General features: G+C 32.9%; 6 protein-coding genes across 6 annotated transcripts; 4 read left to right on the forward strand and 2 right to left on the reverse strand.

Annotated features, from left to right (window-relative positions):
- Nucleotides 1–12,794: 12,794 nt before the first annotated feature.
- On the forward strand, nucleotides 12,795–17,640 carry LOTGIDRAFT_109067 (hypothetical protein; the record flags this gene model as incomplete). The annotated part of the gene is made up of 7 exons (XM_009068239.1): nucleotides 12,795–12,924; nucleotides 13,299–13,409; nucleotides 14,794–15,089; nucleotides 16,145–16,267; nucleotides 16,375–16,486; nucleotides 17,066–17,162; nucleotides 17,463–17,640. Coding segments are annotated over 7 exons (1,047 nt in total), but the record flags the coding sequence as incomplete, so codon positions are not given.
- A 1,896-nt stretch (nucleotides 17,641–19,536) lies between these two features.
- Nucleotides 19,537–20,346, reverse strand: LOTGIDRAFT_108735 (hypothetical protein; the record flags this gene model as incomplete). The annotated part of the gene is made up of 1 exon (XM_009068240.1): nucleotides 19,537–20,346. A coding segment is annotated over one exon (810 nt), but the record flags the coding sequence as incomplete, so codon positions are not given.
- Nucleotides 20,347–21,212: 866 nt separating this feature from the next.
- Nucleotides 21,213–22,096, forward strand: LOTGIDRAFT_184457 (hypothetical protein; the record flags this gene model as incomplete). Its single annotated transcript, XM_009068241.1, has 1 exon — nucleotides 21,213–22,096. A coding segment is annotated over exon 1 (852 nt), but the record flags the coding sequence as incomplete, so codon positions are not given.
- Nucleotides 22,097–26,662: 4,566 nt separating this feature from the next.
- LOTGIDRAFT_108943 (hypothetical protein) lies at nucleotides 26,663–30,873 on the forward strand (the record flags this gene model as incomplete). The annotated part of the gene is made up of 4 exons (XM_009068242.1): nucleotides 26,663–26,749; nucleotides 29,751–29,795; nucleotides 30,035–30,144; nucleotides 30,315–30,873. Coding segments are annotated over 4 exons (801 nt in total), but the record flags the coding sequence as incomplete, so codon positions are not given.
- A 1,991-nt stretch (nucleotides 30,874–32,864) lies between these two features.
- On the forward strand, nucleotides 32,865–33,356 carry LOTGIDRAFT_77112 (hypothetical protein; the record flags this gene model as incomplete). Its single annotated transcript, XM_009068154.1, has 1 exon — nucleotides 32,865–33,356. A coding segment is annotated over one exon (492 nt), but the record flags the coding sequence as incomplete, so codon positions are not given.
- Nucleotides 33,357–38,902: 5,546 nt separating this feature from the next.
- On the reverse strand, nucleotides 38,903–41,422 carry LOTGIDRAFT_108894 (hypothetical protein; the record flags this gene model as incomplete). The annotated part of the gene is made up of 2 exons (XM_009068243.1): nucleotides 38,903–39,473; nucleotides 41,310–41,422. Coding segments are annotated over 2 exons (684 nt in total), but the record flags the coding sequence as incomplete, so codon positions are not given.
- Between the last annotated feature and the right edge of the window lie 30,667 nt (nucleotides 41,423–72,089).

Genomic DNA, 72,089 nt, shown 5'->3' on the forward strand with positions numbered 1-72,089 from the left:
AAAATGATATATTTTTCTAGTTCGAGGCAAAGTTCCCAAATTTAAATCAGACCAAACTTTGGTTACGTTTTTTTACGCTTTTATTTATTGAAATAGCCACTTCAGTTAGGGTCTAACGACAGCCATATTTAACGTTCGTGAAATTAACGTTCTGACCGTACTTGATAACCTAACCTGTTAGTGCTGGAGATGATAGACATTTGATTGGTCAAAGCAGACGTCATCGAGTTAAAAAGTTAATTTGATGAATGTTCAAGAGGACTGTCATTCGATCCTAGCTGAAGTGGCTATATATTAAAAATATGGTCATACAGTCAATTTATGAACATAGAGGTGTGTGGCCCAAAGTCTCAGTTACCTAAAAGCGATCGAGTATTTTTGTCAAGAGAAGAATAACATTCCAAGGTTCATACAGGTGCATTTGAGGTGAAATGATAATGTTCATATAATATTTCTTTATACATTAGTCTGTTATATACAGATAATGCCAAATCGATATTGATGAGAAGTTTTATATCATGCCAATCCATATTCTATATAACAACCTTTCTTAAAATCATAATAAAATACAGTTTGTAAATATCAACACTTCGTTACGTGATATTAAATAAGATTTTATTAAAGTTCATAATATTCTTTAGATTGTGATTGGTGGTGTTTGCCGGAAACAAAATTGATAAAGAAAATAGTTAAGCGGATAGTTTTCGAAAAACGGTTCGAGTGATTTCGTGACCATCACTAATATCATTTAAACTACATGATAGATATTAAAGTCATCATCTGAACAAATTTTTCTGAAATAAAGGAACCACTGTCTTGCATGTAAATCTGTACAGTGTGAATGCAAACCACAACTGTCTTTCATATCATGGAGCCCATTTTGATCCATTCAAAGGGATTTGGGATATTGTTTTTCCCCCTTTTCTAATGGTTTGCTTTTTGCACTGGTTTGATGGTGTGGAACACTTCTTCTCTCGGCAGTGTGTTTACGTTCTCACTGTCACGATATCCTATTGAAAAAAGGTTTCAATTGCCTCAATAGTCACTTCTTTTAATTAAAGGAGAAGTAAATAGTATTTCCACATTAATCGATGGAATCAGGCGAAATTTCGTCTCTATTGTCTAGGTAATAGATTCTGAAACCATGGCATTCGATTTCGATCCCAGGAATGTGATACTGATTTTGCGGTTTTTGACCTTTACAATGAGTAAATTGTGTATGTATTCTATATTTGTTACAATGTTTTCACAAGACTGAAAGAAGTCTATCTAGATCGAAATTCGTTTCTAAAACTTGATTTAATAAAAAAAAAAACAATCTCAACTATGCTGATTATGGTCATACCCATTGAATTCAAATTTGCATGAACTGAAATCTGTAGCTTTCTCACAATTAACAAATTTAAATGTCGGGAATATCTTGAATACTTTTACTTAATATTGCGTTTTGAAATTTTTTTTCAAAGAATTGTGCCTGGGATAAAGGCAGTATAAGCATTATATTCCCAGTGCAGAAGTGAAATCAGCCATGTGGCAATACAAATGCAATACATAGAGCCCCGCACCTTGAAACTGAAGTTACAAGACTGACGATTTCTTGTTTCTATTTATAATACTTGAATGTAAATTCCATTGAATAATGTGTGTGGAAAAGTGTTTGTAAGCAGAAATTCACCAATGTATAGCTATAACGGAGCTTCAAATTAACGTTATCTCACTGATAAGTTATTCTAAAAGATATAACCCAAAGAAATTTTAGATATCAATTAACATTAATACTATCTTGATCCAATAAAGACACATTGAGTGGCATTAACTTTCCCTTCACGTTGTCGATTTTGACAATTTATTATGAAGTTATTTTTTGCAGAAATATGTGTATGTTTATCAAGTGGCAGTACATTTGGAATACCTCAAGTCGATGTAAGTTTGCCTACAGGCGTTACAACACTCAGTGAAGGATCAGATATTAAAGTTATTTGTAGAGGGCGGAATTACCCTGATCATAATTCGGCAGAGGTTAGTACCAACGTAAAGATAATTATACAACATCTATTCACGAATTAATTTTGACGTAATTTTAGATTGAAGGCCATAACTAAAAAATCGTTCATTGAAAAACTGTGAGAATCAAATTCATTCGAGATCTCAACAGTGTACACATGCCTGATATAGTACAATTCCAATTAAAATCGTCGTTTCTATAAAACCAATATTGATATGTTATTTGCTAAATCATGACCATTACCCCAAATTCTCGTTCTCGTCCCATCAAAATTCATTTAAAAAAGATTTGCTCAAAATTTCGCATTCACAAGTAGTTGAACGGACAGTGGTGACAAAGTATACAAACAAAGCTTGTCTAAATAAAATAAATAAACAGTTCGACAAGTCTGCCCCGGTAGAATTTAATTCGATAGTAGATCACTGGCTTGTAGACATTGGGCATTTGACTAGTAAAATACTCAAGTTACCTTTACCGACAGAAAACTCAAATGATGCGTTGTTTTAAACCTATGATCTGATATTATTTGATTCTAAATTGGGAACCGATTTTAAAGACCAGTCTTGAAATTGTCTATGAAAATTATATTGGTGTATTGTCTGATTCATAATAATAGACATGTGGTCTTTAAGGTTCAAAAATTATTTGCATTTAGTAAAGAACGGTCAAACCTTTTGTAAGGACAACTGATTGTTCCATATTTTCTTATGTTTTAATGAAGACATATCAAGAGAGTAATGCAATTTCAATCATAGTCAAAAGTAATGATTTCATACGCTTCTGCATCATACAAAATCTAACAATTGAAGTGAAAACTCCGATCGAACTTGACAAAAGAGTTTCCGACCTACATGTTTTAGATAGTAGGTCGAGATTCGGACTTCTCAGACCAAATTGTTCATACTTTGACTTTAGAGGTCGAAAATACAAGTTTTTCGTTCCAAATACGATTGGAAAATTGCTCTTGGACACTTTGCCATCATTTGCAGAGCCTGCAGACAGATTCTGAGTTTCTTTGACCTCAATGATCAGTTAATGACATTATACTAGATCTTAGAAATAACAGGCTATTCATCACATTGAAGTTTGAGTTTTATAATTTGTGCATATACTATCTCTAGGAGGGGTTCGATTTTTCGCGGTTCTTAAAGGAGTTTTAATATTTAATAACACACGAAGTTTTTGAAGGTGAGGAATTATTACATTTCACATTAGTTTTCTAGTGAATAGAATCCATTACGCTCAAAAGAAAAAATTCATACTTACCACAGAAATAAAGAGTCATTTTATCCATAATTGTTGAAAATTGTTTTTCATTAATTAATCTTTGGCGTATTTGTGTTTATTTGTTTGATATTATGACAAGTTTATTTTAAGGTCAATAGTCTTAATATAAAGAGTATTTTTTTTCTGAAACTGGCCTTAAACTGAATTGTTTTATATCAAGATTTAATGTAATTTGCCAACGAGACATTATCGACTATTAATTGTTATGCTTGGACAGGTCGTAAAAGATTGGTTTACGTTAAGCACCAAAAAAGCTAACCCCATTAGATATTTTGTTTAAAAGAAAGCACTACAATCGTCTTTAAATCGAACATGACAATTTATTTGCTTTATCTGCTATGGCAAGTGTCAAGATTTGAAAGAAGTTGTTGTTAATAGTAGAGACACATCTTTAAAACTGCCTCAATCTTGATATTCATTGATTTATCCAGTAGATTCATTTCCTTGTGAATATCGTACTACGCCGTGCTTTTTACTTTAAATCAGCCAAATCTTCATAATTGCACATACACATATTATTTTATCAAAACAATGTTACATGATTTCTTTATTTTACAATATCTTTATCTTTATGATACAATATTTACATAAAATGTTACATTCATATTCAAATGTAGAACATAATGATTTTCACTTCTGAATATCATACACCCCTATAGCTTACAATTAGATAAAGAAGTGTGGAAGTAAAGTTATCATAGCTAATACTTAAAAAACAAGGCGGTAGATAACTATGGAAGCCAGTAGCAGCCCACGAGAAAGCGAGGAAAAGGCGAGAAAAAGGCGTGAAAAGGAGGAAAAAGGCGAGAAAGCAAGGAACATTTTCCTCGTTTTACGCCTTTTTCCTCGCTTTCTCGCCTTTTTCATCGCTTTCTCGCCATTTTCCTCGCCTTTTTTTACCCTCGCTTTTTCGTGTTTTTTTCTCGCCTTGTCGTCTCTCGACTTCTCGTGGGCGGGAAGTCAATGGTAATGTGACCACAGCCGGCTTCCATAGATAACTGATATTTGGTTGAATCAGTAGTAAGAGCCAATATGTAGAATGTTGTAATGACAAATCTTGTAAGCGTATAATTATCCGATTGTTTCATTTAATTCATTATCTGTATCCTTAGTTATTGACACTAGGCAAATGAATCTATCATTTTCATCCTTTCAGATATGAATTTATAACTGTTGAATATTTATTTTGAAATTGTCATGCAAATGATTAATTTATTATATTGTTTACCTCTTTTACAGACCGGAGTACAGTAATTTGAAAACAAACATCAAAGCGTGTTACAATGCTTGAATTTTTATATGTACATGTATTTTGTTTCTCCAGGTAACATTTAATAGGGTTGATAAAAACATAATTGCTTCTGGTGGCAAATATAATATAGTTCGATTACCACAGAAATCAACTGGTGGTCGACGTATTTTGATAGTTGAGTTGACTATAAAGGATGTTGAATATGAAGATGACGGTACATATCAATGCATCATAGCAGATGGAGACAATGTAGCAAGTGATACAATTACCCTACTTATAGAAGGTATATAATTTAGTAATGCGATTACTACTCTTATTCAAATTATATAACTCCCACTTTCCGGGAGTGATGCGTTATAATATGGAACTGTTCTTGAATTTTTGTTTATGGTTGCCTCCATTCAAGTTGATAAAAAATTTATCAAAGTATAAATTTATGTCATAATATTACTTCTCTGAACTGCTTTGCCTAAAAAATGAACTCCTTTGTCACGTTCTTTGTGTATTTGAACTTTCATGTAGAACGACTAGAATTCAGTTCTCCAAGTATTTGAATTGTTCTTGTCTCTTAAGTCGAAAGGGAGCCGCGGTGTTTAAACGCTTGCTCGATAACCTGAAGGTCCAGGGTTCAATTTCGGCATAGGTCGAGATAATACCTTCGGATTTTTCAACCCTGTTTCCCCCGGTCAGTGATGCAGGTAAGAGGGGCTGACATGGAAAAAGCGTCTAGTCGTTCGGATGGGACAATAAACCGAGTCCCCGTATGCTACAGGCTGTGCGCGTTAAAGATCCGTGGACAGTTGGAAATCGAAAGAGAGCAGACTAATGCCGCTGTGATGGCAAAATTTCCCTCGTTGCACCCTGCATGACGTTGCCCGTCTTCAGTAGTCCACAGGGTGCAGAAAAGTAGGACGTTAAACTCCTTTCACTTCATTTCTGAAATCAAAGTTACTGTGTACTGGACAGAAAGTGTATAATCTTTCCAAGGTCACAATAGTACGAGTAAATATTTTTGTTGAAGCTATATTTATTTGATAAACGATTTGTGCAACGATTACTTTTTTAAAAGGACAGTATGCAAAATTGTCGTAAATTTTACTTATACTAAAAAATGATATGTACAGCCACATTTTACTTAAATAAGCACAGTAGTTTTCTAACCTAAAAGTATAGCGAATTTAAAAGTTTACGTAGACCCAAGAACTCAGATCCATTGGTAAAGTTGGAGTGGACCAGCTGTTTAGAGAAGTAGTCCCTTTTCCCGTTTTAATCCAAGTAGCAATAACCGTCCGCTCTCGAGCGTCTAAAAACGCCCCAATGTAGGGTTTAAGCACCTTTCCAGAAAATTGTGGAAATTGGATCGCCGGAAACGCAATTTACGATGAATTATATATCACCATACATTTTGATAGTGATATAACTTATAAACCACAAAAAGTGGCGGGAGACCAACCATATCGTGTTCCTACCACTGAAAAAAGAAACCTGTCCCTGTGTTCTCATCGAGATCTTTTTTTAAACTAAAACAATTCGATAAGTTTTCGACCTACGAAAAAATCTTAGGCCCCTTTAATAATAAATAAATAAATAAATGTATTTTTGTTATAAGAAGTTATATTTAATCAACTACCATACATTTTAGAAGTTATAACTAAAGATACAATTACTGTTCATTCATTTGGTTAGGGATAATTATTCTTATAGATGGTATATTTATTTGATAAGTAATGCGATTACATTTAATATAAAGGTATATTTATTTTATGATACCTATCTTTTTTAATATATGGTAATGTTGTGAAAACATACAGCCCTTCATGGTATTCTAACCTTAAAATACATACAATAATATTATACTTGTGACTCATAATATAAATATTTACTTTAAATATATATTTCTTCATGCGATAATCGGTCAAAAAATCAACAATGTATACACTATACAACAAGTTATATTTTTTGACTAATTTATTTAGCCAATTATAGTCATACGACTTATTTACTTCTAACAATCAGATTGCGATGTGCTATATATTTTCCTTGTCTATCATATTAATTATTTTCTACAAAGAAGAATCTTTGACTGAAAAAAAATTAACCGATTCAAATTGTCAGAAAGAGAAATTTTATCTATATAATTGACGAACTTGACGATTGATTTTCATTTTCATGTTCTATCAGTCGACTGTTATCTGCTCACAGCTAGATCCATAACGTTTATCTGTGTAAAAATAAGTGCAATGGTAACTACTTTCCAGTTGTATGGTTGATTAATAGCTTCTGAATTGGAATGTGACTAACAAAGAAAACTCTTTTTTACTAAGATTCAGTGAAGTAAAAAGAAATATTTCTATCAGATGTTTTTGATATATATTTTCTGTTTCGAACGTCAATAGGCAGTAACTGTTTGGCTTTGTAAGGCTCGGGTTCAACTTTTTTTCACCTTTTCTTGCAGGCCGACCTGTAATTGAGAAATATGAAGATCCACCGAACAGTATTTTAACGTACTCAATTCATCTGACTTGTAATGTACGGTGTTATCCAGTACCTGATCTTATGAAATGGGAGGATCCTTATGGTTCCTCTATTCAGAATTCATTAAAGTAGGTGTATTTAAATTACCACATAGAACACCATAGGTTACAATGACATCTGTAAAAACCTTCGATATGTATTTACTTTCGATATTTATTTATTTGTATCTAGCCTATAATCTGCTTACTAGTGATAATATGCTACTTAAGCTTCATGCATGAAAAGTTCAGATAAATAGTCTGATACGACAACAAGTGTTCCATAAGGATAAGCCTGACTTGCTTACGCGATGTTACGATGTTAAGATATTGTGACCTTGAAGAAAGTTAAACCAATTATTCGCATCTTTCAAACGAAATTTCACACGTGATTAGGGGAGCTATAAGTCAGTTAATGACTGGTGTTCATGAAGCTTTAATCACTTTAACATAATATAATCAAACAAACAATTCTTCGATATTTACCACGAAGCCTTTTTGGGAGATTCAGGATGTTTCCTTTATTTCAGCTTCTTCATACAACACACCATTCCACTCTTTTCTAATAATATTGAAATGACTTTAACGATAAATAGTTTAACGAAGGACCAACTTGGCCAATATACTTGTATTGTCGGTAATGAATATGGAACAGCAAATGTGACGTATAACGTAACAGGTATGAGTTTTAAATTTAAAAGGCTGCAATCCTTCAATAAATTTCCTTTACAGCTGAACCAACGATCTGTGTTTACTACCCATAGTGCTTATAATATTAAAGTAAGATTTGGTTTCTGTACAGGTAGACCTACATGTATATCAATTACGCTAACTACTGTAATTCCGTACACAATGAACAAAAATTGTCATCGAGGATCCCTGGATTTGTAATATTGATTGCCGTTTTTATTTTCATACGTCCATATTTTTATGGCTAGTAAGATTTACTTTGGGAAGATAAGAAGAAATTTTCCATGATTCTAACATGCTGGCAATTGCGGTGATGACAGCAGTTAATAGTCAGGTGTTGATGTTTTAATTTTTTTTCACTTCGACCTTTTGGCGTCTGTTCATACCAATGAAAAAATAAACAACACTTACATTTCATTAACAATAATTTGTTTTTTGTGGTGTCTTGTTTTATTACAGCCCACCCATCTGTAGAAATTATCGAGCCAAACAAAACAGACTACAAGATAGGTGAACCTATTACGTTTAAATGTAAAGTGACTAACATTCCAAATCCTACAGAAGAAGTGAGTTTAAAACACAGTAATTTTAAGGTTGTAAATGCCAAATAATTGCTTAAAGATAGGTTATGAGGTATAAAAAAACGATCTGTTTCATCATTCAATCGCAGTCGTAAAAATAGCCACCTTTCTTGTATCACAGAATGCAGCGATTTGATTCTATTGTAGTCCAGCGAATCATAGCCATTAAAGGAAATACTGTAAACACTGAGCACTGATTGACTGTTTTCGCCAGCGTGATACAAGAATAGTGAATATTGGAAGTAGTGCGTAATAGCGTGACATTGTGAAGATGCCCTACTTAAGTACCACATACTATTAATTTCCATATATTTCATCAGTCTTCTCTGTAATGCGTAATGATCACGTAGTTCGCAACTGAATGGATAACATGGGAACACCGTGTCAGGTCCTTTCGCTTGAAATACTTTAGTGCCTGTAGTATTCCAGAAGATTGGTGTTCATAAATCAACTTATATCCTGTTTGAACAACCTCGGGCCAAATATCATTATAATGATGACCAATTTATCTATTGAATTTTTAAAGGTCATAATTGATTTAAATAAAAACACTGTGGATAAATGGTACACAAAAATAATACACCCAAATTGTCTAAATTTTCTATTTTCATCTCTTTAAGATGTCGACCGTTTTTGCTGATTCACCATTTTTTCACGCAGTAAGTTATTCTACTACTAGGCCATTCTTCATAATATACAATGATTAATCGTACAAAATCTATTCTGTCTTTATCCTTTTTGTACCCTAAGATCCTGGAGGCTTGCGCTGCAACTTACCTTTGTCAAATCTTTTTAACCTCCCAAAAAAATACGCTAGGATATAAATAGAATATATTTATTTGTATCTAGTTTATTTGGCGGTTTACACAGACACCGGAAATAAAACCATCAACTTTAAATATTAGTCCTGAAAAAGGTCAATTGTTTGATATACACTTTGAGGTGGAATCGGAAATGGTACGCTACTCAATATTAAATATCTGGAAAGCTGAGTTTGAATATCAAGGAATATATATCTGTGCCCATCACCTGCGTTCGGGAAAACCAGAAATTAGAATAGGCAAGCCAATTACTGTAACAGGTAAGATAATTTGAATGTTATTATTATCTTAAATAAAAGTGTTTGTAATCATATGAACCAATATATTTTTCTTTAGTTTCTCGATGAAACCTTTACCAATGGTTCAAAGCTAACCTAGAACAAGTTTTTGAAACCAAAATGTAATGTCAGTTGCAGTTGTTCATCAGCAATATTCACAAGCGCATTTAACCAATCTAGAATTTTATCAAAATTAAAAACTGTGTGAAACATGACCTTAAGTTTATTAAGGGGTGGTTCTTTAACTCATGCCAAAATTGGGCTTTTGATAGTATTTCTCTAATGGAATGGAATGAGCTAAAAATATTTAAATTTCAGATGTAGTAAACATCAGGTAAAAATAATTTAATTTCAGATTCTCCAATAGTTACTACACCGTCAAACAGTGTTTCTGCTCTGCCTGGTAGTAATGTTGAAATAATATGTAATGTTACAGCAAGACCAAAAGCTACAATTGTCTGGTTTAAAAATGCAAGACAGATAGATTTGAACAGGTAAAATTTAATCAGTTTACCCATATTAATCTTAACAAGAAACATTTTATTGCCGTTTGTAAGATTGACGGCAAAATTTCCCTTGATGTTTTCGTTACTTGATATTGTTATTTTGATGGGAGGGGCTTCAGTGTGCTATAACTAGGCATTAATATAACTTACTCTAATTCAATCACTGAATTGAATCACTTTTAATTAATCTAACAGTGTGAATATATTTACCCGCCACCATCTTTATTTGTGGACACATTTTGTTGTTATAGTTAAATAAATTATACCATGGTATTAATTTGTTAATAGAATTAAAAATATAAATATCACTGTTCTTGTTCCTAAATTCTCAAAACAGTAGTAATTGAAAATATCATACGAAAATATTTGCTTTGTCTCTTTTAATAAAAGATTTTGTTGCCATATATTTTTCTAGTGTTTCGTGTAACTATTTCAACCGAATAAGATGTATCTGTAAAATGGTTTACAAATTGAAATTTCATGACCGTTGTGCAGCCTGTGTCTTTAATGAAGTTAGACAAGTAGAACTTATTCTCATGTCTACACTTCGAGAAGAGTTTGTTCAAAAAAGTGTGCTTAGGGGCATTAATGATGGAAAGCTTTTCAGTTAAACACAGGTTACATCGTTTGTTTTTTTGTGTAGGCTTTAGCTCTGCTATCAATGAACCAGGAAATTTTGTAATTGTTATTTGTCAGTTTAGGTTGTCAAATGTGCTTTGAGAGTTCGGTGCATTTTTCATATTTGGATGTTTAAACGACTGCAAATGGTTGTAATATCTTTGTTTAAAAGTGTTTCCACTCTGATATGTTTTACATTCATTTGTGTCAGTGTTTGTGACTTTTGCCTTGTATATTATACTATTAGTTTGACATTCACCATTTAGTGGACATAACTTTCTTGTTATATTTTCAGTGATAAATACCAGGTAGACAATATTTCCGACGGTATCTACATAACATCTATTTTACAAATCAACAATATCTCAATAGAAGATTATAATGTCAACTTTATTTGCGAAGCTAGTAATGATATCAGTAAAAAGAGAGTTCCCATAACGCTACAAGGTATATATTGAAATGCTGATTGAAATCCCGCCTCAGCATAATGGGCAAAGTATTTTTTTACAGGTCCTTTTCATTTTCGGCACTCGGATTTGTACCAAAGCCAGTATGGTGCCATTTTGTGCCAATTTTACAGGCTACAGTTCTTGTCATAATGTTCAATCGAAGTACGATGGGCCTTATCAATTTTGTTAAATTAAACCATTTCACTTGCAAGACATCCTTCCAAAACAAAGTAAAAGTTGAATACTATCCTGTGCTAACTAACATACTTGTATTTTGAGTTAGCTGTTATTTGGATGTACTCCAAGCTTTACGTCGCTATTGTTACAGAAGTTTTGGAATCGTCATAGGTCTAAGATATTACACATAACAGTATTTAAAACTATAAATAAAGGTATCTTTTGGATTGAAATTGATTTTGACCGAGAGACCATTCGCAGCCTGGACTCAATTTCCAAAAATAACACTCTTATTATAGACTTTCTATAATCATCTGCAGGTCTACATTAAATTCAGGTTTAATACAATGATACACATTTTTTATTAAATTTTACAGATGAAAACGAATGTGAGAATAATTCAACCTGTAATGAAGAAGGTTCACTGTGTATAGATGATTTGGGATCTTATCATTGTGAATGTTCACCGGGTTTCTTTATGATGAATGAGCACTGTGTTGGTATGTTATGAACCTATCAGATATAGCAAAGTTTTCCACTTGACGACTCCATCTGAGAGTGAATTACAAGTACATTACTTACTTGGTAATATATTGCCTTTTTAAAGTTATTTGAACTATAGTGCTAATCGAAGGTTATTGATACTAAACTATTTATAATTGTGTTAATGTGTCCTTTTATATTTTTTAGCCAAGCACTTGAAGAGTAAACGTGATCAGATAGATTATACACACGTTGGAATTGGAGTAGGAACAGCTCTTGTATTTGCTACAATTATTGTTGGAGCGGCAATACTTATCCTCCGAAAGGTTATTGAAATTTCTGTTTATAAAACACCCCTTGATTGTTAATTGATTAAAACATCCATGGAACATAAAATTAATACTGCATGGAGCATCAGTTGATCATGCTGAATAAAAAACACCCTTGATCACATACTGTCACTGAAAAAAAAGACTTCATTGCTCATATTTTGAATAATATAACACCGAATTGAGGTGTGGCATATACCATATCTTGATTAAAACAAGCTTTTGGTCATAAACTGAATAAAATGCAACATACTGGGCGTTATTCTTAATGAACAATGCTGATTCGTTTGCCTGTTTCAGAGACGGGATTCGTTTGTAAAAAAGATGACACCAAGTTTTGCAGCAAGATACAATATTAGTCGACGAAATTCTAATGTAAGTGAGGTAAGTAAAGAAGAATTAAGATACAACTTCTACTCCACGTTATTATCTCCGAACTCAAAACTCATCGCAAACTTAACATTGTGCTTCAGTGAGTGTCGATTTACAGTCTTAATTTGGGTTTCTACGTTTAACAAACCTCAAAAGGACATAAGGAAGATGTCACCAACCCATAAATAATGCTCCCTCTACTTCTGGTTAAGCCAATTTTGACGTTGTTGATAACGACCCCTGGGATGTGGGCGTCGACAATTGTTTCTGAAAATATGGGTCTAGGATGATAAAATAACAGTATTATATTGAAACCCAGTTTTATTTTTATCATATTCAAACATATGAACGAATCAAATTATACATTGATACATATTGTTAAATTATTTCAAAGGGTTATGAGAATGTTGGGTTGGAAGTGGATCGCGATGCATTTCCGAGAAACAGATTAAAGTTTGTTGATCATTTGGGAGAAGGAAAGTTTGGTAGAGTTTACAAGGCTGAGGCATTAAGTATCTGTAAAAGTGGTAAATGGGAAACAGTTGCTGTAAAAATGTGGAAAGGTAGCTATATTAAATTTTCCATCTACAATGCTTTTAAATCGCACGACGATTAAAAAGTAATCAAAACAATCTATTTATTTACAAGTTATTTACAAGGGAACGAATCATCCAGATAGGGAAAAGGCAATAGAATAGCACTAAAAATGGCTTGTTGAATAAATAATTAAATGTTCATGTCGGGATTCTAATATGCCAATTGTCCATGGATGGTCGAAAGGTTTGTGTTTAAATGTGAACGTAACGTGTTGAGATTACAGATGGGGTTTTAGACTTTTCACGCACATTTGTATTTAATCTGTATCGTAATCGTTGCGTTGAAAACGTGCAAATATTGGCCGGTGTAACACTGTTTTGTAATATTTTTTTCAATTAAGATACTGCAACTGATGGGGAAAAGGAAGATTTTTACCACGAGTTAATGATCGTCAAGAAAATAACCCATCATCCAAATGTTGTTTCATTCTTGGGAACCTCAAAAGCTCAAGGTAAATGCTTCTCTTCTATAATAGCCCAGTCACACCAGAATGCGTTCTTACTACGCTGCTACTACGATGGAAAATTAGCTCATATCGTGTTAAGGTCGCCATTAGCGTATATATACAATTTTTGACGATCGACCTCAAAAAGAATCTTTTATGCACTGTTTGGAATGTTTTTCATGCTTTGTTTATTATCATTCCTATACAAAAACTTTTGACTAATGCTGGAAATGAATCAAGAATTGCAATCAATATAATTGGTTTAAATTAATCATTTAAGATTTTTTTTAAATGAATGCTATTTGTTCTAACTGCTCTAATCTGATTAAAATACAAATCTAGATGTTTCCTGTTTTTTTTCTATTAGTCATTGCATTTACCGGACCAGATTCTTTTGAATTTGGACTCCATGAAATCTTAAGATTTCATAATATATACTTACCAATCAAACGATAGCTTACCAAGCAAGGTAACATACGCCCAGTGGCAGCTGTCGGAAATGATAATAGCGTCTTTAGTGACCAGAGTACAAATTTTCTCATTTTAAAGATCTTCATTTTGCATTTGTAGTTTGAATTGATTGTTACTTATGCTGAGTTTTAAATCAATAGCAATAACCCACATATTATCACACTGCTTAATATTTTGAACATATTTTAAAATACAATAACCTCAAACCGGTAATCTAGATATCGTAAAAATTTCAACTTGACCAATATAAATGATAAAATCAAATTTCATTAAAATCAGATGAAAAGTGTAGACTTTATTGTGCTCATGAACAAATGTTGATGTGTTTTCCTAAGTCGAGGGCCATAACTGAAAAAAAGTGCATCGAAAAAGGGTAAAATTCAAACATAACCAAGATATTATCAATAACTCAAATTACAATATACGCCCATCTTACGTGTGGGCGTATAAAAAAGTTCATCGAAGACTCATCAAATTCGAACTTGACCAAGACATCATCAATATAAATGATCACACCAGATAAAAATTAGTCTCTATTGCGTTCCCAGTCATATTTGGATGCGTTTTTCTTAAGTCAAAGGCAATAACTAAAAAACCGTTCATCAACAAATCGTCAAATTTAAACTTAACCAAGAACTCATCCATATAAATAATCACACCAAATTTAAAGTCAGCTAAAAACTGTAGTGTCTATTGCGTTCACAAGAAATGTACCAAGGGGGATTGCAGTATACGCCCCATTTCCGTATGTGTGCGTATAGAAATGACAATAAAAATTAATTACACAGATCATGAGATGCATGATAGAAATTTCTAGCGAATGGCAGAAAACACACAGAAAGAAACATTCATATTTGCAATTGAGTTAAATATAATTGTTCAGTATTTTATGCTCTAATAAAACCTATGTTTATTAAAGGTTCTGATTCGGTGTTGATGATTATGGAGTATGTACCAGCAGGTGATTTGTTAAAATTCTTAAGAAATAAAAGAACATATTATAATCAAATAGAACTAGTCAATAAAACAAGTGATGAACGTGTGGAACCAGCGCAGTCGAACGGAAGCATAAATGGAGGCTTAAGTGGCGAGAACAGCTTCACAACTTCTCGACAAACCGAATTTTCAACTTTTCAGCCCGATTTAACACCAAAAGATTTACTTTGTTTTAGTCATCAGATTGCAAAAGGTCTTAATCATATTGCATCGTTAAAGGTATGTGACAATATTGAGTTCTCTAAATTGGCATTTAAAAGTATTTTAAATTATTTGTCAATGATTATATATTTGTTAAAAAGTAATAATTCGTACGTTAATGTGGGCGAATATTGTCGTCATCCCAGTCTGTTTGTCTGTCCGTCGCTCCGCCTGGATTTTGACGAAACTTGATGTGAGATTTTGTAATCATGAATGGTTGAACCATATTGAAAATTAGACGAATCGAAAAATATTTGATATGAGTTCTTGAGTTCAAAGTGTGAACCCTATTGAAAATTGAAAAATATTTGATTTTTGTTACTGCCCTTGTTCTTGAAAACTTGAAAAGTTTTAACTTGTGAAAGGTCCAGAAGGAACAATTTTTGACAGATTTAGAAATGTGGTGAAATTATTAATTATTTCCCTATAGATATTTTAAAAAAATCCTGAAAAATATGAGTTATTGCCCTTGTCCTTGAAATCACATTCAAGGCACAATTCTCAACAGATTTTTAAAGAGACTTCCTTGAATCGAAAAATGTTTAATATGGGTTATTTCCCTCGACCGAAAAGAATGTGTTCAATGTTTACCTCGTAAACTCCAGAAGACCAAATTCTGAACTGATTTAGACGAAACTTGTTGAAAATAAAAATAAAATTCCTTAATAAAACTTGTGCAGTATGAAAATGTTACTCTCGAAATATTTCATTTATTGATAGCTCTTGTCAACCGCCCAGATGACCTAGCTGCCATTACAATGGTGGGCGTATTACGATGTGCCATTGTTTGACGAGCAACAGTGCACACAATAGAAACCAACTGATGCCTTTTGGTCAACTAAAATGTACCCTTTTCAGAACAGATACTAATAGAAACAAAATTCTAAGTGTAAACACAATAAATAGTTTTACTGGCAAAGGAACAAAAATGATCTGCCATAGCGTGCTTTTTGCAAAATATAGATGTCCCTGCTATATCCAAAAAATAGATGCTGTATAAGGTACAAAGGCATATAATTTAATTTCTTAAATTAACACAAAGCTTGATATTAATTTTTTTTTTACTTTTAAAGATAGTACATAGAGATGTTGCAGCACGAAATGTACTGGTTGGCGAAAATAATATCTGTAAAATTTCCGATTTTGGATTGGCACGAGATATTGAAGGCTCTGATGAATATGAAAGAACCACAAAGGTAGGGTAATAAGATTTTTACAGTAACTTGAACAACGGACATGGGATGTTTGTAAAATTTCTCGAGGATCTGTTTTGATATGTACTGTAATCAAGTTTTTTTTCAAGGGACCCTTGCCAATACGATGGATGTCAATAGAATCATTAAGAGATAATGTTCATTCTACCAAATCAGATGTATGGTCTTATGGTGTTTGTTTGTGGGAAATAGCAACATTCGGTCAGTATATATGTCGGTATACAATAATGAAATATTTTCAGTGTTAAAATACTGCATCCCTATGAAGTTACACAAGTAGAACTTATTCTCGTGTCTACCATTTGAGACAAATTAGGTTCTAATTTCAGTAGGGATGCAGGCTGAAAATAGGTCAGTTCCTGTGAATCATTTTCTTGTTCCCACGGGCATCTCACAGTTCCCAAGGTTCTCAACTGTCGCGCCGGATGCAACCGGTATTTTCAACTGAATGTCTTAAACTAATAATCTGTCCGTTATAAAGTCTTAAAATCATATCTACCAGAAAAATAACAATTTTAATCATGCAATTATGTCCTCATGATCCAAAAAAAGCGACTTTTCTTTTTATAGTTAACTTTTATAAATTACAAATTTGTTTCCTCATATAATTGTTATTCAGCAGACTTTTGATCTTTTATATAATAAATCGCAATATTACAACGTGTTTTAATGACATGACTCAATAAATCATCCAGGTATTCAATTAGTCGAATGTTATATATTGTTGCCATTTGGTTTTTCTGCTCAATTTTAAATTGTTTGTTGATTTGTGTCTTTCAGGTGCAAGTCCTTATCCTGGTAAATCAGCCAAAATGGCAATGGAAAGTATATTATCTGGGGAGAATTTGTCATGTCCAAGTCATTGTAAACACGAGTTGTAAGTTAAAGTATACAATAGTCTTATTATTGGGTTAACCGGATTGAACTGTGTAAGTCAATTTTAGCATATGTAGGTTTGAAGAATGAACTGAAATTAGAACATACTGTGATCGTTTTTGTTGATTTTAGAAAGTTTTCTTTCCTTCATTCCTGAGCTGATTTCTGGTAGATGAAAAAAGGTGGGAATAGCAAATAATTAGGTCTTTTTCATGCCCCTTTAAGATTTTAAAAAACTTACCAAAAAATCATTCTTTTGTAAAACCATTTTTCACTTTCCTGCATAATATATCAATTTCAGCTATGCCATTATGGAAAGTTGTTGGACTACGGATCCTATAAATCGACCAAATTTTGAAGATTTAGTTCATAAATTAGAAGAAATGTTGGAGGCTGAAGGGGAATATATGATGCTTGATTGTTTTGATGAAGGGATTTATTGTGTTATAGACGAGACTCCTTCAGATGAAAGGGCTTGAATTAGATTGTTTATGTGTAATATATCTAATTTGAGCGCGCCATGCCCGATTTTTGTCTTAAATATAATGTCCATATATAATTTCACACAGATAACATTTATGATTTCACTATTGCATCAGAAAGTCACTCTGTAAATATTCATTCAAATAAACATATCTTGTAAACAAGGTGATGGTGTCAGAGTCATACAAAGAAAAATGAAATCTCTTCTTACCGACTACTTAATAGTTTGCTAGTGTATATGAAGAATGAACATGTTGATAACTAGCATTGTATGTATCAGAAAGATATGATATACGAGTGATAAAGTGTACCACAGTATTAATTCCTTTCGTTATCATTTACAATTTAATGAATGCAAGTACGCTAATATATTTAAATTTTGGCATGAATAAATATAGTTAATAAGAAATTATAAAAAGAAGTACAAAATTATTACAAAAAGTAAAAAATTATAAAATAAGAAGAAAAAATTAAAAAAAAAGCGTAAATGAAACAGCAATAAAACTAATCTAAAAAAATTTTTAAAAGTGTATTGGAAATTAAGTATAGAAGTAAAAACCGATGAACATAATAAATGTTTGTATATTTATCAATATGAACGAAGCAGATGAAGTGCATTCTACACTTGGCAGCGGTTGTTGATTTTCCATCCTTTCAATGAGCATAGGTACTCTCTTATTCCAGAACTTGACTCTTCTAGCATGTAGATTATTTCTAATTTCTATCATGTCAGATGTGATGTATAAATATTTCTCATCCTTTGTATTATATTCTGGCCAAAATGTTGAAGTACCACCATTTGGATTTCTATAGTAAAATAATTGAAACTTAATGAATATGTGTTCTGTGTGTAAAAATTCTAATTTGAAAGTGGATCAAGACTATTGAATGCCCGATTCTTATTACGACAATAAATTAAAATGTCGATCGAAATTTTTGAGTGACTCTATATGCCTTTATTCATCCTGATATTTTAAATTATATTTGAAAATTTGGATGATAATAATTTTTGAACAAAATCTAGCTAAGAATGCTGTTTTCAAATATTTCTGGACTTTTCAGTGATATTATGTTACGTAAATCGTTTTCATTGCATTAACACATTATTGAAAACTGTTTTACAAGGACATAAAATTTACACCGATTTAAATCATGCCGAATGAAATATGAAATATGACGTATAATTGTGTATAAACCTACCCGTTTTTAGCAAAATTTGTCCAGTATTCCATCACTTTTGACGAAAATGTCCACAATGGACGAGTCATGGAGTCATTATAATATCCATAATGCAGAGAAAGTCCAGGAGGAAAACCAAATATGTACGCCAATTCAGAGGCATGAGTAGCCCCAAGTACCCAGCTGTCCTGTTGAACTAAAGAATATATCTCGTTATATTCATATTGGAAGGTTTTAGACAAGGTGTTCATATGTGCATGTCGCATAACAGAAGATTGTGTTCTTGGAAGAAAAAGTAAATCTGTCATAAAGTTGACAGCCTGTACAATATGTGCGTCTCTGTTTTGTGGATTTTGAAAGTTGGAATATTGAAACACAACATCATCCAGCATTATTTTTGTAATTTTGTCACCCATAAGGAAGTTTAAAACTCTAGACATCAAATTCTTATTGGTCTCCTTGATCACATCTATTCCATAAGACGTATTTCTATAGATAGTCATAACTTGTTCGTATTGTGTTATAGAACTATGTCCTTCAAAACCATTCGTTCCCATTAACAAATCGACTTTTTCGAACAGAGGAAGAGAAATATTCCCAGTTGGATATCGTAGTTCGTCAATATGAGATTTAAATACAAACTCGTCATCGTAAGATGGTCCCCATATATCTTCTTCCTTAACCGACGCTACCATTTTCTTTGTGTCATTATATTGTTTGAAGCATCGAACCATCTCAAGAATCGACGTTACAGGACATTTTATTTCAATTGCTAACCTTCGAGCCATTAATTTCGGATCCTGGGATAATGCCCATATATCAGACGCAGTTCCACTTTGCGCAATAACTCTGTGAAATAACCCATCATTTGGAGGATATAAGGTTTGAAATATTGCAGAGGCTGATCCAGCCGACTCTCCAAATACGGTTACTTTAGATCGGTCGCCACCAAAACTTTCTATATTATCATGTACCCACTTAATAGCCATGTGTTGATCCATTAAACCATTATTTGGCTGTACTAAATTCTTATCATTAACATTTAAAAATCCTAATGGACCCAGCCTATAATTGATTGTCACAAGAACTATCTGACCATAAGCAGCTAATCTTCCACCACCATATTGATTACTGGAACCAAAAACAAACCCACCACCATGGATGAATACCATGACAGGAAGCCTTGCAACAATGTCCACATTTGGTGAAAATACATTTAAATACAAACAATCTTCACTTTGGTTTTGTACTGGAGAGTTTTGTGTACACGATGATCCATATTGCAAAGCTGAAAATGGTTGGTTAAATCGTGGTTGTTTAACAGGTCTTGAAAATCTCAAATCTCCCGTAGGTGGTACAGCATACGGAATACCAAGAAATTTATATATGACTGATGTTCTCCCAGCATAGGTCACTGATTCTGAGTCTCCTTTAATAGTCCCAACATTTGAGCTAACATTTACTTCTTCAGCGTAACAAATGCTGATCAGAAAACTCACTGTACACAATCTTAATAACTCCATATTGAACTGGTATGCGTTGTAAGACGTTATCCCTGTAATATATGTACACGGTATATCTTATGTATACTGTAGACAAAATAAAAAAATATATAATAAAATGTGTCACTCGATTCATAAAGGAAATAAGTCGTTTCAATTCAATGACTTTCAACAATCTAGTTTGTCCACCATTATAAGGTTCACTCGTGTTAAAGGGGTCCTAGTCTAGTATTTTCAAAATACAAAATTGTAACAAAAACAAAAAGGGGTTTTGTATTAATACCCCAAAATTTGGTTTAATTTAATTACCCATTCGTTCATTCACACGTTCTAAAACCAACATTTCCTTGTTTGATTTCAAAGTTAGATTGCAGGCACACGAACAGTCTTGGTCACCGATTTTTGTAGCGGAATCTTGAGTAAAATCTTGCATGTTACCTCGATTCCACGAAAACATTATCGCATTGCCGACAGGATTTATTATAATAATAATTGATATTTGTTGCCGATTATTTTATCGTCTGCACCCATCCAATCAGATTCATTTTCCTTTCAAATTATCCGCTCGTGATTATCGATATAGTGGAAAACACCGACTGAAGAATTTTGTAAAAGATGCAAATCAATTTCTACGATACACAAAAGAGTCTTTAAAGAATTTACCTGGCCGATAGAGTAACCAAGGTGTAAACGTCGATAAAATTGTAAATTGGTTTATATTGGCCTATTTATTGGCCTATTCGTATTTCTATTAACTAAGGGTTAAGTTTTCAAGAGGATAAAAGTTATATTTAGTTCATATTAAGTATTATCTAGGTCGTTTTCTAAAAATAAACAAAAGATAAAGGGCATATAGAGTATTTCACAATAACGAGTAATAAAATATTCTTTCGGTAGACATATAGCCTATAACAATCATGCCTTCACTATGTATTGTGTTAACTTTATTTGTGCTACAGGTATCTTCAGCTAGGATACGATCTCTGGTTACAAAAGTCGGCAGAATTGATGGACAGATTCAAAATGTGTCGCTTCCTAATCCAGACCAGACGCAGTCTGAAATTGCGAGTTTCTTAGGCATTCCGTATGCTGAATCACCAACAGGCAATCGTCGTTTTTTAAAGCCAGTTCGAAAAGCTAAATTTACAGAAACTTTTAATGCATCGTTGTATGGGCCTTCATGTCCTCAGAGTTCACCTGCATTTCAATATGATCGAATTGATGAAGATTGCTTGAACTTAAACATACATACACCAGATGTTATGGATGATGGTCGAAAATTTACTGTAATGATATGGATTCACGGAGGTGGATTCATTTTAGGAAATGGGCGCGTATTTGGTGGTAAAGAATTGGCAGTTTATGGTCAAGTTGTGGTTGTTACTATTAATTATCGCCTTGGAGTATTTGGTTTCTTGAATACCGAAGGTGCTGATGTTGATGCTAATGCTGGGCTATATGATCAACATTTAGCCATTCAGTGGGTACATGATAACATTGCTGATTTCGGAGGTGATCCAACAAGGGTAACAATATTTGGTGAATCTGCTGGTGCTGTTTCCGTTATTCATCAGGCCTTATATCCCGAGAATAAAGGTTTATTTCAGAGAGTAATTGCCCAAAGTGGAACTGCCAACCTCCCATCAGCTATTACACTTCATCCTTTGGATAGAGCAATAACATTCGCAAAGGAAATCAAGTGTTTTGCTACGTCTAATAAAGAAATGGTAAAGTGTTTAAGAGCTCGTAGCATGACTGAATTACTGAATGGAACTGGTTTATGGACACCAAGTTATGACGGTATCTTTGTTGAAAAAGATCGCGTTGAAAGCCTGAACTCCCCCATAAATAGTTCGTCTGTTACACTGTTTGAAAATGTAGATTTATTGATGGGAACTAATGGTTATGAAGGTCAACTGTTCATAGGCGGGTACCCTTTTACTGAATTATATGGAACACTTATGAACAGCACGACTTCTTTAAATGAACTCCGAAAGGCACTGAATACAATATTTGAGTTGAAAATAAAAGGAACATTTAAGGATAAATTCAGTAAAGACATTCTAGAAGCTGTTTCCTTTCAGTACAGTAATTATCAAAATCCTAATGATAGAAGTCGACATATACAATATCTTTGTGACCTTTTAACCGACATAGAATTCTATATACCTTCGTTTACTACAATTGAGAAACATGCTCACAACAATAATGTTTCCAAAACCTTTCAATATGAATTTAATGAGCATTATCCATTTTTAACGCGGGACTTTTGGATAGATGGAGCTCTCCACGCCGATGAGTTGCCTTATACCTTCGGTTTTCCCGAGGAAATGAAGTTATATTATGGTAATTACAATAGAAGTCAAGCTGTATCTCAATGGGATCTTTCGTCAACAATAATGTATTATTGGAGTAATTTTGCTAAGTCAGGGTAAGTCTTATAGTTATACAGTGGACTTTCTACTGTACCCCCATTGGCCCTGCTAGGCCTCCTCACCTTCATATTTCCTTCCACTGGTCTTATAATAATTTATATTGCATAGCTGATCTTGTTATTACCAGTTCTTAAAAGAAAATAATGAACATTTACATCTTAACCTACATTTATATTTCAGTTTTGGCGAATGATGTAGGGTATTCTTAGTAGTTAAGAGATAAATTGACCTTTTACTACAGGTTTATCTGACCTATATTTGTTTCATAAACTAGTATGTTCAAAAGTAACAGTATAGATAAATTCAACACAATCTATGTAAATATAAACTCCCCTACAAAATGGATATCTTGAAGCCAAACATTTATTTGAATGAATACATTCCAACGACATAATATGCTATAATAAAGACACTATATTTCAGAAACCCTAATGATGCAGGGGAAGATCCAAATCAAAAGATGAATGATTTACCTTTTTGGTCAGAATATTCCACCACTGATAGAAATTATATGTACTTAACATCGGCAAAACTAGAGAATAGAACTGAATTAAATGCAAGACGAGTTGGATTTTGGAGAGAATATATACCAAGATTATTACAGAAGAGTGAGAATAAGAAACGAGACCTATCAGTTTGTGTTAAATCTCATGCAAGATCTCTTACCTCATCATTCCGCCAAAATGTGTTTTGTAGTATGATCATATTTTTTACAGTTATAAGAACTATATTTTAATATCTCTAAGTTAGTAACTTTCTCACTCACAGTGGCTTCAAAATCAATTTTTTCAATCCATTCGTCAGAGTAAAAAAACAACCAACAATCGAACGTGTTACAATATTAATGGCTTCACAACATTTTATCACAATAAATTTTAAGGATTAAAATCTTTAAGGGTAAATTATTGTAAGAAATTTAGCATTAAATAGGACGAACGATGACGGGTTTCTTCTTCTGTACAAAATCAGCCGATTTAACAAATTGATGCATTGTTTTAGACATGATAATCCACCCGATCCTTGGCCAAGTAAACCTCTTCAGGTGCAGTGAGTAGTTTTTCACCTTTTCGACTAAGCAACAACGCCAAATTAATTTTTTGTATGTGTGAAGAGTGTATAAAGCCATAAATTTTCACCGCTAATATTTTGTATTCAGCATCTTGATCCAACTGGGGGTATTTAAAGAAATATATCCATATGCCATGGGTCGTCAGAGCCTATAAATCTTCCAATTAGAGAGCAGTAGATTTCCCATCCCACGTAAATTGAGTCGGAATTGAGACATCATCGCCGTTTTCTGTCTTTTCAATCGTTTTTTTTTATGTGGTTTGGAGCTTGAAATACATTCAATGGCATGCCAGTGTGCAGTAGAGAAAGTTTCGTGAAAGTTTCAACTTAAAATATTCAAGCTTTTAGTTACAATATAACGCTAGTGCATGGCAAGGATAGACCAATTGTGAATCACTTCAACCTTCCCGATCATTCGATTCATGACCTTCTCATCATGCCTATAGATCACCTAGTATCAAATCGAAACATAGACGTCTACAACACGAAAGCTACGGGATCGACAAACCACAGACTATAAGGCAAAATGGGCTTTACATTTAACACGATAACCAAATACTCCCCTTTGTAACAACATATAATTCTACAGTTACCAAAGCCTCCATTATAGTCAGACGCCTTTGCTCGGAACTTCAAAACAAATTTCCCCATGCGTACACAAAACGTTTGGTTGTAGCTTACACAAAAAATCGAAATCAATTTTCTCGTTCACGGTAGACTTGAACCATTGAATACCTATTTATCCTAAAAGTAGGTATTTCTTCATTTAAATCGATTTCGAAGTTAACTTTCACGAAAACCATTTTCCAGGACTGGTGGACAGGGTGTGTTAGTGTGTGTAAAATCATTCTTTAACTAATTTTCACATAATTGATAAGCTTATCTATGGCCTAGGCCAGTGCTTTCATTGAGACTCGTCTCAATACACTGATAAAAGTCGTAACCGGTTACGTATGTATGTTGAATCCCGTTTCCCATTTTCACTGTACTAGCAGATATATGAAAAAAATATTTTGATTGGACCATCAATTGTTAATAAATCAGCAATAATTTCAAATACGTACCTCCGAAAATGAAGAGTTACAGATCCGTAGTTCGAAATAGTTTGAGCAAGCAAATGTCAAATTTTGGTGTTTAATACGGCTTCTCTGTTGCCAGATCGACGTAGAGAAACTATACAAAGGATATACATATAATATCACACATATAAGCTGAACGTTGAAATTAAACCTGAATGTTCTTTTAAATTCGTTGACTCTGAAATCCCGTTTAACGACGCCACCTTTTCTTAAATACAGATTTCTGAAAAGTTGCTTATACTGCTATCGACAGCTTGGTCGAGGTTTTGATCGAATGGTTGTTACAACGTTTTCACGATGATGTAATGTCATGTTGCTGCAATATTTCATTATAGATTTCGTTCTTGTGAATTTCACACTTACTTTTTATAGATCTTTAATGTCACAAACACGTGGCGTGTCGATGCAACTATCTATATATTATGAATTTTATTGATAATGATATATTAAAATGAGAATTAGAGATGACTGTGTGAAATATGGAGTCGACAAAACTCACTGGAAAAGTACTTGTCCAGCCTTGTGGAATACGGAATCACGTAACTCGCACTTTTGTTAATGTTATACATATGCTGAAAGGCATAAAAAACGTCATTTCTAAAAATACCGGAAAAACTTAACTTAATTACGTCGTGTTCTTTAGTCAACTAATTTGAATTTAAAAAGTCTAATGGTCTTGTGGGGCGGTCCAAGCATCATGGTTTGGGTGGAATTGGGCTGAACCAGAAAGTGGGGCCTGTGGCGTTTCAGAATATTAGTCCAAGCAGGGGTAATCGAATCACAGCTCTCCGCTACATTGACCAAGTCCTCAGACCTCACGTCTTGGCTTTTTTAGCCCTTCACCGAAACCACACCTTACGACAGGACAACGCCGACTGTACACTACCAGCAGGGACTTGCAGCAGCACAACATTCAAATCATGCCTTGGCCAGCTCTCAGTCCAGATTTGAATCCAACAGTTGTGGAATGAGATCCAATGCCGACTCAATGAAGTGCGCCCAAACATTGTTTATACTGTTAATTTTGATGTCAAAAGCCGACATTCTCCATGCCTTTACTTGCATATATAAGCATTTGAAAATAAAGAAATATATATTATACATCCAAGTTTCTTTTGCCTTTCAGTACTTGTTTCACCTTAATTGTACTTAAACCAATGTTTGTTAAACCAAACTCGTTAAATATTTATTTCGTTACATATTTGAGATGAATTAATTCTCCTTTAGTAGAAGTTATTGTAGCGCTAATGCTATTGACTGATTGCAATTATTATATTTTGTTTGTAAACAAACATCCCAGGGATCAACGAATCACAAATGATCAGTTTCATGTAGGCGTAACTTTATCTATATAGAAGGCCATATTTAACGATCTTTGATGATTGTGATAGCAGTGTCCTGGTGGTAAAATCGGCGATTCAGTGATTGAGATTCCGGACATTATTAGTATAAGAACATATTGTAAGGAATGAATGGTAAACTGATATATTACCTTGTATGGATTTTTTTGATACAAGGTGAGCCCTCATATTTTTATAATCATTTTAGTATTTATAGTCCCAATTGTATTTATGCCAATGTATTTTTTGGGTTTATGTTATATCTTACAGAACGATTCTACAATCCAGCTTCCTTATCTGGGAAGCTTTATTCTGATAATTTTTCATTTACACTATGTAATACTATATAGGTACGTTGGGATCGACATTTGATGACCTGTACAGATTGAAATATGATTTATTTAAAGTGGCTAATTATTCCAATATGGTCAGGCCTAAGCTCAACCAATCTGAAGTGACAGAAATACATTTAAAGATGTTTCTTGGTATGCTTATTCAGCTGGTAAGTTTTAAGGCTCTGTCCCGCTTAATGGATTGGTAAGGCAAACGCGTTTTCATGGCCCGTAATACGCAGCATGAAAACAACAGAGAAACCTTATTTAGAGTTTCAAGTTCTTTGTCCACATAAGCGTGCTTTGAAAAAAACGCTCTGCCGACGCTGCGTTTTACCCTTTTAACCTCGCTTGGCGTGATCCAATAGGTATGAGCCAATGAAATCGTAACAAAAATGTCACGTGAGCATATTTTACGGCACCTTGTCATTATACCAGTCATCATGGGCAAAGAAGATAAGGAAATAGAACGAATTATTAAAAAAATAGGAAAGATGACATGGCTACAGTTTTTATCTGATTGTAATGGAGTTTGGTGCGATCATCTACGACAATGAGATCTTGGTTAAGTTAGAGTTTGAGGGTTTTTCATGAACAGCTTTTGTGTTATAGCACTTGACTTTCGAAATAAATTCGATGTTATTATTATTTTTAGTGACGAGACTTGGTCAAGTTGGAATTTGACGATTTTTCGATGAACGGTTTTTGAATTATTGCCCTTGACTTAGTAAAAATGCGTCAAAATTTGTTAATGAATACTAAATAGACTATGAAGATTTCATCTGATTTTAATGATACACAATAATTATGTTAAATGTGTCGTGTGAACGCAATAGAGGTGACAATTAAGTCTTTGACATGTTTGGTTTTATATCTCATTTGAAACATATCGCCCTTGATATACTGAAAATTTATCAGGGAACCGGTTGTTTAATTCATAGTAACAAGTTATTATAGAATATCTAATTAAAAGTTATAAGTATGTGTTCTGCATTTCTATTTTTACTATGATCTAAGCCTTCCCTCTACAGCTGAAAAGAGAAAGGGACAGAGTTGCATATAGAATTACTCGTGAAATAGAATTTGTATGATTGTAGGTTTGCTGAGGTCTCAGCAGTCACTGTGGCCCCACACAGACCCTGGTTGATCGAGGACAACTGTTCATTTGGATGAATCAAGTTAATCTCAGTTAAAATGAACCACCGGGTATCAGACATGAATCAACTGTTCACTAGGTTGAATAAATCTTATCTCAGATAAAATGAACCACCGGGGAACAGACATGAAACAACTGTTCACTAGGATTAATCAAGATAATCTCAGTTTAAAGGGACATTCCGCTTTCTTATAAAAAAATTTTCATGATCAAAAACGTCGTGAATTATAACTGAAAATATTTCTAAAGTATGTTATTTATATCTAGGTATCTTCCTGATCAAACTGAATTTGTTTTAAAAGGGTTAATAAAAAAACTGAGAGTACTAATTGTTAATTAAGCAGTTTGTCCTAGTTTCGGCGATTGGCTTTATAAGGCTCCTTATATTTAGTTGAAATCTTTAGAAAACGAAGGAGACATAATGTGTCTCTACTATTAGACCTATATTTTACTCAAATCCGTTCAGTAGTTTTCTAACAGCTTCCAAATAAACATAACGAACTTAAAAACCTTACGTAATGTTTTTCAATATTTTTGGCATTTAAAAATTAACAGCTGGGTTCTTTTAGTTAAAACTTTCAAATACGTTAAAGGACACATTTCTCTAGATTTTGGCGTATAGTTTTCACAAATTTAAAAATTACACAAAAGCGGAATGTCCCTTCAAATGAATCACCAGGGAACAGACATGAAACAGTTGTAAACTAGGATGAAGTTGGTAAATCGCACTTGAAATGAACCACTTGGTAAACAACATGGAACAATTACTGTTAACCGGGATGAATCAGTTTAAATGATAGATGTCATGATGTATAATTATCCAAATATACATTCAAAACTAGGGCTGGTATTAGATCTCAAGTACCCAACCAACCCGCTGGAAGTAAACGTTTAGGCAAACAACGAAAGGAAGACAGTGACATTACCATTGTGAAATTAAAGTCACGCTACTTGCAAATTTAATATTTTTGACATAAGAAATCAATTTGATTTATAATTTCGGAAATGTAATATTTTGCTAATTGTAACCATCTGATTATTGTGATTGGCTGCCGTTGACGTATTTTAAGTCCATCTAATATTTCTTTTCCTGGATAATTACATAGAAAACATTTTAATTATTGTATTAATTATTCGTTTTGAGTATTATAGGACAAGTTTGCAAGCCACGTGACAATATGAAAAGGATATTAAACATTAGAAAAGTATTATCTATAGGTTAATATAAACACAATCCCATCAATACATTGCTTTGAATATTTACACAGAGACTATCGCAATTTATCCAACTATTTAAATAGGAAAGTATTTTGGTCTCTGATTATATCAATATAAAGTATTTTCAGTTTATTTTCCCTTTACCGTTTGTTTCATTTAAATGTCAACATTTAATCTAATGGTATTGATAACGCAATTAAAACTGTAAAAGCTAGTATAGTAATTTAAACACAATCATATATCTTGACAAATATACACATATACTTAACTGAATTCATTTTAAGATATTTTCAATAATAAACCAAATTTCAGACCTTTTGTATCCGAACAGAAACATCAAATGATAGACTATAATGTATGTAACAACTCTCAGAGCTCAATTCCATCTATTCATATTACATTATCTACATTATAGACGACTGAAGGTAAGATGGTAGAAATTCTTAGCAGTCAAAACCACTCTACAATTATTCATGTATGCCGCGTTGTACTATGTCCACATGAGCGTAAGCGAAGGCCCATTGGCTAGAGAGGAAGACACCATGGCGGACAAATCAGACAGCGACATTGAAATCCTAGTAGATAAAGTGTTTTGGCTTCAATGACACTGTCTGATTCGTCCACCATGTTGTCTTCCTTTCTGGCAAGTGCGTCTCCGCCTACGCTCATGTGGACATAGTACAACGCGGCGTATAACGCTGTGTCATTTTTAGGCGTAATCTGACGCATTTTACACGGCGTTAAAACGCTGATGGAAATGAATATTTTCTTGGTAACTGCCAGATTTGTTTTTGCAGGATACAAAAGAACAAGTGATGAAAACATCGGGGTGGTTTTATATAGTAAGTACCTGAATATTAATATGTTATTATTTACAAAAAAATAATAACTCAGCTGTTAGAATTTCCAATTCTATTAGTTATAGAAACATTATTAGCTATGTGGACATAGACTTTTGGTTTGTGAAAGATTTTAGGCGAGTATGAGTTCGTAAACAACATGAAAGCTAGAGTTTTGTAATATAAACCATGCAGCATCAAAACGTTTGTTGTGTGTTATACAACTATCATTGTTTTTGTAGACATGGGTTGACGAAAAATTGCGATGGAATCCCAAGGATTACGGTGGAATAGAAGAAATAAATGTTCTTCAGAAAGACATATGGCTACCTGACTTTATAGCAACCAATTCGTATGTGTTTCAATCCATATTTCAACATCATTTTAGTTCTCTTTGCATGCAGCCTAATTTAATCAATGCAACACATTTCCTTTCTTCTTAAAGTTTCTTTAGTGTTGAAGTTATTTCCACACTCTGTTAGCTTGCACCCTGTTTCTCTCTACTATCACTACTTATTTCAGGGTTCGGGGTCATGAGTTTTTCGGTGAAGATAAAGTACGGATATACATAAATTCAACGGGCTGTGCTGTTTGGGAGCCTGGGTTTACCTCAACCACAGCTTGTAACATGGATGTTACAATGTTCCCTTTTGATAAACAGATCTGTACAATACGTATATTACCGTGGATGACAAGTACCAAAGAGATACGTGTTAAGACATTAGGTTTGGATTTAACACGTTTCCTATCCCCTAACTATCAGTTCGACATAATAAACTCAAAATCTCATTTGGATGAAATATTATTTAGCGGAAATCCATCCACAACATTACAGGGTATAATATTTGAACTACACCTGAAGAGAAAGGCATTGTTTTATCAACTAAATGTCATAGCTCCTATAGCTGTTCTCTCATTACTCTGTAGCGTTAGCTTCCTGGTGCCTCCAGAAAGTGGTGAAAAATTAACTGTATCCGTAACAATACTATTGTCGATAACCGTTTTCTTGGGAGTAGTGGACGAAAACCTACCTAAAACATCCAGATCCATTTCGTATTTTGGTAAGTTTTTTTTTTTGTAATATGAAGCAATAGGGTACAAACCCAACCATTTTAATTCATCTTTCCCCTTACTGTTAGCACTGGTGCCTGATTACGCTAAGAACAAAACTTTCAATGAAAGCTTGGTAGTAGAAGGGCTATATACTGTTAAAGAACTGTAACTAAACCCCTAAATTATAACCACAGACGACAGATTTTTTGATACTTCAAACTATTTTCTGTTTTAGTTATTTACGTTTCAACATTAATTGGTATGAGTTTTCTGGGAGTTGTTCTAAATGCTGCCATCATGTATCTATATAATCAAAATCCACCTACTAAAGTACCTGTGATCTTAAAGAGCTTGATGGTGGAGAGCGAGAAGAAGATGGAACCTGCTCCTGGTGAAGAAAATAACAAAAATGACAGGTTGGATCAAGGTTTGCTAGAGATGAAAGCTCATCAATGGCGTAAATTAACTAGAAAGCTAGACATATTATGTTTTGTTATATTTATTGCTTTACTGTCAATTGTCAACACAGGCCTTTCCATTTTACTTCAAGAGTAGATCAAGACGCTATCAAGGTCCACAATGTTTATTCAATGACTAGACGTAATTCCTTTCTCTCTGGGCTCACCGAATATTTATAAACTTACTCATTGATATCAAAATATTTCATTAATGTATCATTGTCGCTTTGAGAAATTGTAGTTGCATGCGATTCATTTCTACACAAACTACACATTTTCAAGGTATTAAAATAATTTAAAGCCATCCTAATGTTTGATTAGAAAGTCTTTTTGAAAAAAAAGGTAAAGTGTTGACAAAACCAGACAGTTGTTTACTAAGAGAAAATATAAAGATTATAATCAAGATCATATAACTTTTTGTCAATTGCAAAATGTATTTGTAATCGATTGCATTCATTTTTTATTATAATAATATTATTTTATGTTATCTTTGTTATTTTATATTAATTTTGTTACTTACATGTATGTTTACATTTCCATTATTATACTGTGTAATCATTAAAAATACAACTTGTATCCTCATGTATTTAGTTATGTTGAATTGTTTTATTATGGAAAAGTACGTATGAAACGTTTCTTAATTCTTAAATTCAAGTTCCATTTCCTCCCAGTAAGGAATGTTTACTTTTCAATTTAAATGATGACAGTGAACTAATTATCATGTTATTATTAAATAATGAAATTCACTGACCATATCACCCTAAACTCAACCCTGCCTGTTTGTGTGTAGGACTGTTTAGGCATTTTTCTAATGCTATGGCCTACATAATGAAGGATTGTGTGATCTTAAACGGTTCTTTATTATTGAGACCTTAGCGGTATACAATATGAGATTATCCCACACAATATTACCAAATAGTGTTTCAAAATGACAATGTACAAAATTGTAACACTTTAGATATCAAATAATTATTTACTTACAGTGGATATTACCTAGTAGACTTACGAATTAAAGAAGGTAAGACAATTCTTTTACTTTATAATTTTCCAACACAAGTATAAGTACGGACTTTGCACATCTATTGCACATCTCTAACATTTTCTATGTAGTAATTCCTTCCAAACCTTCAAATCAATGAAAATGGCAAAAAGGCATATTCAGTTAATAAGCACTTCGAACTCGTTTCGATAATAATTTTAACCACAGGCAAGTTATCGCATATTGGTGAAATTTATATTTTATTTATTTATTTTAATTGTATTGAATCAATTTTAGAATGGAAATTGACTTCACGCTCGCGTTCGTATCGATTGAATAAACACAAGAAGAAAGAAATTAATAATGACTGTAAGCCTATTATTGGGAGAATGTCTGTTTGATCTGCTTGGGAATATGACCACTCTGCTAGATAAAGTTTTAATAGCCTGATATTCATTCTAAAAAGTGTACAATATCTAATATATAGTGAAATTATTTGTTATGCGTTAATTTGACAATAATTGTCCATTTATAATTGTTTCATATTAATATTGTTGTTTCAGTATTGTAGGTTTAAAGCCGTTTGGTAGTGATATGACTAGAGTATATGTTAATTATTCTGGTGTGATAGATTGGGAACCAGACTACACCCTCACAACAGGCTGTAAAATAGACGTAACAATGTTCCCAGTTGATGTTCAGAATTGCTCAATTAATATAATATCATGGATGACAACCGATAGAGATATAAAAGTTTCCGCGTCTGAAATGGACCTATCCAGTATTATAGCTGATAATGGTCAATTTGATATTCTGTCCACCAATGTATCGGAGCAACAGTATCCATTATCAGGGAATCCATCACAGCTATTACATACCACTATATTTCATTTGTATCTGAAGAGAAAAGCAACATTCTACTTAATGAATGTGGTCGGTCCAATATCTGTTATTGCATTCCTATGCGGTATGAGTTTCTTGGTACCACCTGAAAGCGGAGAGAAGCTTACAGTTGCCATTACTGTACTGTTGTCTTTGACTGTATTCCTGGGTGCCATCAGTGACCTATTACCTAAAACTTCGGAATCAACATCTTACTTCGGTATGTTATATAACCATTTGTATTTTTCATGCTGAAAACTGAATATATCTTATCATTTGCATATTGCAATGAGGGCTCATCCTTTGTAATTTTTTTTATTTCAGTGATATTCGTAACTTTAATGATTGGAATGAGCTTCCTGGGCGTTGTTGGGAATGTGATTACTTTGTATATATTCAGCTTGCCACCAACCACACACATACCAGCTGTGTTAAAATCATTGTTACTCAAACGTAAAAGATCTCAAGTTATGCAAATTAAGGGGTCCTTGCGAAGAAATTCTGTTGCCTCCCAAGTAAATGTTAAACAGGATATTTGTGATGTCTGCTACCATGGTAATCTTGATTATAAAATAACTAACTGTAATCATTGGCCTCAAATTGCCAGAATTCTTGATAAAGTTTCATTTGTAGCTTTCATGACTATCTTGCTAACTTTTAATTTTGGATTTGCATTTTTGTACATCTGATATCAGCAGCATGTGCGGATCATTTTTGAATTAAATTGTTTGCACTGTGTTGTCTTTTTTTTTTGAAGCTTCTACATTTTAATGGAACAATCGGTGTTGTGCGCATTAATGATTATTAAACCTGTTATTCTTCAATTCAAGTTATAAAGACTTTCTGGCCAGAGGTAGAGATTTTACTCTGAAATTGCTTAAGCAAGGTTACTTGACACATAACTTCAAACTTCATTAGGAAATTTATGGTCGTTATAGCAAACGTCTTGACATATATGACAAATCTGTCATGTGGCTTATTTGTTTGGTCAGGCAGAAATTGTCTGATTGTATCTCCTGGTGTTCACCTAGCGGGTGTCGCAGACCATACATACACTTTTCTTCCCAATTTTGGCATGCTTTGGACTAGATCAAGCTTAACGGAATTGTCTTGCTTGCACGGCTTTTTTAAAAATTATCATACTACTTCTGCTTTATTTGACTCAACGGAAAAAAAAGAATTGGCTCTTCTCTCAGAAGGTTTCTCTCATTCATTAAATCAACAACAGTACAGAAGTTCAAATAAAACTGTCAGTGTTGTTTCCAGAAACAATATCTTTCAGCACAAAACTCCAGTCCTACTTCATTAGCACTGCTAACAAATAAGCAGAAAATTAATAAAAAATGATGCTTCTGCAATTCCATATTTATGTGAAATTATTAAAGTTTGTAAATCCATGCATAACCTTGCATAACGTTCGCTGGTAAAATGCATGTAGTATGTCAAACTTATTAAATTCAAATTAGATTCAATTGCTGATCCCATGGACTGAAAATTGCATTAAATGATTTGAAAATGAATTAAACGTCTGATTTTTTTTTTTTTTTTTTGATTTGCTATTATCATCCTTCTTCCCATCCCCGAGAACGTTGTATTTGTAGTCTGATAAAAATCCGATATTTTCATGTTACCCCCCTGGAATAATCTATCTAAATAATGCCCGTCTTAAATGACGATTATGCAGTGTCTTTTAATCTTCGCTTGCAGAGTTCGATTCTCCCCAAGAAGTATCTGCAGTCAACAATCCTTCAACTGGTGCTTTAGCAGAACTATCTCGCATTGTAACTTCCCATGATATATCGGATGATATAAGATCATAAAATGTTATCTAATATTCATGTAGGCTAGATATCTTTTCGCCAAATCATAGCTTTGTAGAAAAAGAGCTATGTTAAAAGGGGAAGGGAAAAATGTTCAAATTGTAATATCGACATTGTAGGTAGATCTATATCCAAATGATAACTAGTTGGCATCCCAACTAGAAGAGTTCCCTGACTATTTATTAATTTGATTAACTTGAAATGGAAAATGTTCACCTTGGAAAACCGACCAAAGAATCTTCAGAGATTATGTTTATTTAGACACAAATAATATAATACGGTTGCTCAATTGATGGCCAGACGTTTGCAGACTTTGATGGTCACAGGCTATAGGCCATCTATTATTTTGTACTATACACTCGTACCATTACATTCCATTACAAATATGAATGAAGTTGGTGATATCAGTCAAGTTAAGAGAGAAAAATAGCAATAATCTTAGGAGATATCGATAGGTTTAGCTATTACTTTCCATTTTAAAATATTACTGAATGTTCGAGACGGTATCGCGATAAGATCAGAACAGCCAGACGTTTCAAGAGAAGAGGTTAATAGTATGATTAACTTGTTTGAATACATTTCATGGTCTGTTTAGTAAAATAGGTACGACAGCATTTTATCAAGAAGTCTTGGGTGTTGGTCCCATTGCCAAGACAGTTCGAAGTAAGCTCAATGAAAAAGAACTCTCAATATAAGTAAGCGTTTTATCATTACCAATTACGATTTCGTAATATACAGCCAATTTCAACATATTAAGATGAAACTGAACTCAATTTTTTTTTCATCAAATATTCCAAGTTGCATTAAATACTAATAAATAGTAGCTGTATACAAATAATTGGACTCGACTGATAGGCCTAAATGTAACTAAAGTCCAACTAAATTCTAATTTTCACTTGGGTTATGAAGACAGGCAATGCCAGGATAACGTTTTGCAGGTAACCCAAAACAAATGACTGGGTGAAGGACATTGTTTTTGTGTGATTTCAGTTATTGCTAATATTCTGATGAGATTTATAAATTTAATTAAGCGTGCACAAACTGCGTTATTCCTGAATGATATACTTCATGCGATATAAAACACATAATGTGCTGCAACAGTTACGGCTTCCTTACCTTGTTTAAGAATACTCAAACTTATCAAAATATTATGCAGTTTATTAACATTATAAATACAGTGGTGATATTTACACAATACAATAGTTTACTTTTTACAGAAGAATAAAAAGGACAAACTACAAACCTTTGTAACTGAAAATTTCAGACCTTAAATGACAATGAGTAGATTTGTACATTATCACATTAACCTTATCGTACAAGTTATTCTCTATTGTTTCACAAGTGATACGTCTTGTTGTCAGGAAATGCAAGAGAAACAACATGTTTTGTAACTCCAGACTATTGTCAATAAGCACTATATGAACATTTACCACTATTACTTGTTTAATGGACATTCTTTAGAGCACTCCTATTTCAGACTAAAATGAGGTTACATTAGGCATAACGAAAAATCGCAAGATACCATTAATTAGCTATCAGATATACCATGTAGAATCTAGAAAGAGTCAATTAATACAACAAGTAATAAAAAAAGAAAAAGAAGTATCCACGATTGAAATATATTAACACCAATTAATCCCCAATCACCCCCCCCCCCCCCCTCCCTCACAAAAAGAACACAAAATTTTCATGCAGTAGCTAACAGTTTTGAAACAAGAACAAGTGATAATTGCACTAATAATACTTACAATTTGACAAGAATAATAATAACAAGTTGTGTAAGTCATTAGTCAGAGTTAATACTTTGATATTTCCCTTCCTTTCCCCGAAAACAAAGAAACTACTAATGTAACTTTGGTTTAAATCCGAGAGCTTTCTATCAAAACTCTTTCGCATTGCTTTCAAGACACGCATACTAGGGAAATGGAAAAGCAGGAAATTTACTTCAAAACTAACGTAATTTATTGCAAAATAGGAACAGATCTTCAACAATAAGAATTTTATATACAAATAAATGAATAAATTCGAAAATCATGTCTTGGAAATCCGAAAACCTTAAAATAATAAACCCGTCTTCTGCATCACCAAACTTGACAGATACAGAAACAATAACTAATATTTCATTTGTTGTATATATCAACAAAACAATGTCATATCACCCATAATAACCTTCGGACTCGTTCGAGCGAAGCTTCAAAAGAATAGTTTTCTTCTTCTCCGCGAAAGTACAGTATATCCATCAAATATATACCATCTACCCCGTTCTTCCAGAGGCTGTCAAATTCAAAGTCTAAAAGGGACAACGATAAGTATTTTGCCATCCTTTCAAAAACCATCACAAAAGGGGTACTAAAGTTATATGATCATCGGAAAGATATCAAAACGTTACTCAGTGTCTGCTTGCAATAATCACACAGTCTCTACTGGAGTCAACACTACTCTATGTCATCTCAGTAGTTGATTGAGATGATGTAGAAATGACATCCAGTACTAATTATTATCAAGTTCCTGACACTTAATAAATCCATCAAGTAGATTTTCGTCATTGATTATATAAAACACACATTCTATTATTTCATCAACCTAATTCCAAATGAATCAACAAAACACCTACAAATCTTTCCTCCAAAGGAATGAAATTCTAAAGCCGCCATTTTATTCAATCTGAACTATAAAACTGCAGAAAGAAGATAGAACTGAAAGTTGGTCATATATAAAAAAAACTTTTCTTCCTTTATTGTTGTTTCCTCATAACTAAAACAATCAACTTATCCTAAAGAAAATCTGGGATAAATTGCTTCGCCCTGGTTCTGAGTAGCTACTGCTTCATGGAGCTGTAATCGTCCAGTTACATCAACACCAGGTGAATATAATTTGCAAAAAAAATGTTCCTAACTTATATTCTATTATTGTTGGATTCTATCAAAAAGAATGAGGAAACAATTTAACTGTTAATGATAACTCCAACGTATTCACTATTTTAACAAGCACCTTGATTGAGCAACCGCTTGTGCCTGATTGTTCAAGCCAAAGTTCAAATATAAATATGTTTCCAATTGATTGTAAATATGCTATTATTAAGATTGCTCATACATTCAAACCACACTTTCAGAAAAACCACTGATATTAAATTCATTTCTTAAAGCTATCACCGTTGCTGCTCAAACGACCCTTTTGTCATTGTGCGTTCAGACGATGCTATGAAACTTGGTGCAAACCGTTTGCCTTTGTAAATAAACTGTTGAGGGAACTAACCGCCATACCTTCAGAATCCATGAACTCCACAAAATAACATTAACATAGTTGTGGTTACAGTAACAGTGATAATAAAGAAAATCCAAAACAAAATACTATCCAATGATTTTCCAATATCATGCCACGTAACATTGTGCTTTTTACCAACGTCTTCGCCATCTTTGACCAACCACTGGCACTCTGGTGACGTTGTTGATGTTGTTATTTTACTTTCTATATTATGATTATCAGCATCACCGTTTTCTAATGGTTTACTTTCACTAACCAAATCTTTCATATTTAAATGAACAGAATCTTGCAAGTCACGATCACGCAGATTGTCTGTTTCCACGTATTTATCGCGAATAGTTGAACGTCTATGTAACGTTGTGTAATTGGTTTTGCTACTACTACCAAGTAAGATACGAGCCAATCTAGGCACGGCTGTTCTCGGATCTTTATGATGTATATTCAGAACTACACCAGCACAGCCAACTGATATAGTACTCAAAGACAGCAAAGTGGTGAGGTACACAGCTGAAAAATAAATATATGTACAGTGTACGTTAAAGTGGATTACAATTAATAATTTTAACAACGTATATTATTTAAATAATGCTTTATTCCAAAAAGAGACACAGCAAGCCATTAACGATCTGAGAGATTATACAATAATGATAATCGTCATAAAGGTATATAAAGTAGGTACTTACCTAATAATGAAAGGCTTTCAGATGTTTTAGGCATGACATCACTAATAATACCAAGATATACAGTAAATGATAGTAAAACTGTTACAGCTAGTGCCATTCTCTCTCCGCAGTCGGCAGGTAAAATAAACACTAATACATTTAATAACGACAGCATAACCACTGGTATAATAGTATTCAAAATGTAAAATGTTCGTTTCCGTCGTAAATGGACAAAGAATTTCACACCAGTGTGACTTGTGCCTTGTTTGTAAGTCGATGGGTATGAATATGGCAAAGCTTCCGTTCTTGCAATGTCCCATTCTCCATTTGGTAACGTAGCTGCAAGATCTATTGAATCAAATTCTGGATCAACAGTTAGCGTACGGTTTGTATGCATCCATGTCAAATATCGAATATCACAAGATTGAGAATCGAATGGATAACGACCGATGTTAACAGCACAGCTTGTCTCCGTCACAATTCCTGGCTCCCAAAATATTCGTCCTTTATGACTGACAGCAATCAACATGGCGTCATTTCCCAACTCTTTGTAATCTTGGGCCCTAGAAAAAAGAAATGAAACTAATCTTTCTTTATAGAAATAATACGAAGGTTTTATACTCTATTATGACCAGAAATATGATATGGTAAGTAAGTAGTTTGAAAACGTTTTTAGAGTTTTGAGATGAAAATTTTTGTGTTGTTTGGATTGGCTTGTCGGTTGAGTTACTATTACCCTCGTCACAACTGAAAGGCGTCCTGACTGCACTGCTACGCCAATGGAAAATTGTGTATTAATGTTACTATACGCTTGGTATGAGAGTGTAGGAAGCGCAAGGAATTGTGCGATGGTCATTATTGTCGCCAATGATAGCTAATGCATGGCGTTCGTTTTTGAAAATCTGTTCGGCGATCTGTTCTGGAACAAGTTGACAACACAATGGAAGGTCGAAAAGGTCGTTATACAAGCAGCATGACATCTCCCTTAACGCAAAGATGTCCCGAAGAAGGTTACATTTGCAACTGCGACCTCATACTTGTACGGTTTACTAGACTTGCACAATAATCCTATAATGATCATGCTTTCCCATGTTATCTGCTATACAAACTGCTTTATTTTAGGTCGACCAGTAAGAACCCAAAAGACTTGGTGGGAGCACAATGAGATCCACGGTGCCTTACAAAACCCATAGTAATCAATAGAAACGCCACGAGTGTAACAGTCGTGGTTGGTGCGCTATGGGAACGTATCTGTTCGACTGTTCTTTGTAATTTCTTTGAGAATTTTTTCTTGCGTTTTCACGTTTGCCGACAACCTGGTACATTTATATTCGTTGTAAGTTCGCAAACGATCGCCATCCGATGTGACGGGGCTAAAATGAGATTTAACACAGATATAATTTGAAACAACTATTTTTTACCCCAAGACATGATAGATCAGACCGACCTTTATCAATGTTATTGTTTGATAAGAAAGAAGATCTTTTTTTTCTAATTTCGGATTTTTTTCATAAAGCAATAAAAGGACACGTTTGTGGTAATAAAAAATCTCAACATTTTAATTACACGAATTCTTGTAATCAGTTACGATTTCTATTGAAGTGTTTTATTGCGTGAAGCCAAGAAATTTACACTCATGTTTTTCGTGTAAATCAATTTGTTGAAGAAATAAAATAATTGAGATTAAAGAAGCAGGCATGGTAAAAAATATTCTAATCTTTGAAAAGATCACTTGGTCACTGGTATTACAATACATCAGAGGAACTGTTTAGAACAAAAAACATTTTATCATGATTCAGCGGTCAACAATGATATTACAGATCTTCTATGTGAAATTATTGCATAGCAGCTTTTTCCGACACCAAGACATAGACCAGTAACCTTAGGCTTATCATAACACATCTTAACTTGGCTCTAAAATATTAGATGACCAAATAAAATTTGAAAATTGTGTTCTGCAAAAAAGCATCATGAGACAGTAATCAATCCCTTATTTGTATTTATGAAAATAAAAATGCTAATACTAATATATGAATAGAAAGTAAAGGTGTTCTTATGGCTTGGAAAATACCAGTTTGTCACCATAATTAATTCATAATTAGCTAAATTAGAAGAGAATTACCAGCAGAATTCCAATGAATGACTGATCAAGAAATGTCAAAAAGTATTTGTATATTCATCCAGACTGTACGTACATGGATATTTATGATTGGTTAAAACTCTGAATTATATGCAATAAAGAACATAATAATATGATAAGATATTAGATATACCAATTAATCAAATAGTTTGCTTACTTTAAGTTTAACACTAAAAAATAAGGAAACCCATCTTTAAGGCTAACAGTTTGAATTTGCACCACTGAGCTTATTTTCAAATTCGATAAACCGCGAACTTACGTATTTTCAACAAATAAATCAGGTAGCCAAACTTCTCTTTGGAATACTATTAATTCATCAATACCTCCATATTCACTTGGATTCCATCGTAAAAACTCATCAAACCATTCCTTTAATTAAAAAATAATCCAGGATCAGCAAATTGATAGATCTAATGATTATCAACCAATTTTGTTTATTGTATATAAGGAAGATATCGCCTCAAAGCAATTCTCGTACCATTATTTCATAGATTTGTTTTCTACTTAAGACGGGTATAGGTACAATGTATATAAAATTTCCTGCTTGTATTTCTATTGCTGTCTGGACAAGGTGTATACATGATGTGATAGTTATATTCAGTGAATTTAACCCGTAATACTGGCATTTCCCGACGAAATCAAGGCTCAGGATTATTTGTCTTAAATGTATTTAAAAATAACGATTTACATTTTTTAGGGGGCAGGGGGCAGGATTGTATGTAGCCCCCCCCCCCCCTCCCTGGATTACGGGCCTGGAGAAAAACAACTATAATCCTGTATAATCCTTTCAGCATCGTATAGTCTACATTCTACAACTATTTTAAACTTACAACACTCCAAGTCGCCTAAAATTAATGTCTTTCTGTAATGTGCCCGACGTCTAAAGTTCCTGTAATTTCAAAATGTACTTGACCATATTATTATATTTTTTTTATCACAAATATCATTTCGCTTAAATGACATTTGTGATAAAAAAAATATTTAATAATTTGGTGATAATCTGGTCCAGGTTTATTTTTAATTACAGGAACCATAGACGTCGAACTGGAAACCTCTTAGCACTAAATGACTTTCTTTTAGTGTTGATTACAGGAGAATATCCTGTATATTATATAATTGGTTTTTGATTAAGTGAGATTCGTCTGACCCTCAATTATAAAAAAATGAAATGTTTTAATGATAATGAGGCCTTGTAAACGACAAAATCTGAGAGGTAACTTTGTAGCTACATTTCCAATGCTGGCAACTGACGGCATCTGGAAGACTTGACAGATGCAGATGCTAAATTGTAGAAATTATTGGGTCTCGTCGTTGGCGTGAAAATGCTAGAGATCACAAATGGATCTGACCGCCCTATCATACCCTTTGAACTTGTAATAAGATTTACACACTTTACCAGAACGATATTCAATTGTCATCCGGAAACGAAATTGGTACCGATGGATACAAAAGTTATACGTTACATCACCATCCCCTATACACCATATTATGTAGATTTGTGTCTAGAATTTCTGGTGCTGTCACTATATTCTAGAATATATATAAGAATAAGGAGTAGCATATTTAGCTCAATTTGATCCAGATAGGCACTGGAGTCATTCGACAGCTAGACCTCGGTTCCAGAGGCGGGCTGAAAACTGCAGTAGAAGATACAATTTATGTGAAACTTAATTGAAGACCTATAATAATATTAATTTATAAAATCATAGTTAACTTAAAAGCGTTATTTCACAATTTTCGAAATATAGTATTTTAAACAATAAATAATTTGTTATCCATTTGCAAACATTATGATTTCATTTTCAACATTTTTATTTACTCCAAACAGTTGGACCCTGTTTATTACATTTACAAACGCAAATTTTGATTTTAAAAGGTTTTCTTGCTGTAAGTGATATCGCGTTGAGGTTAATGAATAAGTAATTGGCTTTGTTCTTGTATCAACAAGGAATATGCATGAGAAATAAACAAATGATATATATAAAAACATGCAATCATACTTGACTTTGGCCAAATCAATCATCACACAAGTGATTATTAAACCATAAGCTCTCTTTTACTGTAAATGAATTAAGCTAGATTTCCTTCACCAACTACCGTCAAAACAATAGATTATTCTATTGCTTTCATATTCTCCTTACATGTCTTACGTTTTATGGTTTTTCTAGTTAGATTTTATGACAAATCGATGCTAAAGAGCAAGTAGGAGACTAAACGAACGTCATTTGAATAGAAATTGCTCATTCCTTACCATCAACCTGTCTGTTAGGCTTTATATTATTAAAAGAGACTTTACTTTTAGATTATCTTTCAGTAATATTTATCTAAACTGTTTATTTATTTTGTATAATCTTCATATTAACAATATGGATATAATTCGATATGCCGGATTAAATTCCGACTAGCAATTATTTTTAAGAGTGACTTTTAGTAGGGATCGATTGGGAGAGGTTTAACGTCAGTAATTGAATGACCAACTTTCTTGAAATTTTTAAAAAAGGAAAATGAATTAATATTTCTTATCAATCAAATCTTTAATGGCGGTATGGAAACAATCAAACATAAATGGTGATGAATTTGGTAAAAAAAACTTTTTTCATTTCTGGCATTTTCTAAAATTTCGATTCCTGCTCACTGGTTCATTTAAAGTTAATCAAAAATGTGGTGTAAAAATGCAACATTTTATTGTCTTGCGGCACATAGTATTTTTTTTTTATCAGGTCCTTCAACAACAGAATGACTAATACTAGTACTGTATTGCTGTCGAGATCTTTCATAACATATCGCTAAAGAACATCAGTAACACAGGATGCTATCTTAGTAGTTCCTTTGTCCCACTGTCCTCTGAGACAGTTTGATTTTTAATTGAAATTTGGAACAAAATAACGATATAGTTTCTACTATCTGAGCAACGTAAAACGTTTTATACAACATTTTTATGTGAATTGGTATAGCAAATCAAATTAGTATTGTTAGTCTTAGAATGCCTTTACTTTGATAAAAATATATTTTTTTTGCCTCCTAGAAATTTCAACCCAAAAAGGTGCTAAAAATGGGCCTCTATAAAAACACATTTTGAAGACATGTGTGCTGACGTTTATATTTTTTTCAAACCAATGAAATTCTTAGAATACTAGTACTATTTTGAGGCTGCTACTCCAATTCTCATATAAATAATAGAAACAATTCAAAAAACCTTTTTACTTTTGCTCGTGTGGCCGATGTTCATTAATTGCATAGATTATAAAACAGATAAAATTATTACATCATCCACAAACTTGTCTCTGATCTCTGTAATAAACCATCCAAATGAACCAGCAAGTTGGAAAGATGTCCATATATTTGAGATTTACAAATAGAACTGGAAATGAAGTTATATTCCTCAAGGGAAAAGCAAAAGATGTCAAATCGACTGAAGAATGCTCAAAAAGAAAAGTCTGAAAGCTCTTTCTTTCGCACATTTTAAAGCCTAAATTTTCGTCTTTCTTTCCATTAAAATAATGGTCAACTTTCAAGTCGCCATATCAGACAACTTATTCCATCCTACTTATCCAGTCTTAAATCCTGTTACGGAGTTCAAGACATCACAAAATTTATCCGTTCTCAGAACGTAACGGGTAAAATTTTGTGTAATGTAAACGGTCATGCGTTCTGTGAACCGTTCCAATTCTGGCCCACCTAGGGGAGGTGGTCATTGAACGGTTCCAAAACGGATAAACTGGTGTGACGTACGGTAACCGTTCCGAGAATGCTTTAATGAGGGGGTATCATCCCTTTTCAAATAAAAAAACATGTAAGCATGTACCTGTGTTGATCCTTTCTGTTACATTGACTTGATGACTGCCTTAGTGCCATTGTTTCATATTTGATGATTTCAATGGTAGGTTTACAAGATGGTCTAGTACAAAGACAATAACTGTGCAAATGCATATACAGGACTTTTTTTTCATCCATCCAAAGTTCCAATGATTTATGAAAGGATTCTACTTCTTGGTGGCAAAAGGTTGTTTCATTCCTATTAAGACATCCCACTACACTAGGACTTTTCAGCCAACCCTCGTAGATCTTAATCTGTAGGAACTCTTTTAATATATCCAAAGATATATGCTTTGCTACATTCCAATTCCGTTAACATAAATCAAATGCTGTTAACATCAAATACTTGAATTTCTAGTTCATGGCTAAATGTGAAAACTTAATCAAGCTCTACTACTCTAATCTCCGCAATTCATTAATTTCACTCGAATGATTTTAGACAATTTCTAACAATATTCATTCAAAGTCTGACTTTTTACAATGAATAATATAAAAACAAATCCGTGGTTTAAAAGAGAATTGAAAAGATAAATCCATTTCGTTTATATTTGACAGGAAAATTAATTTGTCAGTGTTATGGAAGCCAGGACGTTTCAATTTAACACTTCCCTAATGCTTATTGTCAACTGTAGCAAGTAATCTGAGTATATTGCATCGTTAATGAAAAACATTGATGAAAATAAACAAAATCGTAGAGGACATGATTAAATCAGGTCAAGTAATTACAGACACCATGTTTAATTTATAACAAATTTCTTAAAGACATGGTCATTGTTCATTGACCCCTGTCAAGAAGTCGTATCACCAATATACAACTACAAGATAGTGCCTTGCACACTACAAGTACATTTCTTAACATTAATATTAGTTAGGATCTTCGTAAGTAATATTTATAGTTTTGTTCGGAATAACCTGATAATTCGTCAGTGGCTTTCATAGGGACTGATTATACCAATTTCGTGGACACCGACCTCTCAGAGGGCACCAACCCAGAAGAAAATGTAGTGGAAAGTCCCAACCCACGTCCAAGGGGCCCCACTCTTCTTGTTTTGAACTTAAATGTCAGTCCATTGCTTTCTATAATGAAAATATGCTGCAAAATGGCGTTCATTTTGGATATGATTTGTTAAATTTAACATGGAAAATTTAAATTTATGAGAAAATTAGGAAATGATGGCCATTTTGGATTCAAGGCTCACTGATCTTTTAGTACTATGTTATTCTAGACATATTCCTGAAGCTCTGCTGAAAAAATCAGGTTGTGAGCAATGTGTATGTTAAAACTCTTGATGCTAACATGGAACATGTATTAATCAAATAAATGAAGGAAGATTCCGTGTTTATTCCATCCTGTCAGATCGAAGATATTGCCGTTTTAATATCCAATTCAACCGCCGACCTTGTACACATCATGGTCAGAATTAATTAACTACTTCCGCTCATTCAATCAACTATTCATCATTCTGTAATGTTTTCTTGTGACATATACGATTCCTGTTGGTTTTATAGCCTAAAGCTTGTCACATGCATACCTAATTCATTTGGCATATTTGACATTTTCATCCGTATCGATAGTCTAAGATACTCCCAACGGTTAAGAATTACAAGCTTTGCTCAAAACATTCTGAAATTTGATCTCAGCCTCAGCCTCAGCCTGAATGATCTCAGAAGGAAACTCAACATCGATGAATTTGGTATTTGGTATTGGAGAAAAAGAATAAATTTTTGTTCACTTCACATTGAATAAGGAATATTCTGTTCTGTTTAGTGGTTAGATTGAAATATAAAAGGTATGAAAAATGTACAAGATATGTCGAGTAGACTGACATAGTTCGTTACATGAATATTGAAAGTGAAACACTTGATGTCAAAGTTGGTTTAAAGGGAATTCCCGTTTCTGAGACTAAGGTACGATTGGTCAAAAAAGAAATGGCGCAGCTGTATATCAGTGTATCAGACATCTGATAAGATTTAGCTCAGATAGGTTTAGCGTTTTAACAGACTTTGTTATATTAAAATTGGAAAACAATGCATGTTGAGGTTGGTTTAAAGAATGCAACTCGTCTCTAAGTGTAATCGACAGCCTCTGTATTGAGCTCATGGCATAGCTCACAGTTGCACACTGTAATCTTGCTTTGTTAATATCGAATTCTTTCCACACTACCAGCAATTACTTATGGCATGTAAGAGCCATTACCAATGGAAGCGGATAAATCACACTGATTGACTTTATATTTAAAATATTATGAAAGTAGTCATCTAAACTTAACTACACAAAATACGCAATTAAGATTATAACTATATTTCTCCCGTTAGTTTAATATTTCTATCTTGAAATAAAATACCAAATCAAACCCGACTGCTGAAAGTTAAAAGAAATATTCCAAAATAATAATTACTTACTATTTTGAGCCATCCACTGGCTGTTAATACCTGATTTTTCATATCCTGAAAAACGACAGACAAATGAATCTATATATTAACTTCAACTGTGAACATATATATTCAATACAATTCCACACTCAATACATCAATGAATCAAGTAAAATGTCAATCTTGACATAACAAATATAATATTAGTCAAGTAAAATGTCAATCTTGACATAACAAATATAATATTAGTCAAGTAAAATGTCAATCTTGCTATAACAAAATATAATCTCAAGCACTGGAATTTATGAAAAGTTATATTTTTGGTGGAAGCCATTTACTAGTCAGAATGAAATAAAAAGGTGTGTGAATCATCATAGAATGAAATTGTCATTTATTCAAAATACACGATCATTTTTTGAAACCTGTGACGAATTGAGAAAGAAAAAATGTTTCATAAACTAGAGCATTATACACAATACTTTTAAAAATTTTGCTCATTATTACAACCGATCGAAAAAGCTGGGGCAACATTCTCATTTGAACGTCGGATATAGGAAGTTTGAGGGACGGAGAATACCTTGGTATTTCAGTAGCACAGGCGGCGCCAGACTGGGAAAAGAGGGCGATTATTAACAATATATCCAAAATATCAGTAAGGTTCATTATTAATAAATATGAAGTGGTTCAAACCTCGAGATACTTAATTATTTTCACAAAAATATTTGTTTTATTTTATTTCTTGTAGATTTTAAAAATCCCCATTAAGTCGGTTTGCTCCCTAATTGTACTTCTAGCTCAAAGAGGTTAGTGTGGCTGTATCCTTTAAAAATATACATACCAGGTCGTGTATCATTATCAAGAAGAATGACATGTGAACTTGTAGTGGTATACTCTGATTGTACAATGGTACTATCTCTTTACTGTAATTACTAAATAAAGATTTCCTCAATCTGATCATATCATTAGCCGTCGCTGACCAACCTGAAAATACAGCAAATAATACAATAAACCATAAACTTATAAATAAATGCCATTAAGTCTGATATACCAATACTTGATGTATAGAGGTATGGTGACCAAGTACTTCAACTTTTCACCCAGTGTTCCTTCAATGTTAAGCGATTTGAATCGTTGGTTAAGGTTCTGAATCGTATTGATATTACAAATTTATAATTGAAATGATAACAAATGCTGAAATATTAAACTTGCTATCACTGTACTCTATAAATCGAGACCAGTTTGGTAAATATTATGCCCATCCTCATGCTAGTTCATACCAAATGACCACGCATCATTTCGGACAAAGTACCTTGATCATGTACCAATTGGGTGTTTTAAAATCTCGTGTTATTGTTCAACATCCGATCATGATTGGATGTGTTTTATAACGTTAGGTTTTGACTTGAATTGGGCGTAAACAGATTTTCGGTTCATAGTGCATGTTATTATACATATTATGAAGAATACGGATTTTGTAAGGAACATTCTGTTCATATACATTGTGCCTCGACAAAAACTGACTAAGTATTTTCGACCAAGTATTACACACTTAAGCTTAGGTCGACTGACTCAAAGCATCTCATAACACCGGGAAGGGCTTTGACCAGCCTTTCGAAGGTCAGAATCTGGAGACAAATGGCTATTCTGAGAACTGGCGCATTGTCATCAATGGCTGGATTTAATCGAACCAGGACAAAAAAAAAAAAAAAAAAAACAGTTGTCCCTTATGTTATTCATGTTCTAATTTTTAGCAATATTTTGCTCTTGTTCGCGACCTGGGATTAGCTTTTACTAGTCAAATTCTTCCACAAATATTTCCGATAGTAATTTAACTACATAATGTTAGGTGTTAGTTCTGGACATAATATAACTAATTTAACGGGTATTTTAGTTTAAAATTTCAGGTCTAAATTCGTGTTAATTATTATGCCTGATCACATCAACTGAACTTGAAATCAAAATGAACAAATTATGTTATACCTGTAGGGGTAGCAGCAGGGTAATGTGTAGCATGTATTAACTCCATTTCCAATAAAACACACAGCAATATATTAACTCCATACAGTTTTTGTATACATGTTTTTACGTGTAGATGCATTTTTTTCTTTCTTTTCTTTGATCACTTTCTAAATTAATCAAACGAATCAAATCCAGGCTTTTGTACTAAGTTCCGACAAGAAGAAACGTGCACATTGCTTCAACTGAAGTATTTCCTTTCAATTACTCTGAGCATTTTTTTTAACTGTTATCTGCATTAAACACAAATGACAATTCAAGTCGCTGTTTATAATACAATAGTCAGAAACCTTTTAGTTATTCAACACAGACGTTTCAAAAAACACCACAGTTAGAACTTTCAGACAATTGTATCAAAAGAACAGAGCAGATTTCGCACGATTGATATCAATTTGATAAATAGTTATAAAAATGTCTAAATTATACAATCGTCATTGTAGAAGGTTATACCCACAACAATTATGCAAATAGCAAGGCGCTGGAATTCAACGAGATAGAATGTAGTCATCAATCTTCCAGCTGAGACCTTATCGTTTTTATCACTATGTATTTTTATTACAGCACACTTTCTTGACGGCTAGGGATTTATTTTCTATAACAAGATTTTAAATGACGTCCAGATACACTTGCATCTTGTTATAGAAGACTTGAACTAAAATAGGCTCTTCATCAAGACACGAGCTTTTCTTTCAATTCAATTTATAACTCCTGAAGATATGGCACTATGGTACTGGTCATTTATATAACAATATGTTATTCATTGAATATACTATACTATACTATTGTTAAATCCAGACATACGGCAATTCGTTAGCGTTAATTAACTTCATTATGCCATCCCAATTAAATCACAGAAATTAAAATGTCCACGGTAGTTATTATTTAGCCTTGTCTGAATTGAGTTGTACTTCTAAACACTGTTCCAACAAAAAGAAACATTAATACACACTTGAGCAATTTTAGCTCATTAACGTAATATGCGATCAAATTCAATCATAACCATACATTTCCCAAAACCATTTAAATTGTGAAATAACACGAAAGATCTAAAGACTGAGACGATGTAAGCACTCTAGAGTTTAAAATTTACAACCATTTACAGCTCGAAAATACATTTATCAGGTCTAAAGCCTTTCTCTTCATTAAGCAGTGACTATTTATCATAACGTTCTTTTTCACAAAACGTCAAATATTATAAATTAGATTTGTGTCCTATTTCTTCCTTCCAGCACTTACCAAAATGAAGAGATTAATCTTTACTGCTCCTCTATTTAATTCTGTCAATCTAGAAAATGAACAAATCACGCATTGACTGTGCAGCTTAATTAAACAGAAATAAAGTGTGAAACCAGTAATGTTAGGTACTAAATCGCCGTGATAAGAAGCCAATTTCAGGAAAATTCTTTTACTATAATTGGTACTTCACCAATTTAAATTAAAGCCCTGGTACAACGTCTAAAATATGAATTAACAGATCAATAACTTTTAAGTACTTCCGTGTAGAGTTTTAAAATGTCTCAATAAACACCTTTAGAACACCAGTCTTGCAATGTAATCTACACCAACAATTAAAACAGCACAGATATCGATATGACATAAGTTCCTGACTAGTAACAACAGTTTACCGCTGGACGTAGAATCTTAAAAATACGTTTATCCGAAACAACAAACCATTTTTCTATAAACGATCTTTTATTCATTTGTAATTTAAGACTGTTTTATTATGATGGGTAGGAAGAGAGGCAGATCATACTATTGTCCAAGTCTACAAGCAGTGATATATTTAAAGTTGAAAGGGGGAGAAAATGAGACCAGTTTATATGATAATTCTACTCATAAATCCTTTCTGACCAATTCTACCCTTCAAGACACTAACTCATAAAACTCGAGTAATTACACGGAAAACTTTTCTCAGACCATCCTTTCGTGGTTGTTAAAGTTAAATACACACTAAAACTTTCATAATTCGTCTTATAATAATCATAACTCTTCCATATATTTCAACTTTTCATAGATATCGTCTTTGTTAAAGGTTTCTAATTGTTATAAATAGTCTATTCTTGCTAGTCTGACGAAGCCTCTATGCCTGTGGTAAAGAAATAATTGGTTTAGCATTAATAAGAGTAATGGATTTGGATCAGAGCGAATTTCTAACAAACAGGCTAACGTTATGTCTTTAGGCTTGAAGTCTTAGTAACAATGACATTGTAAACTTCCTCCTACAGTGTTACAATAACGTGCGTTTCCTATCTACTACATACGTATAAGTGTACCATAATCATAAATTTTTTTTCTTTGATGCAAATTTCAAATTTCAAGTTTCATCTTAGCATTTTACTGTTAATAATGTTTTAATAATTAGTAATAGTGTTCACAGCTTATTTGTATCCAGAATTATCAGAGTCGTCTTTTTTGAGAAACTGTCACATAGAAAAGACATCTATAAAAATAGGAACAGAAATTCTTAGTTTGAATTATATTTTTGAAGGAATTTTGCGATATTAGTTTATTTCTAGTAATTATGAAGACTATTTACATATATTCAAGACCCAAAACAACCCCCCAAAATCATATGGTGCACATATATCTTTAAAAAAAAAACAATTCTTGCATAATTTGGCACAAAGTTATTTTATTATTATTTTATTTTCTCTACATGTGATTCCAGCAAATGTATTTTGTTAACTTATTTAATCCTAAATAACTCTGTGAAAATTACATGAAAACAATAAACGTGGAACCAATTTGATAGAATCAAAACAATGGGTCTGTCAATTTTAATAAATAATATCGTCTTCAGAAACAGTCCGTCGATCAAGTATAAAAATTGCGGAACAGTTCTCCTGTACTTCCGATAAGCTAGCTAAATCTCATCCACAGCATTCCACCAATCCTAGTCATGTCTATCCAAAATCTGTAAACAATAAGCATAAGCATGTCGCCGGTAAAAGTAATAACTATTTTCATAACTAACTTACTAACTATTATCTAACTTACACTCAGGTGGCATACCCTGTCTAGTTCTACACAATCTTAGCCACATTCCGAGTATTACTATTGCGATAATGCAAATGTCTTAAGTAACATTTTCTACTCTATAAGAAATCCTCTTAAATAATGTTATATTATATGTCAGTCCATTTCATCTACTAACAGAACATTCACAAATGTACAAACGCTACCGTAAAAGGATAATTCCGTAAATGTCCAGAATAAGAATACACCAATAGGCAAAACAAAAGCAATCCTGTGTTTTGGAAGTATTACAAATTCTTCAAGCTTTCATCCAGAAAATAATATATTACTTAACACCATTCAATGCACACCCCATTTATTTGACACTGCTTTGTAAATACATATTACCGACATCAAATATACAATCATTTAAGTAATAAGAATATCTGAATCACCTTACGTTTATATTTGATATAAATATGATAAACCTTTTATATCCTATTTATGACAGAAATAATGATTATAATATTCCTACTGGGGTCCCATCAAAAGTCTTTCATAAACAGCTGTTATCTTACGACGTGCTTCTTTTAGAAAACTGAACATCACATTTGACTCTTCAAGTATATAATGCTTTAAGAATATTCTACAAGTTCATTTCATCCCAATTGTTCATATTTCCATTGAAGTTGTCCTGAATGTTAACTTAAACCTGTTGAAAATTAAATTTAAAAGATAATATTTACCACCCACATCTGGTAAAAATATAGAAATCAGGTCGGAAATTTATTCCATTCTGGGTTTGTACATGCATATCAATAACTGTAGTTTTCTTGGCGGTATAAGATATCGATAAGTCAAACAAATCAAAATCAAGAATGCCTTGAGACAAAATTTTAATACAAAACTGTCCAAATTCCTGTAACAGTAGTTTTCTCTCGAGGCGAACCGAATTAGATGAATTATTTACAGAAATTAGTCTCAATATTTGCCCTCAAACTGAGCGAAAAAAAAACACATCTTAACTTTTTATGTAATTGACAGTTCTTGAAGAATTTGTTTTCGGTGCGAAAGGCAATTCATCACATACTGTACAGGCGAAAGATACCACGTCAATCCAGCGTATAAAAATGATCACAGAGCACACTGTTGTCTTTCAATAGGACAAGAACACCGATTAAATAACTGGGTTTCCTGATATACATTCACTGAAACCAGTATTTGAGTTTAACACAGATCTCAAAAGCACTATTAACACACACATCAGTATTCACAAAGTAGTAAAAGGATTAAATCCCCCAAATTTGATGATCATTGTAAATCCATGCATTGATAGAATATAATTATGCAGTCATATTCCAATTGGTATTTTTCCAAGACAATACCTTTCTGAAACAATGGATGTTTACCAACTACAATGTCACGAACACGATCTAGTTGTAACCTTGCTGACAACATGTTCGAAAAGAAGGAGATGATCTTTCACCTTTGGCCCTAGGAGGCAGAGTTTAGGGTCAGTAAGAAATCAACAAACAGGAGCAATATAATGAAAGTTTTGCCAGCAAATGAAAAGTGTAAAATGTAATGAGTGATTTTGATTCTTATTGTATAGTTTGTGATGAGGTATAATAAATGGTGTGATTTAGTGGTAAGGACATTCTCGTAGAACTCATTATTACTGGTTGATCGCTTATTGTCTAGAACCTGTCATCCAGTCATACGCATCAACCATCCTGTATATAAACCTGACAACAGTAGAACGTAGTCTTGATCATTTTGACAGATTTCATTAGTAATTTGAAGTGAAGATCATGGCTACGTATAAATTAATCTAATCTTTTGTCGCGCTCTCCCGATTTTAAATCAAATAGAAAGTTTGGTAATGAGAAATAATCATAATTAAGAAAATATAAATCTCAAAATAGATATTTAGAATGAAGATTTTGTGATCAGCGTACCTCTTGTACGAACCATAAAGCACTAATATTCCCTAATTACCAAATGGACAGCAAAACGGAATATTTGGAATTGGAGCAGAAAAGCGATATTTTACACTGGAGTAATATGTCAGAATTTGTATAAGAATGAATGCTAGATAAATGTTTAATGCCATGTAATTTAGTTAGGAATGCATTCATATAGAATGAAATGAGATTATTAGGTCACTTTAAGCATACCATTAGCAGACTTTATACACCATGCTATGTAAATTAAGGGATATTTTGATTCTCATTTGTTTGATCGCGTTGTTTAAATATAATGCGAAAATCTTGTACCCTTATTTAAATATACGTATCTCGGTGCATATATCAGTACAACCGTTATCCCGTTGCTTAAAAAGTATATCTCGGTACAACTCTTATCCCTTTGTTTAAAAAGTATATCTCGGTATAACTCTTACCCCTTTGTTTAAAAAGTATATCTCGGTACAACTCTTATCCCTTTGTTTAAAAATATATCTCGGTACAGCTCTTATCCCTTTGTTTAAAAAGTATATCTCAGTACAACTCTTACCCCGTTGTTTGAAAATATATCTCAGTACAGCTCTTATCCCTTTGTTTAAAAAGTATATCTCAGTACAACTCTTATCCCTTTGTTTATAAAATATATCTCGGTATAACTCTTACCCCGTTGTTTAAAAAGTATATCTCGGTATAACTCTTACCCCTTTGTTTAAAAAGTATATCTCGGTACAACTCTTATCCCTTTGTTTAAAATATATCTCGGTACAGCTCTTATCCCTTTGTTTAAAAAGTATATCTCAGTACAACTCTTACCCCGTTGTTTAAAAATATATCTCAGTACAGCTCTTACCCCGTTGTTTAAAAAGTATATCTCGGTACAACTCTTATCCCTTTGTTTATAAAATATATCTCGGTATAACTCTTATCCCTTTGTTTAAAAAGTATATCGCAGTACAACTCTTACCCCGTTGTTTAAAAATATATCTCAGTACAGCTCTTATCCCTTTGTTTAAAAAGTATATCTCAGTACAACTCTTATCCCGTTGTTTAAAAATATATCTCGGTACAGCTCTTATCCCTTTGTTTAAAAAGTATATCCCAGTACAACTCTTATCCCTTTGTTTAAAAAGTATATCTCAGTACAACTCTTATCCTGTTGTTTAAAAATATATCTCGGTACAGCTCTTATCCCTTTGTTTAAAAAGTATATCCCAGTACAACTCTTATCCTGTTGTTTAAAAATATATCTCGGTACAGCTCTAAACCCGTTGTTTATAAAATATATCTCGGTACAACTCTTATCCCATTTGTTTATAAAATATATCTCGGTATAGACTCTTACCCCGTTGTTTAAAAAGTATATCTCGGTATAACTCTTACCCCTTTGTTTAAAAAGTATATCTCGGTACAACTCTTACCCCGTTGTTTAAAAATATATCTCAGTACAGCTCTTATCCCTTTGTTTAAAAAGTATATCTCAGGACAAGTCTTATCCTGTTGTTTAAAAATATATCTCGGTACAGCTCTTATCCCTTTGTTTAAAAAGTATATCCCAGTACAACTCTTATCCCGTTGTTTAAAAATATATCTCGGTACAGCTCTAAACCCGTTGTTTAAAAAGTATATCTCAGTACAACTCCTATCCCGTTGTTTAAAAATATATCTCGGTACAGCTCTTATCCCTTTGTTTAAAAAGTATATCGCAGTACAACTCTTATCCCGTTGTTTAAAATATATCTCGGTACAGCTCTTATCCCGTTCTTTAAAAATATATCTCAGTACAGCTCTTATTCCTTTGTTTAAATATAAATTGTATCTCCCTATAACTATTATCTTAGTTTAAAAAGATAAAGCTTGATAAAGCTTTTATCCCGCTTTTAAATATAAACTGTATCTCCCTTTAACTGTAATCCCTTTGTAATACATCTCGGTACCACTCGTATCACACTGTTTAAATATAAACTAGTATCACTTAAAATTGCTATTTCAAAACATGGCTTCTGGAAATGGTTCTTGATTTTTGTTTTGCCAATTTGTCGATGTGATTGTGAATATGGTTTAAAATGCAACGAGTCAATCAATAACCGATTCAATGTACACTGGAACATTGCTACTACATGAACAGCAGAAAATCAAGGTTTAGACCCCGAGGTGAAATCAACATGGGTCCCATGAGAAACAAACTTAAGCGGATACTTCTATAGACGATTGTTTGATTTGGTGTGAATGGTCATGTCTTTTCTTCCGATACACGTCAGATTTCTATCTAGCAAGAGCGAGAAAACCATGTTGACAGTTAATTAAAAACTAATATAATGTGTAAAATTAATAATAAATATGATGGACGGTGGTAATTATTGTTTGACCACTAGTACCATTCAATCGATTGATATTGGTAATGTCTGAATATTCAAACAATGAAAAAGTTGTAGTCATTGATCAGAAGCTACCCAAAAATACTTCGAAACTGATTTGGGTATATGTCAACATCAGTTCATCCTATCGACCACACCAACGCAAAACCATGTGTAGAGATACATACATAATTAGTGCATGGACTGCAAATATACTGTCCTAACTATGTAACCTGTTAAAGAATTATGCCCGCAATAATAGTTTCAACTCTAAACGACCTCATTATTGTACATAATAAGCTACATACAATTATGATATTGGTCAATATGTAACTTCCGCTCGATGGCAATTTGTAATATAGTTGTTTTGGGTAAAACATGGAAGGAAGTGGTAAGAACGCAAGAGAAACCCAAAAGAAAAAATACACACTTAAAGGGGAAAATCTTACACTTACGAACTGCTCTGGAAAACATAAGAAAAACACCTTGTTCTGATATAATAAGAAACGCCTATTCAGGATAACAATAGAAGAAACACTCTCAATAACAACATCTTAAGGAAATGCCCAAGTCAATTTACATTACAAAACAACTGCAAAATCAAACAGGACAGAGAAGAACTGAAATTGCAAGCATTGAACTTAGTGCCAACTTACTGACGCATTCTGTCATAGGAGGTTCTAAGCGCTCGCCACCGATTTTTAAAAAAATATGGAATTTCTTAAAACTATGGATTTCTTCTTAAAAGTGTTATTTGATTATAATATTGACTAATATATCAAACTTCATTTCCCAATACACGTATTAATGTCACAAGAATTAAAGATTATGCTTCTTCTAATTCGAGTAACGAGATTTTTAAATGTTGTTATCTCAATTGATTTAATTTCGGGATTTCTCTGGCACGTTTACAGAGAAATATATCAGCTAGATACATCGTTACAGCACAATAAAATGTAATATCTGTTAACATGATGGTCTATAAATTTTAAATAATTTAAAACAGTTTCTCATGAATCGAGTATATTACAATATCTTTAAATAAATGATTAAATTCAAAGTAAATAATGAGCTATTAGTCTGAGGTTCTGAAATGATTTTTAATTTCATAGAAGATAAATTTCAATATAGACATTGAATACAGACAAGACTGATGAATATCTATGGTAACAATGAATAAGGTAATTTTTTATCAATTTGATTTCCAAATGGCTAACAATTTGAATGGGTGATTTGCATATTTCGGGTGACATAATCAAATAAAAGAATTTCAAAACCTTGGATTTATTAAATGACATTAAGATCCCGTTCAAGCTTTTAAAGAATAACTAATAGAATCTAATAGAGAGAAAGATAGTTCAGTTTAATGATGAAATAAGTTTAAGTACAAGTTTAAATCCAGCCTCTTACATCGGAGATGCGGCGTTTCACACTGAGTTGGATGCATTCCACGTGAGCTTGAAACGTCTATTATAGTGATAACGACCTTTGCGTGGTTGCCAATGTAATGGTCAAAATGGCGTCATATAGAAATAACACGGGTAGGCACTAGCCTCTTGTACCTGGGGTACAAACCTGGAGCAGACTGACTTCATGAAGGGGCAACATTCGGTGTTAAGATCCTACCTATTTCATTTAGGGTAAAGGCATATACAAATGTTATTTTTGAGAATTTTCAAAAATTTTCCTTAAGCTTAAACAAAAGAAGTAGGGGGAGACATGGGTTTGTTGCAAGGGGATGATTTATTGTAATCGGAGGTTTTCCGGTTATGGAATGGAATTCAAAGGAGTGACCAGTCTGTCTAGGAAAGTGCACAATTGGGGTTTTCGCCGTAAATCATCTTGGAACAATCGCGTCTATCAATTTGGAGAGAAGTTAGGTTTAATCCGTAACAAAGATGACTCAGTTAATTTAGATAGTCTATGGGATATTTTTTGACAAAGGGAAAATGATAATTGGCTTAAAATTGGCTTGGTGTATGTAATTTCATTCGTTACGTTTAAAACTATTTGCCAAGGCCTCTGAAATCTGTGATAATTTTAATGTGTTAAATGATGATGAAAAGTTAGAGTTTTTAATGAATTGTGCTAAAATTTTACCTTTTTGCGCTTCATTGAATTTTAAGGTGTATATGTTGAGAAGAAAAACTTTTATGTGATCCAGAATTACATATTTTTGTCTTCTTGAATGTAGTTTTACGATATTATTATAAGGTGTCTCATAAGTCGAAGTCGGCTGGCGTTCATTTTATCATTTTATGATGTTGTTCTTATTTTTTAATGTTATTATACTCTGTATTATATGGACGGTGACACTTAAATAAATAAATTTATTATTATTATTATTATTTTATTTAATTAGTCCCAAATAACTCGATTATTTTTTTTACCATACACATGCCGATAGTCGAAACAATATTTGTACATTTCTGTTTACTTGAATCTTAATATCAGGATTTTCAATAAATACTTCAATGTACCGAGTTGAGAAAATATTTTGTTGAGCAGTCTGTGTAGTGTATAAGATGAAAAAATTCATTTCGTTCCAATAATAAAAAAGTGTGTTGCGACAACTCACTGAAGTACAAATAGACCCGGAAATTGATTGAATTTGACGAAATTTAATTCATATATCTGCCATATTGACCCTAGAGGAATAAACTAAATGAAACAATATTGAATAAAGACTGGTTTACCATATTGAATTGCTCATATTTCTATTGGTTGTGTATGATGTTGAGTTCTGAGATCCCACCAGACGCCATTGATTGTTAATAACGACAAAAAAGCCGATCTGGTATTTATTTTTCTTTATCCCCGTGTCGGACAAAAACGGAAGTTAAATTTGCAGGTCTGTGAACATGGAAAGGAATAGCTATTGGCATATTCTAACACGGCACCAAATATAACAAAGATTAAAACTTTTTTCCATATCACATTATTAATTCCTTTCTTATTGGCCTGGTATTCTGAAATTCCCAAAGAAATATATTAGGCTAATATGACTTCAGAAGCACTACAACAGAACACAATATAGAAGCCTTGCATATACAAGTATGTATTATTCCATTAATTTCACGACTTTTAAGATCATAATTAAACATGCCTACAAGCTTAATCTACAAATATCAACCCGCCACGATATAATTCATATAATCTAATGTGACTTCTGTTTTAATCTGTCTTCGAAGACTTCTTTTTGTTAATTTTATGACAGAAATAAGCATATTATAACCGTTATAGATAGGCTTATCTGTGCCCTTCATTCAATAGTAATGGTTTGATTACCGAAAGTAACTTGGATTGGAAATATTTTTACCTTGAAATATTTCTGTTAATCCCATGCGTGATTCGATGCGAAATCGGTGCGATTAAAAAATGTGGTTATTGATATTTTATTGAAGGTTTCATGAACACTGTAGGTAAATATTAAAGAATGTGTATGGTTTTCAGAAGCAATTGGAATTCAAGTTTGGAAACCTTACATGCTCTTGTTCAAACAGTGTCCTTTTACATGGCCGAAGGTAACCAGAAAATCTTGGTTACGTTGCTGAATTATTATCTCTAGAAGCCAACAGGTTTCAGATGACCTGAGATCAGTTTGAGCATTAAGAGGGCTTATTCGCACTTCACAATGAGACCTATCACAGGACCTCCCAATAAGCTACTGCCATTGTATACCATAATTGAATATCCATGGACATAATCTTTTCATTCTTGTTTAGATAGTTTCTGGAACAATCTAGCCCCAAAGCATTACCATATCGGCCCATGCTGATTTAAACAAAGTTGATACCCTTGTATAATAAATAGCACAAGCAAACTTTTATATGACCGTTGGAATCATTTATTTGTTAAACAGTGAAGGTTAGGGACGTTATTAACATTATAACACTCGTAAAATGTAAGAATGACCCCGAGTTCGTCTAGACTAACAATACTACAAACTTCAATTAATATCATACCCTTATCGTTATAGTCGATTGTAAAAAAACTAATTTCACCATTCGAGACCGTATTAGTATTTGATTGAATAAACTTTTTATAGTGGTGTAGATTAGTAGATGTTGATAATAAGGCAACCATTAGCTTACTACTTCCAGATTGATGGCCTTGTACACAACAAACTGTGTTTAATTCTGAGCTATTCATAGATGTACAATATAACATACTTTATTAAAAAAAATAATGCCCTGGTTATTAGCAAAAAACAAATCACATAATTATGCTTCAATATTTTATTTATAGTCTAAATCTCGACGAGATGACAAACTGTTTGTTATAAAACATTACAACGATTAAAGTGCGACTGATAGCATAAAATAAAAGGACATTTGCTATACATCATACTCAAGTGGGCATGTTCGTCAATGCAGTGTTTTAAGATGATTTCTCATCTCATGTCAATGCTGTCACTGGAATACATGTTTTCACCTTCGAGGACCTTAAATATAAGAAGTGTCGTTAAATACTTAAATTAAATCAATAAAGATTGTTTCATAATTAAGGCACAGTTGACATCGTCTCTAGTTTCTAGATTTTTCCTCGTCGCTCTACTTTTACTTTAATGGGGATTGGTATGATAATATGGTAAAATGTTTCTGCAACAGCCATATACAACCGTAAAACATGTTTACACTAAGTTACACAACAGATACAATGTAGTTGATAGGTTGATAGATAGTAAATTAACGTTCGCTTCCAGCAGATCTGATATCAAAGATGGTTTGACACTGTTGTAGTCGCCTAATCTAAGTATTATACGTACCTCGGTACATTTGAACTTGAAAAGTATTGTGTTAAGCAGAAAATACCAACAAGATATTGATTCCGGCATACAAAGAAACATTACCAGCCTTGTCTTTCAATTACAGTCATTATTCAATTATTCTTCGATTTTATTTTGATTTCATGATAATTTGTTAAAAGTAAAGAACTAGTTGGTTAATTTAGTGATATCTTACAAATTACATACAAATATCTGCAGGCGATTCAAATTGCCGTGATAATTGTTGCACAAGAATATTTTCGTTTTTTACGGTCACAAACAAAATCGTAGGCTATGTATCAAATGAAATTTTTCAACACAGCTATTGTCTTTATATTACATACGGGTGGTCCAGCGAATCTTTCAGTCTACAATACTTTTTTCCCAAAGTTACTTTCAAATTATAAAATTTGTTTGTCTTCAAACTGAGAAATGGGAACTTTCAACCCCCCTGAACTGTGGGCGAGTATCTTCGTCAATTCCATCTTGCAACGGATTTTCTAACAGTGCTTATTTTGGTATATTTACTACGAAACCACTTAAAACGGAAAACGATATATCCACAACATTCATTAAGTTAACACGAGACATTGAGTGAGTATATTAACTTCCTTAAAGCTCGGAACAACTATCGGAGAAAGATCGACTGATGTAACATGAACATATCTTTCAAGGAAAAGTTTCACCGACCATGCAGTTTTGATTTACATAGTATTAATCTTACCAATACTTATCCATGAAAAACCGCTGTTCATGTGTGCAAGGCGTCTGTTTACACTCTATTACATCTTGTATACTTCGTGTTACCCAAATAAGCAATATTTTTTAGAGTGTTAACCAAAGCTATTCAGACATAATTTTCCTGTAAAACCAACAATTATTTTCCAGCTTTCATATTTGATAAGTTAACTTTCAGTTAGGTTGTTTGCTAATTATTGATAGTCGACTAGGTTCGTATAAGGGGGGATTGCATTAACCGGAAATGAGAAATGCATTATGTTATGAAAACAGGAATTCTTATCAATTAATCCATTTTAAAGTGTGGATAAACAAAGCGAGTAATATGATCAATATTACCTTGACAAATATGCTATAGCTTTACAGAATTGAATAAGTTAATGATCTAATAATACTCAATTGTAAGCCAATTATATTTCCTTTTAACATACAACCTGCATTCGATAATCAACTGTATTGTACTCGAAACCCAGTTCATCATGTAGTCAAAAAAGAAATCCTTCAAGGTGAGCGTTGAAGGGTGTTTCCAGTCCATTTTCAGCAGTAACCGATACGACTTGCCTTATCTGATGTGCACAGTAGATTTTGAGATTACTAATTACTAATAAGACTTCTATGGCATATTCGTTTTATCTTCAGTTTTGTAGTTTCGGTGTGCTAAAAAGGAGAGGTTTATCAATCAGGCCTTGGATGAGTAAACAAAAGAGTGAAATGGGTAATATCTAATTGATTAAATCTGACTTTATTCGCCGTGCCAGTCCCTTTATCGTCTATTTGTGTGGTATCGTCGGTAAATTGATGGTCATTTTAGTACTAAACGTTCAGTGAATATGACCAAATATAGTCCTCATGACGAATAATGAGTCCAGGGAGAGACAAGAACCAACTTATCCTATTGATCAATCTTACTTGAACTTGAGACAAATTGTTTAAAAATCTCAGTCAGTTAGAATTAAAATAGGAAGAAATAAAAGACAATAGAATCAATCTACATTCATTTATATTTCAACTAAATAAATTCTTTTAAAAGGATTGTTTTAAATTTAAGGTCAGACTACTCTGACTTTCTACGGCTAGACTTTTTTTTACTTTGCTACTGCAGTGAAATGATTAAAAAACTTTATCAAATTAATCCCGTCTCTGTTCGACTTTCCCCTTATCAAGGTGTTAATATAAGTTATATATTCTAGAATTGCGTGAAGTTATTTTATTTTAGCAAGAAATCAAGTCTATAAAGTGTACTCTAATACGATTTATTTGTACGAGCACCAGGAAAGAACGAAAATTTCCCAAAAATCTAGAATGTGTCATCATGCAAAAATGTGTGCAAGCTCTCTTCTGGTATAAAACTATTTAAACTAGAAAATAGAAATACATAACATGCTCGCTAAAATCAATACTCGATAGACTTTGTGTATATTTAGGTTGTAATCCAAGGTAATGCTTAATGTTCATTGATATTATTCCATGTAGGCTAAAACTCATTCCAGACTTTTTGACAATAGCGTTGAAAGAAATTCTGGATAACCAGGTCTTTCAATTCGATTTGTAATTTACAAATTGAATTTGCAGAAAATACTCTCCAAGTCTAAAATGCAAGAAAAATGTCCTTAGACATATGAAGTGTTTGTCTTGAGTTATTATCTCATTGAAGATCTGATACAATTTTCCAAAACACTATTCTAAATTTAAAATGAGATTCATTTCTATTGCCATTCTTATCACTGCTATTAAATTCGACTCGCTGTAAAATACATTGCAAATGAATCATCGATTTCAACGTAAAACTGAATAAGCAATAAATTTTCTACAATGACTTGATTTCAGGTCTCATCCTTATTACTTTCAATAGTTACACACAAATAAAATACTTTACATTTCCCTTTCTTTCATCTCAGACTTCCGACTACAACACTTTATGGCATTCAGATCGGAGTGTTAAAGAGACGTCTACTTAAAATTCGCATTGGACTCAAAGCATCAGACATGTATTATGATGTTTCGTTATCTTGAAAGAGAAACGCTTGGGTAATAGTTTGACCTCAAAGGCGATAATATAAATTTTATTTGTTAGCATGTTACATCCCTTGAGATGTGAAATATTAATTTATTAATATGTTTTTATTTATTTGTGTGCCGACTCGCCCTACATGATGATAAGTTTAAGAGGAAAGGGTTGGGGGGGGGGGGGGGGTGTTATGAGTGCACGTGAGCTCTTCCTGCGCAACGTTGTTCCGGACCACAAAGCTCACATGCTTAGTTTCCATGTATTATATTTATAAAAAAAGGTTTAACATTTACTTCTCCCAGAAAATGTTAGCACCCTTCCTTTCTCAACTTACCTTTTCACACTAATTTTAATAGTAACTTAAATGATACGAATTAAATATAACGGATTCATATTATCAAAACAAGACGTGGATATGTAAACTGCAACAACACATTTTCTTCAGATGCTACATTTTATCTTTCAAAAAATGAACATCTAAACTTCGCGCGAGTAAATGCAATTTACATTGGCTATGCAAGTAGATCGTGTGATGTTAGAAAAGGTGAATTACAAGAAAACGTCCCTTCAAATTTTATATGATATTGAAATAAATGATCTTGTGAATTCAGATGATGTTAGCCACGTTAGACAACCACGACTTCTTGTTGTGTAGGGGTGATTCGTGTTTCTATTCGCTTGTTTCATCTGTCATTAATTGAAACAAAATTATTCTAGAATAAGGTGTTTGAAATATAATGTACTGTTACAAGAGTAAAAAGAAAGCAACCGGAAATAATTTGATGGTGGGAGAGGAACTGATCTGAACACACCGGAAGTACTACAAGTGTTGCGGTAATTACCTCTGATATTTACTTTCATCGTTGATTTCAAACAGAATCCGCCAAGGACATACTTTAGAATAGTCTAATTTATCTGACATGCCCTAAGAGCCATACCTTTGGAAAATTTGAGTTTAATTGGCATAACACGGGCCATAGCTTAGCAAGGACACCAACCAAAACTAAAAGACATGTTTTGGGGCATAAAATTGGCTTACCTTGCAGAATGTATTATTGATTGTTAATGAGGGAAATCTGGCAAAAATACCATACGCTTATTTTAAACTTTTGGTAGTAATATAAATGATTTAATCACCTTAGAGAAATTGGCAAAAAAACACACATAAACTGATTATACCCATTTCATGGACAATACATTTAGAATAGGAAGAAGAAAATTTGTCTTTTGTCAGCAAAGTAATGTATTGAAGTGAGACAATAGTAATTTGAAACTGTGGTTTTCAGCAGCTATTGTTTTGCCAGACGTATTGCCTTGACTTCAACTAATATGTAACACTTTCACTCGAAGTCGGTTTCTGTAATTGTCGACTTTTAACATTTTTGAGAGTACATGGACTGTATGGTTAACATTCAAGAGTAATTTAAAAGTAGTCAACAGGTATAAGTCAGTTTTCTATTTCTGTTGCAGCTTTCGGCAGACTGGAGAGTTAAAATTGCTGTTTTCGGAAACAGATAATTCAAGTATAAAATAATTGATATCATGCGTTAACGTAACTTTAAGTGCAAGAATATGATCAAGTTTTAAAATTGTATTTGTAGGACGATAGCCTAGATATTTCAGTGTGATAATGTGTGGAAAGTGAAATGTAAAATCGACACTTTTTCATGGGATTTCTGCATTTGTCAACATTCTAGAGATTTAAACAAAAATCGCTGTCTAAATTTTATAGATTGTTTCAGCACAGCAACTTTTCTGATGATTTCCAAACATTATAGGGACAAACCTTATATTATAATATCTTTCAAAAAACACATTTCAAAAGGTATTCAAACGACTGAGTACTATAATGGTACGGCATTTTTGAATAATCAACTCAAATAATTGTTAGAGATTGCATCAAAATCATGAAAACCGATGGGCATTATACGTACTTGAGAGTACGACTGTAGAAATAAAAACGGTCATACTCGTACAGTTTTAAGAATTCGAAGGGGTTCTATCTTCATGCCGATTGAGCAGACAATCACAAAAATGCAAGTTAGTGATATTAACTAAAAACTACTGGTATAAGTCGGAACTGTCCAAATTAATAAACTTGGTGTTTTAAATTTTATCACTTTCGGCAGTCGACGGGTTAATGCAATGAGCCGACATAATGAAAAAATTGCTCACGCAATCCATTTAATTAAATTTGCTGAAAAAGTCGCAAAGACTAATGAAGCCATACAATTGTGTTAAAAATTCATTGGGTTTTCTAAACAGTGAATGGGAATTAGAATTGGTTAAGTCTAGATATTGTCTTCATCATGAAAGGCAAACTTCAATATGTTGGTGGATCGTGATTGAACTAATTATCCAATCAATTGCCTTGTCTCGTAAATCACTTGACCAATGTCTGCGCTCGATACACAGAAAACTTATTACCAAAAACGTATGTTTTGTAAATGACGTATTGGAACATGGATATTTTAATTCATTATCTACATAAAGGTTAAATTTCACATATTAGACTGACAACAACAACATGTACGACAGGTTCTTAAAAAGTTGTCTAATCTATGTAACATCCAACCGTTCGAATCAGACATATTTTGATCAGTCTTGAGATCCAAGAAAAATGTGAGGGCAGCGCAAATTCGAAAGACCATTTACTGCGGCACTGAAAGAGCATTGAAGTAACTTAGAAATGAAATCAAATGGAGTGTTAATATCCTATTTTTCTGTTACTGGACCATTGTCATGCGGCGTCCAATAAGGAAATTTCACCACCGAAAAAGTCATAAAGTAAAATGCGCCTTAGATAATTCATGCTTCACTGAGCGATCTCTAAAAGCTTGTTTGTACTTGTATCTAGTAAATTAGTAACCATGGGTACCTCTAGAAAAATCAAATGTATTTGAGAGTGATTCGTAATTAAAAATACAAGAATCATAAGCGGCAGCCAAAGACATTCTTACAAATTTTTGGCATTTTATTCTCATTCAATTTGACATTTTTTTCATATTGAAATTTTTGTCTGATAATTGAATTGTATTGAAAGTATTACTATAAATAGGCTAAATACAAACGAGGGTGATGATTGATTGATGTGGGTCGCTCTTACAACATATAAATCATTTAATTAGTATAAAGTACAAGATGCAGTTTAGCCTCATAGCAGACGTATGAATTTCTTTATGTCAACTCCAGTCATGTTGAATATTGGCTGAATCATCAAAAGTTGTCTGGAAATGACGGCTTCTCATTACACGACTTTGAAATCAACTTCAAAAAGTCTCAGATTGAACTAAAAAGTCGGTAAAAGGGAAGCCTGATTGACTAATTTTGTAAAATACAGACAGGAGACCTCGGTTACTGATGACCAGATCAAAATTTAACGAATTACTCACCACAAACTAGACTTTAAATTATATATATTTAGTTGGATAAAGAAAGATGCTTGTGAGTATTACATTATAAACGGTGTAAATTCATTATATTAAAGTAAGTTCTCCTTATCTTAGAAGGTTTGATTTCTCGTGTTGGGTCATAGCAGTACCAAATATGATCTTTGATGCCTTTTAAAGCTTATATATTCAAATACAGTGGCCTTTTTTAATTGGTGGCCAAATAAGGTTAATAACACTAGTCCGAGCCTTTTTGTTTGATTTGTTACTATGTAGGGAAGGCATTTATTTCAAGAAAGAAATGGTGTCAATTTAAAAATTTATTTACCCGAATACCAATCAATCAATGACTGAAACTGTTCCCATCGTAATTTAGACTCATTCGGACCAAAGAAACTGTAGCCCTATGTTACTTATTCTTCAGGCAGGCATTGGGGTTGTTACTTTCAGACTGATGCTGTAGAAAGGTGATGGAAATATCATGAATCGTCTGATCGAAAAGGGTAATGTTTTATTGCGGAAGTGCCACCAACTTGTCTACCTATATTTTGAAAATGTCTTGTCTATGATATTGACGTTTTCAGTGAAATGTTTCATTACCATAGTGAATGAAAGTATATACATCGGTCTGGTTGATATATCTAACTTTGAAGGAAAGAGTCTTTAAAGCCTTTATATATCGAGTAGGGATTAGTTCCAAGTTTTAAAGAAACAATGTTAAGATAATTGATGAGTAGTCAGACTTGAAATAAGAGTGAAATAATCTACTGGACAGTAGCTGTGTTATCTTTCTATTATCTCAATGTTTTTACTCATATCAAACCACCAATCACCTCACTAATGTTACTACATCTGGTTACTTAAAATAATATCACTTCACTCTTCTGACCTGGTGTCTATAATCACACCAGAATATCACAAGGAAATGACCACCAGTACCACATGGTCAATTATTGTTTTAGATGAGAATGATACGACTCAAATGACTGATTGGTTATGTAATATTTGGTGAATTCTTTATGCAAATATATCTAGTGACAAACAAATACAGTTGTTATGTATGTCAGAACCACGAAAAGATTCCACGACAAGGTAAACAGTTACCGACAGGATTTATAATATCAAAAAGCAGTTTGATATTTGTCGCCGAATCTTTTATCGTCTGCAGGACTATCATCCAATCAAATTCCTTTCATTTGCATGATCCGCACGTGATTATCGACTTAGTAGAAAACGACAGACTGGATGAAACTCTGGACAAGTCGGCGACAAAAATCGGCAACCAAGACTGATCGTGTGCCCACACCCTTACAGAAACAGAAACTAACCTCTGCCATCTAAATTCAGAAAACTACAGTCCTACTTTTTTCTTGCAAAAATCAAAGAGATTTGAGGACTGTTTCACGCCTTTATTTTTGTATCCAAGACGATTCTAGTTTCTATTTATACCTTTCCCATTCTCTTGTCCGTTATCTGTGGTCCAGAATTATATTTGAGAAAAGGACGTTATAACATTATCAAAATTTCGGCAGCATTTTAAGAAGATTTTAAGATGAGTTTTGATTTTCTTGAGAAACTGAAATATTTTCGTTCTTGTCAAAATTTTGTTGATGTAACGTCTATAAAGTATTTAAATTCATTTCAGAAAGGTTAGATACTTTTTTTCGTTTACTCGATTTTGCTTTATCGTTACAAAATTATCAAAATATTTCACGCTTGGAGCTTTAAATTATTTTATTGATACAGTCTCTAGCGGTTTCATGTTAGTTTATACCTTACAGATACATTTTCTTTGTTTATCACTTGTTATCGTTCATTTGTGAGGAACTTCATTTTTTACATATCTGCAAAAAATGAACATAGTTTTCTATTCATTTAGTTGATGTAAATTCTTTAGATGTAATAAAAAACTGAAAGATCTGAGGATTTTAAAATGATTATACTTTTTTCAGCTTGTGCATCGAAACTTGGTTGAATATAAAACCTCGAGTGAGTAAATCTTGCATAATATTTGGTGGTGTTAAAGTATAGTTTTCATCAATATTCATTTCAATTTAAACACTGAATCAGAGTTTAAAATAGGTTTATGATCGATGCAATGCTTTTCATTTACTCATTAATCAAGGCTAGAGACTGGATAACTTAATATAGTAATTATTTCCATTCTATAAAATAAATGTAGTACGTAATTGTTATTTAAAGAATAAAAAAGAATTATTCAACATTTCATACTGCTATTTATACTTTAATAGATACCGGAATAATCATCTCAATTCTTTATAAACTTAAACTTCTTTCTTTGAAAATTATTTTTCCACTTCATTACAAGTGATCTTGGTCGAGACGTGAGAAATAGATGACCGCCAACACATTTTGATATTTTTTATACGTTGGTAGAATTCTATTATTTCCTTGCAGTCAGTCGGTAATGAAAGGAGAGTAGTACCATAGAAATTAATTCACAGATTTGTTTATCCACCTCCAGACTTCTGAGTGGTTAAGACGAACACTTTACGTAATTCATTTCTGCTAAACCCTTTCATTTATTCTTTAGCAAAACCTTTTATACACCCACATGGAATGTGGACATATATTGCAGTCGCCCCTGTCAGTCGGTCCGTCCGTCCGTTCAAATTTCTTGTAGGCGCGATAGAGGCTACAGTTTTTATCCAATCTTAATGAAACTTAGTATGCATGTATATATTGATGAGATCTCGCTCATGTTCGAAATTGGTAATAATTAGATGACTACTTTATTCCCCCTGACTTAGTAAAAACGCGCCAAATTGGCTTGTAGGCACAATAGAGATTACAGTTTTTATCTGATCTCGATGAAACTTGTTATGCATATATATATTGCTGAGATCTCAGTCAACTTCGAAATTCGTAATAAAAAAAGCGTCAAATTTGCCTTATAGGCGCGATACAGTTTTTATCCAATCTTCCTGAAACTTGGCATGCATGTATGTATGGATGAGATCTTAGTCATGTTCGAAATTAGTAATAATCGGATGAACTGTTGCAGAGTTATTGCCCTTGTCTTAATAAAAACGAGTTAAATTTTGCTTGTATGCATGATAAAGGCTAAGATTTTTATTTGATCTTGATGAAACTTGGTATGCATGTATCTATTGATGAGACCTCAGTCAAGTTCGAACTTGGTACTAATCGGATGGATGGTTTCAAAGTTATTGCCCTTGACTTAGTAAAAATGCATTAAATTTGATTGTATGCACGATAAAGGCTATAATTTTGATCTCATCTTGATGAAACTTAGTGTGTATGTATATATTGATGATATCTGAAGTTCAAAAATGGTAATAATTGGATGAATGGTTTTGGTGTTATGACCCTTGAATTAATTCAATGCGTCTAATTTGGCTTGTAGGCCTGATAGAGGCTCTATTGGTTTTTTGATGAAACTTGGTATGAGACCTTAGCGACGGTGTGAGAACCACATTGAAACGTTGAAGCAATAAATATTCTAGAAGTATCTAACCATAAATTGTCTTATTTAACTACAGACTTTGTTATCATTTCTGGTAGTGGGCGTATATAAATATATTGAATCTCACTGTTGATATATCATTGAGAGTGGTATTTAGTCTCATTGTTGAATTTGATAATCCATCATTGATATATTTCTTACTATTGTTGCTATTGGGATTAGAATTTCATCATAGATATACATTGAATCTCACTGTTCATTGGTATTTCATTGAAATTGGTATTTCGTCTTAATTAGATGTATATAAATATATTGAATCTCACTGTTGATATATCATTGAGAGTGGTATTTAGTCTCATTGTTGAATTTGATAATCCATCATTGATATATTTCTTACTATTGTTGCTATTGGGATTAGTATTTCATCATAGATATACATTGAATCTCACTGTTCATTGGTATTTCATTGAAATTGGTATTTCGTCTTAATTAGATGTATATAAATATATTGAATCTCACTGTTGATTTATTATTGAGAATGGTATTTAGTCTCATTGTTGAGTTTGATAATCCATCATCGATATATTTCTTACTATTGTTGCTTGTATGAGGAAGACAAAAAGTTTCCACGGAACCATAAGCTAAAATTTGGATGTGTTCTTCGACCATCGTTGTTGCTTATGATTTATTTATTGGTTTGAACATCTAAATTGGTATTACAACTTGGGTATGATGGGTCCTATTTTTTTTATTTTTACCTTGATAACTCGAATCTCTTGTTAGTATCGCATTTCATCATAGAGAACCTTGTATTCAGTTAGAAATACAGAAGAAATATAAAGAATTGTCAGTGTTTGTTGAATAGTGTTTGTTAAGATTTATTGCCGATAGAAACTTATCATATTCTCCTCATTCTTTACACTAAATGTTACTAGACCTTTTCACAATCTCTCATATTTACAGTTCAGAAAAATGTCAAGTATATCTGATAAAAAAATTCAAAAGAGAAAAACCAAGTAGCCAAGGGAATATAAAGGATGTGATATTTTGACCGTGTTTGTTTATTAAATATCACACAAACCTATTTCTTTTGATATACTGAATGGTGTCTTTTATAAAAACATTTTAACTACAGATGTTCTTCTCTTCAATAAGCAATTTCAATCAATTTACGAGAAAATATTATATTTATGTGATATTTCACCTCAAT

The sequence above is a fragment of the Lottia gigantea genome, assembly GCF_000327385.1.
Source record: "Lottia gigantea unplaced genomic scaffold LOTGIsca_9, whole genome shotgun sequence".
Taxonomy (NCBI): Eukaryota; Metazoa; Mollusca; class Gastropoda; family Lottiidae; genus Lottia; species Lottia gigantea.